Genomic DNA, 72,089 nt, shown 5'->3' with positions numbered 1-72,089 from the left:
CCTGCCCACAAGCACGGCTAGGGTTGCAATAACATAGATCCGGTTGTATGTCGCCTAGAATAGACAAGGTGTCATTGTGCTATCCTTGCACGCAGCCACCTCTGCCATGTCCATGTCGATCGAAGCCACACTAGCGTCAGCCTCGACCCCAACTAGGCCAGGGGTGACATCACTGAGGTGTCGGTGGTATCAAATATCCTGCACACCTTTTTTAAAACTTAGGTTATTTGGCTCCCACCACTCGGTGCCACTAGATCCGCATGTGAGAAAGACAAACCTAGGGAAAGGAGAACCAGATTATACGGAGGAGAACAGAAATAAGCCACTGGTGTTTGTTTCCTTGCCACGGCCGTCTCTAGACTTGAAGGAAAGAGGATAGCCCCGTTGTGGTCATCCTCGAAGCTGCAAGGGGCTCTGGCGGCAGTGAGGACATGGGGTTGGGGATTTTTAAGTGCGTAGCAAAAGCTATCTAAAAAGTTGAAATTGACTTATTATAATTTGGGGTGGAGGGAGTACAATATTAAATGAAAAGGTAAATTTATAATGCCCATATACATGTTGTTATTCTTACAAAAACTTAACCAAAAGTACCCTTACACCTATTTTGCTATTTTCCTGAGACAAAAATTAAGTAATTGTATAAATCACATGTCATATTAATGCATTTTTTTATAAACCATACCTTACACCTATTTCTATCCATTTTTTTTTACTTTCCACAACGTTCTTGCATCTCTTCTTGCTCTCTTGTTTAGAACCTGGATTCATGACACATGCTAATACGAATTAGAACCTTGCGCATTTGTGTGTCCAATGATGGAACAGAGTTTGATTCTAAAACATATTGGAACAGATGACTCAAGTATTACATAAATCTCCAAGTCACATGTCGTAAAGGTGTCCATGCAAACTACAAAATCTTCATCACCGCTGGTTCTAAACCCCTCATCATAGCTGGTATTTGCCCTTCGATGGCGAAAGTCTTTGGTGATCAAAATGGTCATTACTGCCAGTTGGGAACCACCAGTCAAAATAGGTGATTACTGCAGGTTACTGTTACCACCGACCGGTGTGGTGACAGAGTTCCCAGAAATCCTGCAATTTGACCAAAAATTGCAGAAAAAAATAATCCCGGGAAGTCACAAGTCGAATGATTTTTCGTGTAAACATACGCGTGCTACATACCAGTGAGATTCAAACCTGAGACCAATGCCCTCGTGTGTAACTCTTGTAAAGGGCATATACATTTCCCTCGTATTCACTTTTTAGAGTTTTGGAATGGATATATGGGACCCTAAACTAATTTAAATAAAAAGGTAATCATCTACAAAGTTGAAGTGCTCATTGAGATCTACAACTTTGGTTTTGGTTATTTTGCCATCCAAGATCATTTGACAAACTTGCATTGAAACTTGTGAGAACTTGAAACATAATTTTAACAATACAAACAATTTCAAATGAAAAAGTCATCAACTACAAAGTTGTTGGTCTTATTGTGACCAACATCTTTAGTATGAAGTTTGTCTTTGTCCGACGTGATTCGAAGAAGTCATTAGTTTTACTGTGCTGCAGCATTGTCATATCTGTCATCTCGTAAGTCTAAACATTGGTGAAAGTGTTCTTCACCTCCGGTTCGTGTTCATAATATGAACCGGCATTGAAAATGGGGCAATCATGTCTGCCAGTTCAAGTTACCAACCGCTGGTGATGATGGAATATCAACAACGGTTCGTACACAAACTGGTAGTGATGAGCATCACCAAAGGTTTGGAGCAAACCGGCAGTGAAAGTTGCATCGATCTTGATGAATTTTGAAGTTGCGTGTACATTCCATTGCAATGCATGAACACGTTTGCTAGTAAAATATAAGCAAAATGCTGATGACTTCTCAAGAAAGCGGGTGCATTATAGTAAGAATTTTTGAGCCCATCCTCTACGCTACAAAGAGATGTGGCATTTTATGACTTATATGGCACGGCCACAAGTCAAAACGTCACTAAATCATCGAGTTTACTATACTTTTTTGGAAGAAGTTTGGCTTAGTGATGAAAAAAGATGCACGTCACAAAAATTCATAATTCAAGTCCAATGAAAATGTTTTGTCATAATTCAGGTTCAATTCCAAAAGAAATGTCATAATTCAATTCCAGTTCAGATATGTGACGTGCTCCCTCCATCCTGAAATATAGTGCATTATGACTTTTCAATTTTGTACTAAAATATAATGAGTTCTATATAATGACGGTGGCTAGATTTGGCAAATTTGGCTAAAAAGGAAGCCATGATTTGACAAGAAACTCCTTAATTGGAATAATCCATGGGTACATGCGTTATTTGAGTGATCCCTTAAGTTGTCTTAATTTTTTTAGAATGCACTATATTACAGGACAGAGGGAGTACGTTGTTGTGTCACATAGACTAATATCCAAATGCCCCACAAATTATTTTGTTGATTTTTTTAAAGATTTTGGTCCATCATAGCATACGGGCCCAAATATAAGGACCAGTCCTACAGTCGTACGGCCGCATGTCGGACTATGTCTTATATGCCATATATTTTTTTTTAATCTGCCGACCCCGCTCCACGTATTGTCTTGGGCTCGTGGCAGGACTACACAAGCACAAGCTGAGCATGTCACGACACACTTAGATGATGAACTAAGGCACTTATTAGTAATACAAGTAAAAGTGCCCGTGCATTGAAACGAGTTGTTATTTTTATTCATAAGCTTTTAATTAACACCTTTCTCACCCTCACAGTTCTGCCATCTTTGAATCCTCCGACGGCAATATGTTATCGACACCCTCGACGACAAGCATCTTACAAACATACGGGTTACCGTCTGTCTTAACCAGAGTGGTCGTGCACAGGCCACAGATGGTTGCACACGCTGGCAGCTTCGTCGACTACGGTTCGTTGTTTGTCGTCTTTTGTAGTCGTACAACAAATCTGTCTCTCCTTATGCATGGACGCGTTGACTGGGACTGAGCTGGTTCATCCACAAAAGCTAATGTCATCCACAAAAGCTATTTTGTCATAGTGTTGCGATAGGATATATATTTTATTAGTTGTTTTTGCTACTACAGACAATACATAGCCATCGGGCTCCAAAATTAAGAACATTTTGGCATGTGCATTGCATTTAAAAAAACATAGGATAAATTTAGGGACCGAATTTACTGTTTTTAACTCATCAGTCCACTTCCGCCTCTCTCCAAATGTGAGACCACCACGTGCGGCAGCATGGTGGGCGGTGGCGGAGCGGAGAGTGGAAGCAGCAGGAAGGCGTAGCCGCGCAGATATGCAGCACTGCACAGGGTCCGCAGGCGGAGGGGCACATGCGGCTGGCACAGCCCAGAGAGTCCTGGGCTCCCGGCATATGCATCGCTTGGATCGCCCGGAGCCTACAATGTTGCGCGGCATGGCAAGGGCGCGAAGCCAACAAGCCACGGGCCTGGTGCGACACGTAGGGCTGTCATAGCGTACCGTGAGGAGCAACATGTGAAGGTCGGAGGGGCGCACTGCCGGTGAAACGCGCGAACCCAACAGGGCGCGTTGCCAGCAAAATGTGCGAGCCAGCGAGCTGGGCGCTTGTGTAGGCTCGGGAGTTGGGAGAAAAAACCGGGACGAAATAAATAATAGCTAACAAACAAATCTCCTGGTGTACTTCCTCGTATATGTACCAACCAAAAATCCATAAAATTTGTTTCACCCTACTACACCCAACGCTCAACAGCAATAGAATTACAGACGTGGTTGTCTCCTACCTCAATTCGCGTGCAACTGTTGTGTCTGCAACTGTCCAAGGGAAAGAACGCACTTCAACAAGACGATACAGCCGCACAGTAGATGAAAAAAGACGACAGCATCAGCTCGGTTTCTATTTCTGCGTGACAGCAGAGGTCAGAACTTTGGCTTCAACTTGTACTCGGCCTTTGACTCGAGCTGGCGGACCTCGAATTGCAAATTCACAGATCCAAACTGAACGGGACATTGAAAAGACAATTATAAGACAAAAAACTAGAATCCGAATAGAGATAAGAGTTGGATGAAAAAAATTGTGGCAGAAATTTTGCCTGTTTACTATTAGGTATAGATATAGATATAACTGATATTGGTTACAAGAAACCATGTCCATATTACTCGTCCTGCCATCTACCATCATGAAAGTACCATCAATCAGCACAGGTACAAAAACTAACTAACCACACACCACATCTTGTCATGGCTGGCCAGACCGATGTGGCACCTCGCATTAGCTCCCCATGCGCTCTGTTATAATATGTTTGCTTTCTTTGAATAAAGTTAGTTTGAAATAATTGGTTGGGTACTTGTTTCATTGAAGAATCTGGTTACAATTGCTACCTGTGCCGAAGGGCTCTAGTGGATGGCACTTATTTTCTTTCTCTTGCCTCCGCTTCTTTCTTCTCTGGCCGACGTTGAGTACGAGTCTGCATGTCACAGCAGAGAAGCTGAGGTGCTCGTATTTAATCTTGCTGATGTTGCGAAGGTTTTGCACAATTTGAGCATTCATCGGAGGCGCTAATCTTTATTCTTGATGCTTCTACAGAGGCCACAGAGCAATTTAAACAAGCAACGGAGGTCGAAGAAGCATTTATTGGACATTGTCTCCGCTTGCACTTGGATTGTTTTGTTTTTGCCTTTGGCTATGCTGGAGCAGCTGTGTTCGTGTCAAACATGGTTGATGCCGGGTTGCGCCAGATGGTGTCTTCAGTTGCGGGGGGATGTTACGAGCCTTCGTGCGATAGCCTCCCACAACCTCTGACACTGACTCCTTGCTGCCGGACTATGGTCATACAACGCCCTGTGGAGGCTGTATGACACCAAGAGGAAGATGCGTACAACCTCAATGTGGCCTTCCCCGGGCTGCGCGAGCTGCTGGATTTACGAGTCTTCGCATGGTACCTTCTGGTCTCTCTTTTCTAAAGAAACTCTGGCTTTAATTTTTCTCTTGCTTTGCTCTATAGTACATCGGTTCTTTGTTGGTTTGGCTTCTAGCCTAGTGCTCTTCTAGAGGTAGGGGTATGAAAATGCCCTGACTGGGGCTAGTGCTAGGTAAGGCGCTGGATTTTATAGTCTACTACTTGTACGATTTATTAAATCTTGGTGGTTGGCAGATGTTTATTGCTTGTATACATTTTGAAATTGTAATAAGGCCGACGGATTTCTTTATATCTGGCGTATCTTTGGTCTTTATTGCTATTGTACTTTGGCTATTAATCCCTAATAGTCATCTGGTGCCTGATAAGGGTAGGTCTTCACCATGTGTTTTCTTGCCCGATGCCTACGATGAGGTAGGTCTTTGTCGAGTTTTTGGGCTTTTTGGCCGTTTTGATCAATCCTTGATGCCTGAATGTGGTCAGGGCTTTTGTCAAGGTTGCAGGCTAATTTAGCCATGGAGGTCGTTTCGTGCTTTTGAGCCTTTGGATAAAGCAAAGGAAGGTCCTCTTTGTTGTGTTGTCGAATGCTATGGCTCCGTTCCTAGCCATTTTCGACGTTTGTTTTCACGGTATTCTTGGGGGAATTCCTCTTTATATTTTCAGAGGTTTTTACATGGATCCTACCTCGTTAAAAACCTCACCTCTGTTAGGAGCCCTCTATAGTAGAACCGACTAATTTATAAGAGCACAAGTACAATGGCAGCCCACAAGCGGTCGCACTGTCATACTTGAGCCCATATAGACCCGATAGTCCATCGAGTACTACGAAGGGTCTTGATTCAACCAACATACAACCAAGATCGTACATGATTTAACATACATGTCACACATTACATAAAGTTCATAAATACAGTTTATCCATCAGAGTACGAATTAAAGTTATTACAAACCATGTTTAGGTAAGATAGTAGCGGAAGCAAATCAAAAGTTTGAAACTAACATCTGCAACATTGTTTAAATATAGTGTCAGCTCACAATCACACTTCCACAAAAGCATAAGAGAGGGATTAATAAGAGATGCCTGCCCAGGGCTTACTCCTCATCCACGGTGGGACAGAAGCAATTCTTGCAATAGCCATGATAAACTATACCATCTACAACAATGGGAATAAAACCCTGAGTACGAGAAGGTACTCAGCTAGACTTACCCGTCATAAACCAAAAATAAAGTGACTCCAAGGATTATGCAAGGATTTATAAGTGGAGCTAGCTTGACAACATTTTGTATAAAAAAAGCCACTAATTCAGCTATACATTTTATAATTCGGTCATCAAGTTAATTATAGCTATTCATCTCTAGATTAGCAACTAACCTGTGCCAAACATGTGGTATATCATTTAGTAGCATAAAAATAGTAACCATAGCTGGTATAATAATTCCATGTTCATCATAACAATCATTCCATAATACAGTTACTACGATGTTGGTACTAGCCAATTTTGTCACTGTCCGTGAGAGACGGCGATGCAAATTGATTTTAACCAGCTGGGAATTTATTCCTAACACAAACCCAGGCAGACCAGATCAAAGGTCACCTTAGGTCACCATTGGTACAACTTAGGTCCATGTTTTGTGGGTTCGCCCAGCGCCGCACAATCAGGGACAACTAGCTGCCAGGACGTTCAGGCCCGGCCTTCCCTTGGGCTCACGTCTGGCTCCCCGCACATCCTTACTACCATCCAGAGTGCGCACTTTTACAGAATGGGGCCCGACCTGAGTTGAGCTACTCAGCTTCACGGTCGGAATGAGTTATCCGGCCAGCTAAGTGTGAGGCATGCGTCCAATCTTGTTAGAAGCACCAACAACGGTACGGTCCTTAATTGGCACAGACGGATTCACACGAGTCAACCTACATATAGACTCCGCCCAGCTTGCATTTACATTACCCCATGGTTCTTTTCCATGATAGCAAATATAGCCAACTGTGCTTCGGTATCCACCTATATCTGGCAGGTGACAAGAAATCACCCGATTTCTACCGGTCTAAGCATGGCTAAGCATGTATTCGATCCTAGACCTACATAGGGTTAAAAATGTATATATATCTAGACAAGGTATTTCTATGCATCAAGTGGTTTCAATTCAACTCTTATCACCTAATGCAGCAAACATAAAATGACTCAAGTGAAGTTTTATAAAACATAGGAGACTTAGAATGCTCCGGGGCTTGCCTTTGAGGAAAGGGGTTGGCCTATGATCCGGGCACTCAGGGAGGCCCTCAAGACTTTTCTCCTCTCCTTCTGGAGCTATGGCCTAAGGTGTCTCCTGTCGTTCCTCCTCTTCTTCTTCGTTGAACTCCCAAAGAGTTATCCCCTCGGACGATCCTATATGCATGATCATAGAATAAGATATCGTGGGTGCATATACAACAACATGTATGATATGGTGGGGTATGATGAAATGCATTCTCATAGGTGTTTTCAATAGCATTGTATTAAGCTGATAACAAGTTACATCTTATTTTACTGAGTAGGTGCATATCTCTTCTCTAGTCTAAACAAATTCTAATCTAAGCAATTTTCTGGACTGAAAGATAGCATACACTTGTTTTGACCATAACTAAAGTTATACACATCTAAATAATATGGTTGTGGACATTCTGGAAAGCTTATGAAATTGCCTACAACTTTCTTTCAATCATCTTAATGTGATTCAGCAGTTATCTAGGTCAAAAAATTCAATCTTTTAGATCTATCCAGAGAGCAAGCATTTCTAACAGCAGACTTCTAACAGCTATAATTCTTAAACCATAAGGCCTATGACTATAAAAATTTAACACAAGGTAGATAAGTAAGTTATCTACAACTTTTTTATTAACAAGTTTTACAGAAAAGGTCATTATCATCATGAAATTATTACCACAATAGAAACTACACATGTAGCCACCTAAGTGAATTATAAAACAATAATTAGCTAGTTGTCTACAATCAATCATTCCTAAGCCTATTTGATAACATCAACAGGCTATATGCATCACAAACACCACAGAAAATATCATGGTTAAGCCCAACTAATTTATTTATTGTCATTTAATAATTTCTTTATATATCAAGTTGATTTAAAGGATAAATATGTCCAATGCCCAATAACTTCTGAGAAAATTATAGTAGCATACATATGATGCTAATAGTCTACTGTATAAATTTCATGCCATTTTGATAAGTATATCCATCTCTACTAAAATGACAAGTTATATAGGCTTATTTTAGCAAAAATAGTTTAGCCTAATGAAAAGTGTCAAGCAACAGATTTAATATTTTTCTTACTTTCCTCCTAGCACAAGAATATTGTGTAAAAATTTGCATGATCATATGTTATGTATACATACCCCAATTAATTTCACTAGAAACTAGCAATTAATTAAGATTAAATAGGAAGACTATATTTCAAGTATACTTACTATAGTTTTAATATTTTTCCTATCTGGAGCATGTCAACACAAGACCAGCAAAATTGGAATCACAATTTTATCACCTTTCTAGCTCAAGTTATGCAATTTACAAGATATAAACACGTTTAGAAGCACTTATCTTGCTCAATTTAGTTCTACTAGAAAAATATCCTAAGCAGTAGATTTCATATTTTTATCAAATAGTACACTTCATGATGAATCTATCAAAATTTGGTTTACCTCATTTGGACACTCCTAGCTCGAGATATGAATTTTTTAAGTTTGTATTCAAATCTATGAAAATAATTCATAAACAACTAAACCCTAAATGCTAGGTGCAGCCAGCGTATACACCACAGAGGCACTGACGACTGGGCCCCGTGGGTCAACTAACCCCACATGACAGAGAGACAGAGGCAGGGGCTGGCTTTGACTGACGAGAACTCACCGACGGTGAGGTCACCAGCTATGAGGTTGGCACCGTGTTCCCCATCCTATTCCGCATCTACAGGTACCCTAGGTTTGCTTGGAGGATCACCGAAGCTAGCTCGATGGCGAGCATGGTGGCTCAGCGACAGTACACGGTGGTGCTCCATCCATCCCTAGCGACGGCATGGCTAGGCGAGCACGGCTATGGCATCTCAAACCCTAGCGAAGCTCTACGGTGTAGATTATGTCAGGGTGGAGCGGCAGCGAAGCATGGCCACATGCATGATGGCATGGCACCGCGAGCACGGTGGTGGGCAGTGGCATTCTGGCACCAGTGTGCTGGCGTTGGCTCAATGGCCAGTGGCATGACCTAACCCTAACCCTAGACTATCCCTAACAAGCGGAACGTGTGAGCAAGATGGCTCAGTGGAGCACTGCCACAGCGAGTGCAAGCTCGACGGCGCTCCAGCGAGGGTGTGGCGATGGTGGACTTGCCCTTAGGTGTTTACCTTAGCTCAGGCTAGGCCATTGGGTGGTCAGTGAGTTGGAGGGGAATGGCCGAGCGGTGTGCACGAGCTATCGGGGAATGGTGCTGCGACGGTGGCGCGGTGGCTTTGCTCTGGCACGGCGAGAGAGAGGCGAAGTGAGGCAGAGGAGCACAAATGTGGGCGAGCAAGGCAGGGCAGCGGCATTGCGCAACTTTGTTGCCCACATCGGCCTAACCGGTGGGGCCGCCACCAGCGTACAGCCACCACGCGCGCGCGGTGCCGATTCATACGCCGTTGAACCCGATTGACAGCACGAATTCATGAATCTAAAACTCCTAATCCGTGGTGAATTCTTGAAAACTTCCTTAATCAAATTTGTAGAGCTAAGTGAGTACTACAAAAATGCTTAAAGGAGTTTGGCCTAATTCCCAACGGTTTTCAAAGTACAAAGCTCCAAAGTAGAATACTTTGAAACTATAGTCAGCACATGACAACAAAATTTTCTAAGTTTCAAAACAACATTTTGTTGATTTTTGTGAGCCCTATTTGACTAAGTTAGACACTAATTCAGCTCATTACCCTTACATAAAGTTTGTTACCCTTGATGTGAACTATAACTTTTATTTAGGTCACACAGCCATGCAAACAATCTAAGGTACTGTTCAACTTTAGTCAAACTAGCATCATGAAAATGACATTTCAAAGTACACCAACACTTAGAAGCAAAATTGGTCCATGTCATGAATACAAATGTTGTTCCATTCACCATTCTAGATGGGTCTAAGGTATATTGGTGCCCTTACAACCATTTCATACATTGGTCATACATGATTGCAAGCATAAGCATATATATAAAATCAACATTTCATGTGATAAGGTATAAGAATGAGATGAAATTTTATATGCTCATGTTCATGAATGCTTGGATGATGCTTGTGCTCATGAAATATAGGTGCCAAATGCAAAGCTTAACACTGGGGTGTTGCACCCTCTTTGTGAGGAAAAGAGTACAGGCCCTTTTGCGTGAAATGTAAAGAAAATATGAAAGTTGCGAGAGGTGGGGTGACCTTCGCTTATAGTTCTGTGGAGGCCATCTTTTTACATTTTTAGATATAGAACCTATGCAAATTGTCGATGTTCCATGTATGAGTGGTTGTTTTACCTTCGCTATCTATCAGGAAGAATGATCCTGGTCTCCCGGCAGCCTTCACCGTGTACAGACCATCCCATTTTGTTTGGAGCTTTCCTACATTAGCCACATTGGGCTTCCTTCTTAAGACTAGGCCTCTATTTCATATGAGTTTTCTGACTACCTGGCTGTCTCTCCACTTTTTGGTTTGCTCTTGGTATTTCGTGATGTTTTCCACGGCTTCCAATCTTGTGCCTTTGATTGTCTCCTTGGAGTACTCTTCATCTTCTGTTAGGGCTTGTTTTATGACACAGAGGCTCTAATATGATGTTTGGCTTCCTCGGGTAGCATTGCTTCTTCATTGTATAGGAGTTTGAACAGTGTAGATCTTGTTGTTCTAGAGGCTGTGATGTTATGGGACCACAAAACCTTTGGCAATTCCTCTACCCAATTGCCCTTGTGAAGGTTGAATAAAGTCTTTGATATTGCTAAGAATATTACTCTATTGGCTCTTTCAACTGCTCCATTTGACTCTGGGTGGTAGACTGAAGCGAAGGCTATCTTGGTGCCTATGCTTCTGCAAAATTCCTTGAATTTGTCTGAGTCGAATTGTTTCCCATTGTCAATTGTTAAGGTTCTTGGCACTCTGAACCTGCAAATTATGTTTTGCTAGAAGAACTTTTTTACTGTCTTTGATGTGATTGTTGCAAGTGACTTGGCCTCAATCCATCTTGTGAAATATTCTATGGCTACTATTGTAAACTTGTTCCCCCCTTGCGATGGTGGTAACAGCCCAACAAGGTCCATGCCCCATCTTTGCAGGGGCCAAGTAGGTGGGATGAGTTGTACAGTAGCTGAAGGTTTTGGCTAGTGTGGGGAGGTGCTTTGGCATGCCTGACATGTGTTGACAATATCTTCTGCGTCTTTGATCTGTGTAAGCCAATAGAATCCTTGCTTGATGGCCTTCGCGGATAGTGCCCTCAGACCAATGTGTGAGCCGCATATCCCTGAGTGGATTTCTTATACAAGGTTTTTGCCTTCGCTCTGAGGTGTGCACTTGAGCAACAGTTGGACAACCCCTTTCTTGTACAATATTTCATCTATCAGTGTACAACTTCTTGCTCTTGCTGTCATTCTTGCTAAGATTGCCTCATCTTGTGTGTGATGCATGATGTTCAGGCAGTCTATGATCAGCTGCCTCTAGTCATCAGACTTAGTAACTAAGACTATTTTGAAAGCCTTTGCTGTTACCTGTGTTGTCGGTGCTTGTAATATTTGGTAAAAGGCTCTATTTGGTATGGGCAAGTTGTTTGCTGCTGCCTTTGCCAGCTCATCTGCTTCTGCATTTTCTGCTCTTGGTATATACTGTAGGGTGAATGCCTGGAATCTCTGCTCAAGAGCCCTTACTATGGCTAGGCATTTGACCAATTCTGGTTCTCATGCCATGCATTCTTTTTTAACTTGTCTAGCTATGACTTGGGAGTCTGTTTTTGCCAGTAATGTTTTTGCTCTAAGTGCCTTTGCCATGTTGAGGCCTAGTATGAGGCCTTCGTATTCTGCTATATTATTTGTTGCCTTGAATTCTAACCTTGTTGCATACTTTGTAAGGAGGCCAGATGGTGCTATCAAAATAGCAGAGGCCCCTGTGCCTAGATGTCCCTAAGCTCCGTCTGTGTAGAGTGTCCAGATTTGGTGCTGAGGCTGTGGGGTTTGGTGTGCCGAAGGTGTCCTATCTGCCATAAAATATGCTAGCGCTTGTGATTTGATTATTGTTCTTGATACATAGTTGAGCTCAAACTGGGATAGTTCTATTGCCCATTTTCCTATTCCTCTGGAGGCTTCTTTATTGATGAGTATGTCCCTGAGTGGTTGCGAAGAGGGTATTGTGATTTCATGTGCCTAGAAGTAGTGCTTCAATTTTATTGAGGAGATCAACACTGCATATGCTATTTTTTCTATCTCTATATAGTTCAATTTTGCTCCTGACAGGGATTCTAAAATATAATAGATAGGTTGTTGAGTGACCTTTGACTCTTCTTCTTTCTCTTGAACAAGCACCCCACTGACCACATGGTCAGAGGCTGCAACATATAACAGCAATGGAGCCTCTGGATCCGGCACTATCACCAAGAGTCTAGTAGCCAAATAATTTTTGAGCTGTTGGAAGTCCTTCGACTGATCTGGCCCCCATTCCACCTTGTCTCCTCCTCTCAAAGCTTTGAAGAATGGGAGGCTGCATTCTGCTGACTTTGAAATGAATCTGTTTAGCGCTGCTATTCTTTTGGTGAGTTTTTGGACTTCCTTTTTGGTTGATGGTTCCACCATTGAGATTATGGCCTTTGTTTTGTCTGGGTTGGCCCTTATACCTTTGGGTCCTATGATGTACCCGAGCATTTTACCTCTGCTTATGCCGAAGACACACTTTTCTGGGTTGAGTTTTAGCCCGGCTTCTCTTAGATTGGTGAAGGTTTCCTTTAAATCTGCTATGTGATCTCCTTCATTTTTGCTCATTACCACAATATCATCAACATAGGCTATAATGTTTTTCTGCATTTGTGGGCTGAGGACCGCCTTCATCATTCTAGCAAAGGTTAATCCTGCGTTCTTTAGTCCTTCAGGCATTCTGATGTAACAATAAGTTCCTAAGGGGTAGTGAAACTTGTCTTTTCCTCATCTTCTTTGTTGAGCTAGATCTGGTGATATCTTGAAAAGCAGTCTAGGAGGGAAAAGCGTTTGCATTTTGCCGCCTTGTCGACGGAGCCATCTATCCTTGGTAATGGAATTGGGTCTTTCTTGCATGTTTTGTTCAAATTTGTGAAGTCTATGCACATTCTCATCTTTCTATTTTTCTTTTTGGTACTAGTACTACATTTGCCAGCCATTCTGAGTACTTGACTTCTCTGATGATGTTTGCGTCTAATAGCCTCTGTACTTCGACCTTTGTTGCTAAGATTCTATCCTCTGACATTTTCCTTTGTCGCTGCTTCCTTGGCTTTATTCTAGGGTTGATGTCAAGGGAGTGTTGTATAATATCTCTGCTGACGCTTTTCAAGTCTTAGGCTAACCAAGAGAAGATGTCTTTGTTCTTGGCTAAAGTTTCTATGAGTTTTGCTTCTCCTTCTTTTGATAGGTTGCCTCTGATAGTGACCTTTCTGCCTAGGACTACATCTTCTAATGGGACCAACTTTGTTTCTTCTTGATCTTTGAGATCTGTTTTGCCCTTCAGCATGTCTGGAGGCTCTGGTAAGTTGCTTTTGGCTGCTTCGATAGAATGGATATTGCGCTGAGATTTGTAGATGGCTCTTTCTATGTTTCTTGCCTCCTTTTGACTGCCGTGGACTATGATGATTCCATGCAAGGCTAGCATTTTCATACACAGATATCCTATATGGATGGCTGCATTAAACTTGTTTGCAAACCCTCTTCCAAAGATGGCATTATAGGGGTAGTAGAGATCTACTATGTTGAAGGTCACATATTCTGTTCTTGTGTTTTCCTAACCTCAGAAGGAGACTGGTAGAGATATTTTTCCTAATGCATCGATCCTCTTTCCTCCAAAACCAATTAATGGTGAGTCTGAAGGCTGCAACTAACTCCTGCTTAGCTTCATCTGGTCCAAGGCATTAACAAAGATAATATCTACAGAGCTTCTAGAATCTATGAGAACCCTATTGATTTTCCATCCTGCAATGTTAGCCTTGATCACCATGGTGTCGGTGTGAGGGTAACTTTCCAACTGTAGATCTTGTTCTGAGAAGGTGATTGGTGTCTTTGATCAATCTGTGTAGCGCACTTTGCCTTGAACTGCTATGTTGTTGATCAACCTGAGGTGATCTTTCTTCTGCTTCTTTGTCTGGAACTCCATCGAGGAGCCTCCGGCTGTAGGCAATATCATGCCGATGGTGGGTAGGGGTGTGTGAGGGTTGAGTTGGTTTTGTGGGTTGGGTTCATTTTTGGGTGTTGCTGGCTGTGTTGGTGGGGGTGGAGGCAATGCCTCTAGCTACCTATTATGTACTTGAGATGGCTGGTTGGTCTCGATGAATGTTATGTGCGGAGGCCTCGAGTTTATGTAGGTGAGGTTGGCTTCTGCCCGTTGGTTGTTAGTCTGCCCCTGCTGCTGAGTACTTGGTCGCCATGTGGGTAGGAAATTTGGATAGTAGGTGGCAACTAAAGTGGATGGGTGAATTTGGGTGGAGTTTAGGCTTGGGTATATTGAGCAATATTGCTGCTGAGGGGATGCATCAAAGGTATGGTTTACCTCTCTTGTGGGTTGTTGTGGCGGAGCTTGTGGATTTGCTCTGCTTTTGATCCTTTCTTGGGTCTCCATAGCATCTGGGCAATCCATGGTGATATGCCCCTTGTTCTCTCCATGAAAGAAGCAGTACTGCCTTCACTGCCTTTGGTTTTGGTTTCTATTCCAGTTTCTACCTTGGCCATTTCCCTTGCCTTTGGCTTGTTTCTAAGGCGCACTATTTGGGCCTGCCTTCTTCGGTTGCTACCCTTGTTGGCTACTTCTTTGCTATTCTATATGAAAGACTTGCTAGCTTTGCCCTTGTGATGTCTGCAGCTAGCCTTGGCTTCTGTTGCCCCTCTAGGCATTCCTACTGTTGCCCTGGAACTGCTTGGCCTGGTTTTGCTCTTCAAGCCTTCTGCGGAGGTCATTGTCGGATCTGCAATATTTCCCAAATTCACTGTAATGGTCTTCGATGGTGCTTGGCTTTTCCCTGGCTAGATGAGCTACGAAGGGTCCTATGCGAAGGCCCTTGATTGCTGCTTCGATAGCAACGTCTTCTGGAACATTGGGTGCTTTTGCCTTCATTTGCATAAATTTTTGGAAGTAGTCTTTTAAGGCTTCTCCTTGATTTTGCTTGCATTGAAACAGATCCATGTAAGTCAAGGATTCACTTGTGAATTCTTTGAAGTTTACTAAGATCTCGTCTCAAAGGTCTTCCCATGAATATACATAACTTGGCTTCAGCATCTGATACCAGGCTAGCGCATCGCCTTCGGCTGCGATGACGAAAGATTTGGCTAGCACCGCTTCATTTCCACTAGTAGAAGTTACTGTTGCCTCAAAGCTCATGATGAATTGGCATGGGTCTGATCTTCCATTGAATTTGGGCAAAGTGATGGGTTTGTAGGAGGGAGGCCAGGGTGAGCTCTGGATGGCTTCGGATAGTGGTGATTTGGAATCAATGATTCTATGGCTTTGTGGCAAAGTGTAAGGCGTGCTGAAGGTTGGTTGAGCTGTTGTGCGTGGCGGGGGGGTTGGGTTGGCTTTGATTTGCTAAGTGGAACTGGTTGGATGTGTTGAAGCTAGATTGCGAAGGTTGCATACTTTGTATCTCGGCCTGTAGGACAGCTAGTTGTTGCCTGATCTTCACTGCTTGAGCTAATGTTTGGGCTACCCGTTGATTTGCGGCGTAGCCTGCTGCAACCCTATCTCTTTCTTGCTGGATGCTCTGCAACTGAGCCTGTAATTGTTGAAGCTCTTGCTCCAGGTTAGGGTTTGGGGCTTGTTGCTCCTCGGAAGCCGGAGGCTGGTTTTCGACGATCGGCTCCTTTGTAGCCTGGTCTTCTAGAGTGGTGGCGTAGGTGCTTCGGGCGCTGTGCCTGGATCTTCCCCTTGGTGTGGGATCCGCAGGTGACCTTGCTGAGGCTGCTCTTTTCCTTGCCATTGTGGCTTTTGCTTGGCCAACACGCAGTGGGCGCCAATGTTGGAAAACTGTGGGTTTCCAACAGGTAGGATACAGAAGGCTTCGCCCAGTCGAGTGCTCTAGGTGATGGTATGTGAAATGGAAGGTGGTCCCAAGTTCAATTAGGGTTTCATTAATGTATTCACCCACACCTTTACATAGCATCCGTCTTCCCCTTTTATAGGGCACTGTTTGCTACTACTTCATGGTACAAATTTGCCCTTTGACAACTAAGGTACATTCCTAGAATATCCTAACACCAGTACAAATCTTCAGGGGCATCCTAGATCTTATCCACCTGCACCGCCTTTGCTTCTTGGGCTTTAGCCTCAGGCCCATCGGAGGCCCATCTCTGATCTTGGGCCATGGTGCTGTGAGGGCCCCTTTCTCCTGGGCAAAGACAGCATAGCCTCCGCCCAAGCCGCCGGAGCCTCCGCCTTCGCTCCTGAGTCTCTGCTTGTGGACTCCTCTGGACATCTTCAGGGTCGTGGTCGGGCCTCCATCCTACCGACGGCAAATAGCGGAGGCCTTCTTGCTGCTGGCGGAGGCCTCCTGGGTTTCTTCCTGAAACGTGCGCGAAGGCTTCGCCTAGCATCGTAGGCCCCACGCGAAGGCTTCGCCTACCATCCCTGCAAAACACTTACACAAATGTTCCAATGGTATTAGCTTATGTTTGCACTAGCCTCCGCTACTCGTGTATTGGTGTTCCAACAATCATCATCATCATCCGATGACGAGTCATCTAAAAACATATCAACAAGTGAACTCATCTGCAAAAAATGGCAAAGACCAATCAGGAAATATAGGTTTATAATATTTATTTTCCGCAAAAGTTCATGAAAATATAGAGACCAGAGATAATGCAAGTACTAGCGGACTACTTAACTGAACATCAATGAATTTTGCTACCATAGCTATAGGTTAATCAAAACATAGCACACATAAATAAATGAATTAACTAAATGACATTCACACAAACACTGTTGGGTCCATGGGCATTTTCATTGACAGCTGGTGCTCACTAGCACTCTGCTGCACAGAGATGCATCCAAGAATGCTGATTTTCTTTTGGATCGATGTCAAATCGAAGAAGGGGTGGAAAGTAGAGCCAAATCACCTGTTGCAGTGCCTGCTGCCTTGCCTGATGCATAAAAGTACGGTGGCAGCTGCAATGGAGGCATCGAGGTGGAGAGAGCGAAGGGGACAACTTGAAATGGAAGAATGCTGATGCTGTGCGCGGCGCGGTAATCCCGTACTTGGAGACGAGTACGCCGGGGCGGTAATCGATGAAGCCAGTAGCAGCAAGAAGACACGAGCGCAAGCAGACAGGGCGACGCAGGTGGAGTCCGCAGATGCCGAGGGAGGTCGTAGATGGTAGCCTTGCCTAGGCGGATGCGAACGGAGGATGGTATCGGCGAGCGCTCATTCCATGACGCATGCGAAGCTAGGTACCACGGTCTGGTGTTGGGCAGCTAGCACGCGATCCTCGAAAGGTGCTCCGGTGGCAGCTGGAATGTAGGCATCGAGGCAGAGAGAGCGAGGGGGAGGAGGAGGTGACAGTTATGGTGGGGCCTAGTGTATTGGGGGGAGGTTTCCTCATCTTTGAGGGGTTGGAGGATGGTTTTTGAGGGACTGAGAATTTTTTTTTTCATTGTGGATGGGAATGGGGATCTGCTGGAGCTCTCAAATCCCTCAAAATACAGGTTTCACTACTACACATATCTTATCCGCGGCGGGCGTTTTAGGTTTTGCGCGGCGGGCAAAGCCGTCCGCCGCGCTCCAGAGGCCACGGTAAATGGGAGATTAACCGCGGCGGGCGAGATATGCCCGCCGTGGTTAATTGATGAAAATAAACAAAAAAAAAAGAAAAAAAAACCACACCGGGCCTGGATATGGGCTCGGCTGGATCTGGATCGCGCCGCCATGGTGGAGGTCGCCGCCGCCGCCAGATCCACGGATCCAGCCGCCGCCAAATCCGGCCTCCACGAGCTCGCCACCGACGGATCCGCCCGCCTGCCGCCGCATCTGGAGATGTGGTCGCGGGGAGCGGGCCACCGCCGCCGCGAGGAGGGGCGCACGCCGGCCGAAGTTGAGGAAGAAGGCCGCCTCACACCCGGGGGAGCCGCCTCGGGCCCGCGTTGCCCCACGCCCGGGGGAGCTGCCTCGCGCCCGCGTCGCCGGGGGGAGCCGCCTCGCGCCCGCGTCGCCGGGCCCGCGCGCGGCACGCCACGCGCCCGCGTCGCCCTCCACCGAATCTGGCCAGGATCCGCCGGATCCAGCTGCCATCCTCCTGGATTTGGCAGCCCTCCACAAGATCCAGCCGCCCTCGCACCACTACGGCCACCTTGCCACCATGGAGACGAAGTGTCGGCGGAGGGAGGCAAGGGGGCACGCCGGCGGAGGGGGGCAAGGGAGGGCTCGCCGGCCTGCTGTTGCGGCGCGCCGGCGGAGGGGAGAGACTAGAGAGAGAGGGGGGGAGGGAGCGCGTCGCGGGGGGAGGAGCGCATGGCGCGCGGGTCGCGGCCTCGCGAAGAGCGGCGTGCGGCCTCGCGGGGGGGGGGGGGGGGGGGGGGGGGGGTGGGAGCTGAAACCCTAAGTGTTGGGTTTTATACTCGGACTTGATGTTGGGCTTTCGCTGGGCCATATGAGCCTCGGCCTTAATCGAGGCGGGCCTCATAGGACGTCCGCCACGGTAAATAGATTTACCGTGGCGGACGTCCTTATACGTCCGCCTTAGAAAATACCATATTTTCCGTGGCGGACATATAAGGACGTCCGCCACGGTAAATTGATTTACCGTGGCGGGCAAAAATGCTCGCCGCGGTAAATAAAAAATGCCCGCCACGGTAAATCGCGGGCATTAACCGTGGCGGACATCCATTTTGTCCGCCACGGTTATGTTTTTGGGGGTGTCACGCAAAATCATTTGTGTAGTAGTGTTTTTCTCATTTGGGAATGGGAATTGGGAGACTGTTGGAGATGCTCTCAGGGTCACTGAGATATGCCCCTACTAGGTTTGCTGTTATAGAAGCTACGATGATATGTGACAAGCATGGAAATGATGATGACTAAACCCTTCAAATTCTTAGTTGGACTTGCTGGAATCCATAGTAAGTTGTTGTACAAGTTGGTAGGTTCTGTTGCGGCATTCCAAAGTGAGTTGTAGGGATTGAGCTATCAATTGTGAGCTGTGTGGTTGCATTGACAATGCTGGATAGATATAGCCAATCCGACCGCGAATAGTTCTGTTGGGTAGTTAGTCTTTTCAATTCTATTACTAAAGTTGCTGTGGGTGATGAAATGCAGCACACGTAACCTAGTTATGAGGTTTTTCATGATTAATTTCAACTAAAATCGGATTCAACATTTACTTCTATTCTTGTTCTAATTAAAATAGTAACAATGCTTTTGATGCAATTCATTTTGGGAGAAATAAATGGTGCACGCATAGTGATGAAACAATTACTATTGTCAATAAACTGGAGTTGATTAGCTACTAGAGCATCAATGTAAAAGACACTGCTAATGTTTGCCCACCTCCGGGGATGAGCAGCCACCTCAGTTAATGTTTAACGGAGGCAGATAACTTAAGCTGACCGCCTCCATTAGTACTAAAAGTTATATATATGGGCGTGTTTGTTTCGGCTTATAATCAGAATCGAGATGAAAATAATCGACAATCCCACCCAAACACCCTCGATCATTTGTACCATAACTGTTTTCATCTCGTATTCAGTGAACAAAAGAGGTGTCATCGGCCTCAGGGGCATACATGTCATTTTACACTCAGGACAGACAATCTATGGGAATTAATTAGGATTGCAAAACACCCTTGTTTGTTTAGACAATCCTGATTAGATGAAAATCGATTGTGAGATAGCCGTTCCCAAACTGGGCCTATAACAAGAATACAGTGCTTGCTGGCAGTTCCCTACCGCCGGTGTGCTTGCCCGCAATGGCCATTTAGAGCTGCACCGCACAGGAGCCCACTCCACAGCTCGATGGTGCTCGGGCGGAGGCCACTACTACAGATTCGATATTCACTGCCGCTGCTAGTTTATAAGAACCGGCACTGATGTGAACCCCCCATCACTATCAGTTTGGTTGTGCCGGTTCAAAATCCGGCAGTGAAGGGGGTTTTGAGCCAACACTGATTTGAACATATGGGGTAGTGGGCTGTGCGCGCAAACTGAACATTAAATACGGACACAGAAAAATCAAGAGGAGAGATGTCAAAGAACTCAGGCACGCAAACACAACATAAAGAAGAGAGAGGCTGATATACAAGCACCACCGGAGCCATGTCAATCGCGCCACTGGGGCCACGCCAAGGCCTGCGCTTGTCTTGGCTGGCTGAAGCGATGCCACCAGCGCACCAGGACGCTCACCGTGGCCGCATGCCACCACCCACACCAGCCCGGCAAGGATGACTCAGAGGTAATGGTTTTCGAGCCAGTGTTGATAACACTTCTGTAGTAATGCATGGTCTTTTTTTTATATTTTTTCAATAAGAAAATCTCTATTGATCTTAGACTATTAAGTCATGGTGATACAATAGATACAAGAGCACTTCAGACCTCTTTGAAAAATGCTAGGATGGACATAGGTCATGCTGCAATCAGCATCAGTGCACAACAAGGCTAAATTAAGACAACAGCTCCAAGAATCTTGCTAGAATATGAGATGTGCATGTGCCACGTCAGATCTAAATGAGGAGAAAATGCTCGACACAAATGTCCCCTTAGATGATGCCCTAGTGTGTGTGCACTCACACAGACACACCACACCTGCGAGTCATCCCCCTGACTTGTGCAAGCCTCTAGCCAAAGGACCCATGGGGAAAAATGTGCAGTCAGGGAAGGAGCCCAAGAGCTAGCCTCCACCTAACTTATGGGCACCAGATTTATATGCGGCAGCGGTTGCGTGCACTTCAGTTAGTCGTCACACTAGGTATCCAGTGCTTTCATGTCATCTAGTGTTCACTTTCCTTTTGCCTTCCGTTCCAAACATACCATACACACACCTATGTTCTCCTAACACTTCTATTAATCCATCTCTCACTTTCTTTTAGTGTATACTCTGCTCGTGTTGTGCTAGAGGTGGACGTGATACCATAGTATATATTCTCGTCCAGTACCAGTGACTATTTATGTTCTTTTTATCACTGCTTGTGGGTATCTCTGGTAGGTCCTTTTCTATTATAATGGTTTTATTAGTCTGAATAGTCATATATATCTTGCAATGAAGGTTTGCTCGTGAGTACCATTTATATAGGTGTCACAAGATAGTTGTTCCCAGGCTGCCTGTGTTAGCTAGGAGGAAGGATTCGATCGTGTCATCACCTTTATAAGATCGAACAGGTAACTAGTAGCTTAGCCATCCCTTCCCATCAACACGGGGTATCATCCATGTCCAACCATGAGCTAGACGTAATAGTGACAAATTATATTATATTGGTTATGTTAAATAACCATAGCTCCAACATGTACGTACTAGGTTCTCGTAACATCTATGTGCATTGACTTGGTAGCGTAGTTGTGGCGACTTGATCCGGAATGCACAACTACCGAATCTATAGCAGTGAACGGTCGTAGAAAGCAACTCCAGCGACTTAAAGTGCACTGGCGGTCCTCAGACTTGTTCGGCTATGTCATCCCGGTGCCTAAACTTACAAATCGACCATTTAGGTCATCAAACTTGTTCATCTATGTCATCCCTGTCCCTAAACTCTCAAGTCGGTCGTTTAGGTCCTCAAACTTGTTCCACTGTATCATTTAGGTCTCTAAACTTGCAAATCACCTGTTTAGGTCATCAAACTTGCATTTATGGACCGGGATGACATCATATTTTACGTTTTCGGATTGAATTGACTCTTTTTAAGTTGCTGGGCGTTATATTGTGAGCTGCTGGTACTGTGTGCTTGTACCCTGTAAATAGAATTTGTTTGTATTCGAGAATTGTCATATATTAACAAGAAGATTATGAGTTTATTCTGTTTATGTGAGGGATGAAATATTTTTCTAAGTGCCTGAATGCTTCATTTTAATACAAACAATTAATATTTCGTATAACAAATTGTGAAATGAAAATATTTTGTCCAATGATATCAAATCTATAGGGAAAGAAGAAACTTTCCAGATATCCCACGTAGATCAGGTTCCCTACCATTCAGATCTTTAGTGAAGCGTTTGCAGCTCCAAGCTGCTACAGTGGATCAGAGTGAGTGACAGCAAACCTAGTGACGCCATGCCACATGTGAATAGCTATAGCACATAGTAATAACTCAACGTTCTTAAGGAGCAGATTAGTTAAACGAGGATAATTAGTCTATTATGTTATATATCTTGTCCATTTTTTTAGTTTGTTCATATGTATCCATGACAAGCATGCTAATTAATTACTACCTTTTCTTCTTCTATTCATCTGAAGGCAGGTAAATACCTCTAATTGGGTATCAGATTACTGCTTGCTTGTCTTCACTGAAGCTCTAGTGCTGAACTATTTCAATATTGACATGCAGATCAGGAAAACCGTTTCTTCTCCTTTTGCGTGTCAATTATATACTTCAGAACCTAGGTTCACCGGATTTGGGTGCTTACCGTTACTTGGTAGTCCAATTCAAATATTTGGAAGAGACCGGATGAAAAACTACAAGTCTACTACTACTACTACTGGAGCTCTGATTTGTGTACGATCACACGACCATCCTACTGTAGGTGTGTTAATGCTACTACTGTCTTGGTCGGTTCTTCACTTCTGTAGGTGGTCTGAAGTTTGTATTTCCCTTTTGCCTCATATTCCCAACCAAACCGCAGTGGCTTTTCCCAGCTTGTTGGACAGACATTCTCTCCTCTTCCTTTTGTCTACTCTTTGCTGGATGCTAGAACTTTGTGGAGCTCACTTGCGTGATGAGGCCTTTTTAAAGTGATGGCCAACCCAATTTACTGAAATTCAATGTACCATAATTACGAATGTGAAAATGCAATCAAATATATATAAATCTGAAAGATCACTAATAGAGCATGCCTCTCTGAGCAAGTGACCGAATAAAAAAAGTAATTATACTGGTTAACTGCATGCAGCAAGAAAAAATGGGTCACTTGTGCTGCAGCCTGCTGTACGTTCACATCGGCAATAGAACAAACACTGTTAGAATTATTTGCTCATTTACTGTAATCTCCTAGCTAACTGTGCAGGCGCCAGCAATACTGGCCCTTTCACACTGCTGGCCCCTTGGGCCATCCCCTCTCTCTCCTATATAAGTGTAATCCCTTCTGTAATCTATTATCAAGAAATATACAAAGCCTAATGGCCTTTGTCTAATATGGTATCAGACTTATCGTATCCCCTGCTTCCGCTACTTTCTGCCGCCACCCAGCCCCGACCCGCGCGCGCCTCTCTGGCCGCCGCGCTCAGGCTGTTGCGCCCACCCTGACGGCCGCCGCGCGCCCTCCTCTGGCCGCCGCGCGTGCCCCGCCGGTTCCCGCACCCATGGCTGCTCCTTCCTCCGGCGGCGATTCCGGCTCCGACGCCTCAGCTGCCGCCGCCGCGACCAAGCTCCGCGACGAGGCGCTCGCCGCCGCCAAGGCTCTGGAAGTTGAGGCCGCCTCCCTGCGCGACTCCAACCAGGCACGCAGCGCCCAACTCAAGGAGGAGGCGGACCTCCTCAAGTCCGCTGCCGCCGCCCAGGAGTGGGTCCGCGCTGCTGCCGTCGCTCTCGACTTGGAGCGCGAGCAGGCCGACCTGCTGGAGCAGCAGGCCGCGGCCCTCCGCGCGCGACTCCACCCCGAGCACCACCGCGACGACGACTCGGAGGGCGACGCCGACTCCATCTCCGCGGCGACTGCGGCTGTTGCCCACCTTCATAGCCAGGCGGCCGCTGTGCAGAACCTCATCCCTATTGTTCTTGATTTGCAAGCCTCAAACTACTCCAAATGGCGTGGTTACATCCTGCTCATCCTCGGGCGGTTTGCCCTAAAGGACCACGTCCTCAGCGACGCCATCCACCCCCACGATGCGGCATGGTCCCGCATGGACTGTGTTGTCGTCTCATGGATCTTCAACACCATCGCCCCTGACCTCCTCGATGTCGTCCACGAGCGTGATGGCATCACTGCTCGGGCAGCGTGGCTCGGCCTCGAGCAGCAATTCTTCAACAACCGTGAATCCCATGCCATGCTCCTGGACGCCGAGTTCCGCACTCTCTGCCAGGGTGCTCTCTCGGTGGATGAATACTGTCGCAAGATGAAGAACATGGCGGACGCGCTCGCCGACCTTGGCGAACCCGTCCTAGACCGGACCCTGGTGTTAAATGTGCTGCGTGGCCTCAACGAACGCTTCCCGTTCATGTCGCAGCTCATCACGAGGCAGAAGCCCTTCCCATCCTTCGTCGACGTCCGTGCTGACCTGAGGCTGGCCGAACTCAACATGGCGTCACCTTCAGCTCCGCCCTCGGCCCTCGTCACCGTGCCGTCCAGCAAGCCGCCTGCTCCGTCCCCTACCCCTCAGCGCCCTCCATAGCCTACTGGGGGACAGTAGCTCGGCCACACCCCTGCTGCTTCACGCCATCCTCAGGCTGCTGGGGGCTAGCAGTCCGGCAATGGCAATAACTGCGGACGACGTCGCCGCGGTGGACGCGGCCAAGGCGGCGCCCAAGCCGGCACTCAAGCCGGCCCACCGAGTGGCCAACAGTGGCCATCCTTCTTCAACCCATGGACCGGGTCCATCCAGATGTGGCCCGGGTCCAACCCAGGCGGCTCTCGCGGTCCACTGCCCCATGTGCCTCCACCTCCACCGCCACAGCACGCTCTCATGGCCGGGGTGCCCCCGGGTTACTTCGCTCCTCCGCCGGTCCCCGGGGCATACTACCAGGCGCCCCAGCAGGCGCCCACCTCCACCTGGTCGCCGTCGCCCTGGACTACTGAGGGCCTCGCCAACGCCTTCAGCACCGTCACCCTCACTCCACCGTCAAGCACCTCGGATTGGGTCTTCGACTCGGGTGCTTCCTCTCACATAGCCAGCACTCCTGGTATGGTCACCATATCACCAACCTCCTCTTTTCCTTCTTCAATTGTTGTGGGAAATGGCACCACTCTTCCGGTTGTTGGCACCGGCTACTCAACCCTCCCTGGCCCATTTTGCCTCAACAATGTTCTCATTGCCCCTGACATTATTAGAAATCTCTTGTCAATTCGGCAATTCACCACTGATAATCTTGTTTCTGTCGAGTTTGACCCTCTTGGTGTTTCTGTGAAGGATCTTCGTACCAGGAACCTCCTCCTTCACTGTGACAGCTCGGGACCCCTCTACACCTTGCAGCTCCCGACATCACCATCCGGTTCCTGCGCTCTCGTGGCCACTCCCTCCTCCACTACTTGGCATTATTGGCTCGGTCATCCCGGGAAGGCTACTCTTCAGACTCTTGCCAAGTCGTCCTCAATCATCTGCAGCAAGCCCGACGATGACACTCTATGCCATGCTTGCCAGCTTGGGCGTCACATCCGCTTGCCTTTTACCCATTCCTTGTCTCGTGCAACTAAAAATTTCGACTTGATACATTGTGATTTGTGGACTTCCCCAATCGTTAGTGTATCCGGTTTCAAATATTATCTAGTCATTATTGATGATTGCTCGCATTTTGTTTGGACTTTCCCTCTTAAGCTACAGTCTGACACCTTCAAAGCTCTCTCCAATTTTTTCGCCTATGTGCTCACTCAGTTTGGTTGCACCATCAAGACTGTGCAGTGTGACAACGGGCGTGAGTTTGACAACTCCGCATCTCGCGCTTTCTTTTCTGCCAAAGGTGTCACCCTTCGCATGTCATGCCCCTACACCTCGCAGCAAAATGGCAAAGCCGAGCGCATGCTTCGCACCGTCAACAACGTCACCCGCACCTTGCTCTTCCAAGCATCCATGCCCCCCACCTACTGGGCTGATGCCCTTGCCACCGCCACTCTCCTCATCAATCGCCTCCCAACCAAGACCCTGAACATGAGCACTCCCTTCTTTGCCCTCCATGACACTCTCCCCTCCTACCATGACCTTCGAGCCTTCAGGTGTACCTGCTACCCCAACCTCACCGCCACCACTCCTCACAAGCTAGCTCCACGATCTTCCTTGTGCGTCTTTACTGGCTATTCTCCTTACCACAAGGGGTATAGGTGCCTTGACCTCGCCACAAACCACGTCATCATCTCACGCCACGTTGTCTTCGACGAGACAACGTTCCCTTTCTCCCTCCGTCGACCTTCGCCACCCACACACGAGCTTGATTTTCTAACTAACGACGATTCGTCGTCAGTTTTACTTCCACCTGCAAGTACACCGTGGGCTGCTGGCCCTCTGCCAGCCCATGTGCCCTCCTAGCCGGTGCCCACCTTGGGCGCACCGGCTCCGCCGGGCTTTGTGCCTCGGCCGCCGGGCTCCTCTCCAGCTCGACCTGTACAGGCGCCCATGGCGTCCTCTGTACAGGTGCCCACTTCGCTGACGCCCATGGCGCCCTCGGGACAGGCACCCACTTCGTCGGCGCCCATGGCGCCCTCTGCTCCGGTGCCCACAAGTCCTTCTGTACAGGCACCCGTGGTGGCACCCCCTGTACAACTACCTCCGGCGCCCTCCTTCAACAAACCACCGGTCATTCGTGTCTACACCCGGCGTCCACCCGCCCCTAGCTCGCCACCTGCGTCCACTGTTGGACCACCTCCTCGATGCTCCAACATCATTCCTTCACCGCCGCGCTTCGTCAAGAGTGACCCTCCTCTTCCAACAGGAGCTGTCCCCATCCCGCCAGTTGCCAACACTCATGGCATGGCGACCCGCGGGAAGTCCGGTTACCGACAGCCGCGCCTCGCGCTGCTCACTGAGGCTCTGTCACCTCTACCACGCTCCTATCATGACGCCCTCGCCGACCCACACTAGCGTCGGGCCATGGAAGAGGAGTATGCTGCCCTACAGGACAACAACACTTGGGATCTCATTCCCCGTCCTGCCTAGGCAAATGTGGTCACCGGCAAATGGATCTTCAAGCATAAGTTTCGTGCAGATGGTTCCCTGGACAGATACAAGGCTCGCTGGGTGCTTCGCGGGTTCACCCAACGTCCTGGCGTTGATTACGATGAGACATTCAGCCCTGTCGTCAAGCCTGCTACTGTCCGGACTGTCCTCACCTTGGCTCACTCCCGGGATTGGCCGATTCATCAACTTGATGTGAAAAAATGCCTTCCTCCACGGGACCCTGTCAGAAACAGTCTACTGCTCACAACCCACTGGTTTTGGTGATCCTGCACTTCCTGGTCATGTATGCAAGCTCAACAGATCCCTCTATGGACTAAAGCAGGCTCCACGGGCATGGTACAGCCGGTTTGCCTCCTTCCTGCTTTCTTTGGGTTTCAGTGAAGCAAAGTCAGATACATCCCTATTCATACTTCGCCGTGGCACCGAGACAGTCTACTTGCTTCTCTATGTCAATGACATCGTCCTCACTGCCTCCTCCGAGCAGCTACTGCATCGCCTGATTGCAGCACTCAAGAACGAGTTTGCCATGAAGGACCTTGGCCCCCTTCATCATTTCCTCGGTGTGGCAGTTCAGCGCCACAAGGATCACCTCACTCTGTCACAACGTCAGTACATCCTGGACATTCTTGCTCGCCATGGGATGAGCGACTGCAAGCCTTGCTCCACGCCTGTTGACACCTGTGCCAAAGTTCCTGCAGATTCTGGTCTTCCTGTTGCTGATCCCACTACCTACCGCAGCCTTGCAGGTGCACTCCAGTACCTGACATTTACTCGACCCGACATTGCGTATGCTGTCCAGCAAATCTGCCTTCACATGCGTGATCCCCGGGAAGTTCACCTTGTGGCTGCCAAGCGGATCCTTCGGTACCTTCAGGGCACCCTCAGCTTCGGTCTGATTATTCCTCGGTCTACTCCAACGCAACTTGTTGTGTATACTGATGCGGATTGGGCCGGCTGCCCTGACACCCGACGCTCCACCTCCGGCTATGCTGTCTTCCTCAGGGGCAGTCTCATCTCCTGGTCCTCCAAGCGGCAGCCCACTGTCTCTCGGTCGAGTGCCGAGGCTGAGTATCGGGTTGTTGCCAACGGCGTTGCCGAAGCATCCTGGCTGCAGCAACTTCTACAGGAGCTGCACCACCCTTTACAGACTTCCTCCCTCGTCTATTGCGACAACATCAGCGCCGTCTACCTCTCCTCCAACCCCATTCAGCATCAGCGCACCAAGCACGTGGAAATTGACCTCCACTTCGTCCGAGAACGCGTTGCTATTGGTGCTGTTCGTGTGCTTCACGTTCCCACCACCTCACAGTTCGCAGATGTCTTCACCAAAGGGCTTCCGTCTTCTGTGTTCATGGACTTTCACTCCAATCTGAACGTTCGCTCCACCGATGTTCCGACTGCGGGGGGGGGGGGGGGGGTGTTAGAATTATTTGCTCATTTACTGTAATCTCCTAGCTAACTGTGCAGGCGCCAGCTATACTGGCCCTTTCACACTGCTGGCCTCTTGGGCCATCCCCTCTCTCTCCTATATAAGTGTAATCCCTTCTGTAATCCATTATCAAGAAATATACAAAGCCTAATGGCCTTTGTCTAATAAACACTACTGCCCTATTACTCCAGTGCTCAAACAGAACTTTTGTTTCAAGAGTAATTAAAAAATGTAGTTGACAAAATCTAAAACCATTGCCATGCTTTTAGCTAATACTTGTTTTGAAGCAAATACCTATTTTTAACTAATTAATATTACTAGTGAAAATGCACATGCGACACGCACGTGGATATCAAAAGAAAACTCTACTTTGAAACAATAGGATAATACCCTGATTTAGAATCAACTAGCAAGCTGCTATACAATAGGCTACAGCTACATTACAAACTCCTGATGCATGAAGTACATAAACATTTCAGTTAAGCTAATATCCCCATCTATCACATCAAACCACTTGCAGAGCTTGTGATTGAAGTATGTTGACACTTGACAGTGTAGCTTGCCTACCCTCCATCATCAAAATCTGTCTTCCTTGTGTTCTTGGATGCTTAGTATAATCTCACCATCTTCCCATTCCCCTCCTACTACTCCTCACATCCTGATAATATAAAATAAAGATTGTCAAAGAAAACTTACTAATTTTTTGTTTTACTGAAAGAAACTTTAGATACTTTAGAAGCTTGGAAGTTACCAAAAAGGCTTGTACTCAAAGCTGTTTTTTTTCGATCAGTGTTTGCTCACTAAAATTACTTTTATTAGCCCATAGTAAAAAAAAAAGAACTATAATATGTAGGATAGTATATAGAATAGAACAATATCATATCTAGCCTATGAAGATTAGCAGTAAAAGGAGAGTATAAAGTTGGAAATTCTTCCTATGAAAACCTCCATTTCCAATGCGTGAATTGCAATCTTTGTTGAGTATTACACCTGATTGCATTATGGATATCAATTTGCCATTCAACTAAACCTTCCTCCAATAGGGATTATTGTTGCACCATTTTAATTGGAATTTTCTTCCATCATGGAGTAGCTCCTTCCCCTATTGCATCGTAAAATTTATTCTTAAGTTGGTCAGCAAGCTCTTTGCTGGCTCAGTGCAATATATTAGGTGGGGATGTCTCTTCCCCTCCGTTTTTCTGTCAAAAAAGTGGAAAGGTAAAGTAATTTGTTTTACTGTTTTTAATTTGAGCATCTACTCCATTGACTATATTGGAGCGTAATTAAAGAAAAAAATTTACCATATTATCCCCAATGCCATCAAAAGCAATTTTGTTGGCCCAAGGATCATCATCCTATACAGATCACGCCTGAAGGCATGCATCACCCGTCCACCTTGCTCTCTTGCTCCCTATCCAATTCTAATTCCTGTCAATATAATTCGTTAATGACATTTAACCGAATGAAATAAACTCAACTAAAGATCACGATAACCCGTCTAAATCCCTCACAAGCAACAATAGACAAGGGTGGGAGCCCTCTATGATATTGATGACATTGGAAGGAGATATTGTACATCTACAGTTGGTTCTACAGAGACTTAGAAAACCTCATTGTTACACCAAGCATGACAAGTGAGTTTTTAATTGAAGGATGTTCTCTACTTGCATAGGTTTTCTCTAATAGTGGAACTATGGAGAAGAGCTCAAGAAAGATAGTGATGTGGAACTCACCCATGGATGTAGGTGTGACTCGGAGTGACCTTAGGACAATGAGATTTTCTTAGAGAGTCATTGGAGACATTATAATCCTAGACTTAAGAGTGATATCTACAAGGCATAAGAATCTCAGTGACATCTTCACTAAGTTGGTTTTAAGCATTGACATCATCATTGGTTTGGTATTGATCAAGGTTATGACTTGGAAAAGTGCTATACCTATAGAAGCAAAAGTCGTTACCGATGCCCGTAGTAAAGGACAGCCGTGGTAACGAAGATTCGGAAGACACCAAGGACTAAGGAATTGTGTTTAAGGGCATGTACAACCCATAGACGGGCTCTGTCTCTAAGCACTTCTATTCTGTTGTACAGACATGTATAATGACAAGTCATACAACCCAACAGACAGGGCTCTGTCTCTAAGCTGTTTAATGTTTTGCATGTAGCTAGGATCAACTATAAATAATTTTTTGCATACCATTGTGTGGCTATTTGATAGAAAATATATAATAAGGATAAATAGGAGCAACATGATTGCAATATATTTTTTAGAAACTATCAATATAATAATTATGTTATACATAGTCGCAACGCCTTCTGTCTAATTTTCTTTGTTTCCATAGCGTTGCCATATGTGCTCGATTAGATCCTTCTTGAGTTTTTTAGATACTAAATAAGTATTATTAAATTAATTATTGAGTATTTTTTTTGTAAATTAATAATGTTTGACTTAATCAGACTCTAGATTTTAGAATGTATTTGTTGGGAATAGTATCTCTATACATCCATGACCAGGGCGACCATCCTTATCCTCATCCACAAGATTAAAAAAAATAAGCAGCCAGATGTCCTTATCCTCATCCACTCAGTCGTGGAGACTCGTTCTCATCCCTTCCCTTTGGTCCCAATCGGCCGATACAAGCACATCTCTTCTCCTCCTTCCTGCTCGCTGGAGCAGCAACTAAAGTGTACCTCCACCGCCCTGGTTGCCAGACCAACCAGAAAGAAGCCAGCAAACCAAAGGCCTCGCATACGTCTTGGTCCTCATCCGCGACCCCAGCACCAAGCGTGGCTTTCGCAGCAGCCTGTGCGAGGCGAGCGGCCGCTGGTTGGCGTGCGGGCCGAGCGGCGGATGGATGGCGCCACAGGTATCTCTTCCTGCCGTCGCTCTTCTCAGCCATCAGTACCACCGCTTCGTCGCCGTCCTTTCCTAGCCACAACCGCGACAGTTCCTTCCCGCGCGCAGCCAAACCACAACCGCGCGCGCAAGCGCCTGGGATCCGCGCAGCGACGAGTCGAGGAGGCTGGCCGTACATCGCTGCTGAAGCCGTCTTCTCCGCCTCGGAGCACGGGACGTTCAAGTCGCCACGCGAGGCGACGCCGACTCCGTCTCCAGGCTCCTGCGGGGTGTTTTCTGTAAAAATTGTGTCGAAGGGACGGGGTTAAAGGGACCATTGTACGTGCCCTAAGGTTTGAGCAACCTAACTTGAGCATAGTCACTAATGCTTTCGAATTGGTAATGCAGCCTACTATGGAGAATGAGGACATTGAAGGGCAATTGAAGGATGAGGAGTGAAGTGTAAAGAAAAAAAACTTGCCTATACCAAGTACTCTCATCAAAGTTTTGGATATAGTTGAGCAAGGTTGCAATGACATGCAAAGCGACGTGGAGTGGCAAATAAGAGGTTTACACTACTCGAGAAAGTGAAAAGATCCAAAGACGGATTAACCCTATCTCTTTGATTGCCATCTTCCGAATCTCGAGGACAAGATTAATCTTAAGGGGGTAGAATTGTAACACCCTAAAATCTGCTTCTCGTGAAATAGAGCTAAAGTGATTTAATTTTGAATTTTTATGATCATAAAAACTTAGGAAATAAACTTTCTTTAAATTAAAATTCATCACAAGGCTTAGAAACATGATTGTGCATACATGCTGGCGCATTTGTATTTTTAATTAGTGGTTTTGATCCAAAACTCAAAATAATTCAAATGCTTTTGAAACTGAATTTGAAAATAGGCCTTGAAATAAAAAAAAAGGGAAAAGAATTTGGAAAGCTCTCCCTCTCTCATTGTGGCCCGAGAGGCCCAGCTTACTCCCCCTCTCTCTCGACCTACCTTTCTCCCACCCCGTAGCCGCCTTCCCCTTCCCCTGCGGGCCGCGCGTCACTCCGGCCCAGCTAGCAGCCTGCGCCTGCGCAAGCTCTCTTCTCTCCCTCGGTTCACTAGCAGCCCAAGCCGCGCGCCGAAGTAGCCCAAGCCGCACGCGAGCTCTCCCTTTCCCTCCCTTCCTCTGTCACTGACAACTGGGGCCCATCATCAGCCGTCGCCTTCCACCTCGTGTTGGACATGGACTCTGTTCGTAATCGCCGCTGCCCTCCCGATTTACACAGGATAAGGCGTGCTGCCCACGCTAAAAACCCCCACTCATAAAAGTCGAGCGCCTGTGCTGCCTTCCTCGAACCCTAGACGCGAGCCACCGTCTCACGTTGAGCCATAGCTCCACGCACCGCACGTCGCTGGAGATCCGCTGCCTGGGAATCACTGCTCTGCCACCCCTCTGCCTTTGCGATTTTCTTGGCAAGCTTGTACGCGAGGTAAGCGATCTTCCGGTACCCGCCTTCTCTTCTCTCTCGCTCTATTTTCTTCTATGTCGCCACCGTAGGTACGCATGCGAGCCCGACCTACCGCTTCATTACCAATCTACCATCGATCTTCTATCCTCCTCGATCAGATTCGCTGCACTTCCCTCTTGTTTCCCGAGCTTTCGTCAAGCCGAAATATGGCCGGAGCGTCGAAAACGACGAATGCCAGCGAGTCCCCTGCTTTTTCCAGCAAGGATGCCGCCGGCGCCACCCTCCCTTCCCTCTCTTCCCAGCATCTAATCTCATCCCTCTAGATCAGATCCGACGGCCCATATAGGCCCTGTTTGGCATGGCTCCACTCCTAAACTCTAGTAACTCCATCAAAAAATCCAGCCAAACACCACAACTCCAAAACTCCATGGAGCTGCTAATTTCATGGAGCTGTAGTGCAAATAGAGGTGGAGTTTTGGAGCACCTCTTTTGCTACTCCAGAACCCTTTCTTTTGAACCTCCTCATAGAGTTGGTGGGTAATTACCCACCAATGCCACTGGTTACACAGAAAAATGTTTCGAAGCATGCCATCTTCTATTCTCCAAGTCCCCCTGTCCTCTTCTCCCAAGCCTCCCCATACTGAGCCTCCCTCTGTCCTCTTCTCGTGAGACCGCCAGTTAGGGTTTCTGCCGCCGCCAGTCAGACAGGCAGCCGCCATCCACCCCCACCACCGGCCGGCCAAGCCCCCCCGCCGTTCTCCTAGCCCCGTCTGGCCGCGTAGCTCCCCCTCCCGCATCGTCTGTACGAGGACTGCCACCTACCACAGAAGCCCGACGCTGGTCGCAGAAGCCTCGACGTCGGAGATCCCCCGCCTAGCCGCAGAAGCTCCGCCTCCCGCCACGTTTGCGCGAGGACCGCTGCTTGCCGCAGAAGCCCCGACGCCGGCCGCAGAAGCCCTGATGCCGGCTACAGAAGCCTCGATGCTGGAGATCCCCCACCTAGCCGCCTAGCTCCGCCTCCCTCCACGTCTGCATGAGTCCCGCCACCTGCCGTAGTAGCCCCAACGCCGGCAGCTGCCCCACGCCGCTAGAGATCCCCGACATCGGCCGCTGCCCCACGCCCGCCAACAGCCGTCCGCAGAGGCCCCCCAAGGTAAGGTGCCTGCTTTGTTTTTGGGATGCATGCTCTGTTGTAGATCGATGCTCTGCTTTGTAGATCGATGCTCTGCTATAGATTTCAAGGCATGAATTGGGCTGCATGCTCTGTTATAGATCGATGAATTATTGTAGCATTAGAGTCTTGTTTGCTGAAATTAGCCCATTGGATAGATCGTTGCAGTTCAGTATATTCCAGTTGAAATGAGAACCTGTTGTAGTTCTAGATTGCTGAAAATGAGAACCTGTTGAAATGAGAACCTGTTGCAGTTTAGTATATTGCAGTTCAGCATAATGAGAACCTCATATATGAAATTTGTGAGTACGATAGATTCCTAAAATTGATTGGAACTCAGAGAACACTCGAGTGCTGTGTATGTTGTTTGTCGAACAAGTTGGAAAAGGAAATCGGCCAAACACACACTTGAATGCACTTGGTTATACTGAGGTTGAGAAAGGGTTCAAAGAAAGGACTGGAATTGTGGCTACCAAGGTTCAGATCAAGAACAAATGGGACAAGTTGAAGGAAGATTTCAAGGCTTGGAAGAAACTAATGCTAAGGCAAACAGGGACTGGTTGGGATCCTATAAAGAAGACTATTGCTATGGATGATGAATGGTGGAAAAAAGCTAGAGCTGTAAGTTAGTTCAAGATTTTTGCTATTTTTGTTTTCCATATGACAAATCTATTGGTAATACTTTATAATAATATGTGTTGTTCTTCTTATTTCAGGACATTCCGGGTTGTGGAAAGTTCAAAAAGAAGGGCCTTGAGAATGAAGATGACTTAGCCAAGTGTTTTGCTGACATCACTACTATTGGTATTGCTCATTGGTCTCCTCATGTTGTGAATGTTGAAGCAACAGAAAATGTTGATGAGACACAAGATGAGGCAACCAATTTTGAGCCACAAGATGATGATTCCATTCCTGGAACACAAGAGGAGGATATTGGTATTTGTCCTCCACCTGCAAGTGGCAAGAGATTGGCTAGGCCTATTGAAAGAAGTGGCAAGAAGGTGAAGTCTGAAAATGCACTCCTAATTCAGGAAGCAGTAACAAGTATGGCAAGTTTAGCCAATGAATATGTTTCGAAGAGACATGGAAAATACTCTATTGATGAAGTGATGGAGGTTGTGATTGCTTGTGGGGCCGGCTATGATAGCAATGAACATTACATTGCGTCTGAACTATTTGTGAAGAAGGAGCAAAGGGAGATGTTCATGACCTTGCCTACTAATGAGATTAGGTTCAACTGGCTTAGGAGGAAGTACAATGATAAATATGAAAAGTAGAAATGGTAGTGAGAGTGATGTCATTTATGTATGCTACATTTTATTTTTGTCGCATGTATGTTACATTTTATTTTCTTGCAGTTCATTTATGTATGGTATTTGTATCTTACATTTCATTTATATCAATGTTCATAGATGTCTTCTAGTGAGTCTGATGATTCTAGTGATGGGGAATTTTTTTAAATGGTTGAGAGCAGTGCAAAACTAGCACAAAGTTATCATGACTTGTATATGGACAAGGCACCGCTAAGGTTCATGTTTTCACAACAAAGTGGTATGGGATGGCTGTTGGAGACGGTAAACACTCCAGGGGAGTGTCATCGAATGCTTCAGATGAATGAGGTTATTTTTCATGATCTTCATGATGTGTTGGTTGAGAGGTACGGATTAAAACCATCGAAACACATGAATACATTTGAAATGTTGGCCATTTTCCTATTCACATGTGGTGGGTGTGAGTCAAATAGAAGAGGACAAAATAAGTTCAAACACTCAGGTGAAACCATTAGTAGAAAATTTCATGAAGTTCTAGATTGTGTGGTTGCCATGGCACAAGATTTCTTGAGACCAACAGATCCTAATTTTCGCAATGTGCACAAGAGGATTAGGAATGACAAGAGAGCATATCCACATTTTAAGGATTGCATTGGTGCACTTGATGGAACCCATATTCGTGTGTTTTTATCACCTGAAGAACAAGTGAGATATATTGGTAAGACTGGAATTGCAACTCAAAATGTGCTTGCCGTTTGTGATTTTGATATGCGCTTCACGTATGTGGTTGCGGGTCAACCGAGTTCTTTGCATGACACTAGTGTATTGTACCATGCATTGGAAGCAGATGTAGATGTCTTCCCACATCCTCCTCAAGGTAAATATTTTTGCGTACGTTCTTTTTCATATTTGTATGCACAAACTTATCTTGTTTTACATATGTGTAGGCAAGTACTAGGCTGTAGATGCGGGCTATCCTAATCGTCCGGGGTACCTAGCTCCATACAAGGGTGAAAGATACCACTTACCTGAGTGGCATCGAGGTATGGAACCAAATACTCCAAAAGAGAAGTTCAACCGTATACACTCATCTGTTCGTAATGTTATTGAGCGCTCATTTGGAGTATTAAAAATGAAATTGCAAATCCTTTACAAGATGCCCGGTTATTCAATGGTCACACAAAAGAAGATTGTTGCTGCTACCATGGTCCTACACAATTTCATACGTGAACATGCTAGTGTAGATGTGGACTTTGCTAATTTTGATAGAGATCCTACCTACGTGCCTACTATTCCGGAAAGGTACAACAAGTATGCCGTGTCTCAACATGCCTCCGATGGATCAACTTCGGAATCAAGCTTTGTGACTATGGACACCTTTCATGATAATATGGCTACATCCATCGCCCTAGCATAGAATTAGTGCAATGATTATTGTAATAACCTTATTTTGGAACTATGAACTTATTTCATAATTTTGGTTCTAGGCAAATGACATGTAATTTATTATTATTTTGGACTACACTACATGTAATTTCATCTCATAATTGTGAGAAGTAGTTCAAGTCGAACCAGGGGCAAGAATGGCAATCTACCCTCAAACTCATCTTTTCTGGAGCTAGGGACACCCTCCCAGCCAAACACCCTCATTAGACAGCTCCAACTCCACCTAGAGCTGGCTCCACCTGGAGTTCTGGAGTGGAGCAGCTCCACCCAGAGTTGGAGTCATGCCAAACAGGGCCATAATATCATACCTCTTCAGTTGAACTTTTGCATAAGAGCCCTCCTATTTTCTATAAATCAACCCATGGTCTGTTATCTCCCGATCTAATCTCCACCGTCCGATAATGATCCAACGGCTTAGATCTAAGCATACCCCTTCGGCTGGCAGATTTGAAAAAGAACCCCTACCCTTTTAAAGATTTGAACCCACAATCCCTGGCTTAGTTTAAATATTGATTTATTAATTTAAATTCAAAAATGAATTTCTAGCTATTTATAGAAGTGCCACTGGCCTTGTTTAAGTCATATCTTCTATGTTTTAGCTCTAATTTGACCCATTAAAATTGCGTTAGATTTGTAGCGTTGAGATCTATGCGTTAGTAACAATGTTTACTATGTTAATTACTCTAGAATTTCATGGTTTAAACTCTAACTAGGATAATAGTTATGCAACTGAACTTTATAAATAAATATGATTTGTTTTACTATAGTATTGTAATTCAAATCTAAATTTGACTTAATTCAATTTATATTATCTTATATATGCTTTTGTATAGTTAAAACAAATGAAGTTTATAGATTTATATTTCCTCCTATGAGTAGATATTTCGCTAGACGTTTCTTTTGCACCGTAGCTCCGATTAGTGTACTTTTCACGCCTGCGTGTTCATAGCAATGTGTAGAACATCTTTAAAACATTTTCACTTGCTATTTCATATGTTTGGTGTATTGTTCTAATTTGGCTTTATTGTTTGCTTCATGTATGATTGCATGAATGCTTGTGTGGTGCTTTATGATCTTGACCAGTTGGTGAGCTTTACATGTTGATCAAGAAGGAGTCCTTTTGAAGATTAGGACTTGAAGAAGGTTTTGAGTTTAAGGCAAGTATAGCATGGGATCATCCTTATTGTCCTATTCACCTTTAATCATTTAATTCATACTGCATGTGTCTACCTTGATTACCCCAAAGGATTTCCTAGTACTTTGTTCCCTTGTACCTTGATACCTACGGGTTTATGCATTTGGGTAGTATGATGCTAGTGCTCAATTAAAGACCACGATCTTGTAACTTGACTAATGGTATATGCAATAAACACTAAAAGATGCTTTTTAACAACATGGCTTAAGAGGGCTAGAGCATTGGGCCATTATTATGGTGCTCCCGATTTGTCTCCTTAATGACTTATCTGTAAGCGATCATCTGAGACTTACAGTACAACCATGAGTGCTATATGGCTCTGTCTTTAGTCAAGTATGAGGACCTTTTCTAGCTCGTAGTTGCTAACCGAAAGGTGCAAGACAGATTCCGATTGGTTTGATTCCGTAGCCTGCCAAGGGAGTGCACTTTGGTTTCATTGTCTTTTTGTTAGCCACTCCTTGGGGGAGGGATCTTGCTAGTTGATGGCGAATCCTTAGTGGGCTACACTTGTTAGATGAACATTTGAAAGGCTTCATAGTGAACCCTGCTAACCTTCCTTGGAAGTGGGTCAAGAGGTTGGCCGCCTTGGGCGAAAGGGTAAATCACAGCTCATGGTGAAAGTGTACAACCTCTGTAGAGTGTAAAATGTGTATATCAGCCGTGCTCACGGTCAAGAGCGGCCTTGGACCCTTATGGAATAGATGATCAATGACGATAATTATGTTTATGCTATTCATTATTCATGTCTACTTGATCATGTTTTATTTGGGTTTATACTAAACTTGTTGCTACTCAATTGCTAAAAGATAACTCAATAAAAGGTAATACGGTTAAACCAGTGTCTACCTTTTGAGCCTCATGAACCCGATGTTATTCTTGTTAAGTACGAGATGTACTTATTCTTGTCTATTTTTCCTTATTTGGATAAAAATCATGGATGGGTACCAAGTTGCTAGATTCTGGAGGAGTTTAGGCTTGCGATCAACCAGTCAGTTGTCCCCGTGGTGTTGGAGGCTTCGCTAGAAGATCGGAGTGTTGTTCTGCTATCTACTATTTAAGGTTGTATTCTTTATATTAATACGCTATGTAATTAAGCATTGTCTATTGATATTACCTCTATTTGTGACCATATGTGTGATTTGACTTCCTGAGCTCACATATGGTGCATATCTGGTTTGTTCTTAAAACCGGGTGCTACAAAGTGGTATCAGAACCATGCTGACGGTAGGACGCAAGCCTAGTTAGAAATTGATCGTCTTAAGGTTTAAAAGTTGCTAAAAATCCTTGTTCTATAAACCTTGATATTTTCCTCTATAATATATCCTTACCCTTCTATTCTTCTCCACCTTGCTGCTTGTTTTAATTCTTGTTCTCAATCTCACTCCTTGCTTTGAAGTTCTTTTAGAACCTTCACTTACCACCTTCTTGCGTAATCTCAAGTTAAGCTATAGGATCTTTACCCATAATATAAAGAGAACGATAGTAATCGCAAGTTGAGTCAATGTGTGAAGTATGAACCTTTAGTGTTTAGTTGGTTGTCATTATGCTTATGCTTGGTTTGGATCTTTAATGATTGTAAAGATTTTGTGGATTATTCCATAATTTCATTTAGTTTATAGGCCTAATGCATAAGGATTAATGAAATCAATATTTGGGTTTTGGTTTTCTCCTGTTTTCTCTATCCTGTCTTTTTGGAGCTGTCTTTTTTGGTTTATATCTCTAATCTTGGATGACCAAAAATCATGGAAAATTTCTGGACAATAGTAGACTTAAATATCTTTCCCTGACTGCAAGAATCACCCTCATAGCTGTTCTAGTTTGGGAGTTATGAAATTCACAAAACGATGTATTTGTGCTGTCAGAAATCTAGAACAGTTTCTGTTGTCCTCTGTTTTCGACTACTTTAACTGCCGAATCTGGAAAAGTGTCCTATAACAAAGTTGTAGAGGATTTCATGGGCTTTCCATCAGCATAAACAGCAACTTTATCAGCTTAACCCAACGCGAGTTATGGCTGTTTTAGTGCACTGCTGTTTTTCTGAGCAGTCGGTGTTCATCGGGTCATATCTCCAAGTCTGGACGTCCAAAGATCATCAAAATTTTATGGATACAAATAGACTCTTTTATTTTTCATGTGCCGCTGGAATCAACCTCATATCTGCTTTGGTCTGGGAGTTATGACTGTTGCAATTTGAAGTTCCTGTGCTGTCTGGAATTCTGGACAGTTTCGGTTGATCTATGTTTTCAACCACATTAACGTCAGAATCTGGGAACATGTTCTAAATAAAAGTTGTAGATAATTTCATAATCTTTCCGTCCATGTCCAGACCTCTTTTGTTAGGTTTCTGGAACTCAAGATATAACTGTTACAAGATGCCGCGTCTGCTCTTCCAGACTTTTTGGACAGATTTCATGTTTCACTCTGAAACCTTATTTTAACATCAGAATCTTGGGAGGTGATCAACAAGAAAGTTGTGGAGAATTTGATAAGCTTTCCAACGGTATCAACTACAAATTCATGGTATTAACAAAGGAGTTATTGTTAGATGATTGGGCATTTTCAATATTGATTTAATCCAGAAATAATAAAGCAGCAGATGTGTACTTAGATGTATGTGCATGTGTATATCGCTAACATACCAATAAGCTACAACATGCATGATGATCATACTTAACAGAACACATATCGTGACCAATAATCTAATAGAAGATTAAAGAATGTACCTAGAGGAGGGGCCCATGCCGAAGGCATGGGAGGCTCCATTCACACTAGTCAACATAGTGTGTTGCTTGAAGTCGTGGACCGCAGTCGATGCAGGTAGAGGATCGCAGTGCAGTTCCGCGAACGGCCATCGGGAAGGAGATGTCAGATGAAGTTGAAGAAGCGAGCAGTCGCGTAGGATTCACTCCCCCAAAAACCTAATCACCACACACTCCGTGCAAGGTTGTTCACAGGCGGACGACATTTCTGGAGGCAACTGCTCTCCCGATTCTTCATGCGCGCAGAGGTCCAAGACGGGGATGAGCTCTAGCACTCGATAGGACGCCGGAGAAGGAAGAACACCAAACACTGCTTGTGCGATACAACGGGAAGAAGGCCACCACTCGAAAGGAAATAAATCATACACGCCTGACCTTTGGGTTCGAAATGAATAAACACCGTAACATAGACATTTCCGTCTATTGTTACGTTACCCGTTTAACGCATCATTGATTACATCCTTAAGTGGCAAAATCAAACCACTAACCACAGCACATCATGTCATGGAGCGGAACGAACACGACACGTCTCGTCTCGCCACGCCACGCCACACCTCGTCTCGCCTCGCCTCGCCTCGGCGGCGGCGGCGATGGGGCTTGCGCGCGCGTGTGGCATCCTTTTATCCTCTCTCAACTTCTCTATAGATGTAACAACAGTTCATCTATTAAAGTTGAGACTACATTTAGTCAATATCCAATACGGGATTAAGACTATAATGTTTCATAACATTTAATATGGGCCTAGTATTTATTAGAATTATTAAACATATATATGGGCTAAAACCCACATATAATTCAACAATCCCCACCAAATTCTATGCCACATAGGAAATGTTCTCAAGTTTTCCTCTTGTTTGATATACCAGTGTTTTGATGGTGACTCTTAAGTTGAACATCCACCTAGAATATAGGCTACACCTTTTCACATCTGAACAATGGACTATGCCTTGAATTGTTAGTTTTGTGCAAAATAGGTTTCATCTAAGTCCTTTACTGATACTAGGCTGCATTGAGCATCCCCTCTGTTTGGAGCATATAAGTCATACTCCTGGCCTATTCATGAGTATCTAGAAACCACCCAAATCTCATAGACTGTGACTAGCAGTCGAACTCATATAGGCATATTCCTCAAAAGATGATCTGTAGGACAACATCTTTGCTACAAGAAGCCACTTGGAACATATTAAGGTAAAAACCAACCTGCCTTACAGCATAGGAAAGAAATGCATCTGAAATGGACCTTGTTACGGGTCTTTCCTCATAGTTTACCATTAGTTTGTTTCACCATTCTACTTCATGGGATCTCTGATCACATAGAACAGGTTACTACTATAGTAAACTTCATGTGGGTCTCAAGCCCATCTCTCTCGATGCACTATCTATCACATTACATGATAGTCCCTTAGTAAATTGATCTGCCAGATTATCAGATGTATGGACATAGTCCAACGCAATCACTTAGAAGTTTCTCAATTTTCTGATAGATTTTAATCTTCGCTTAACATGCCTTGTGGACTTCATGTTGTCCTTAGAACTGTTTACCTTAATTATCACAGTTTGGTTGTCATAGTTCATAGAAATAGCCGGTATAGGTTTCACCACAACCGGTAAATCCATAAGGAGTTCACGAAGCCACTCGGCCTCAGCGCCAGCGGTGTCTAATGCTGTGAGTTCTGCTTCCATAGTTGACTTTGTTATAACAGTCTGCTTGCAAGACTTCTAGGAAACAGCGCCACCTCCAAGCAAGAACGCATATCCGCTTGTCGCATAAAGCTCATCAGCATCAGATATCCAATTAGCATCACAATAGCCTTCTAGTACCTTCGAGTACCCAGTATATTGAATGCCATAACTCGTAGTACATTTTAAATAGCACATAATTCTCTCAAGAGCATGCCAATGAGTATCTCCCGGATTTGATACAAACCGGCTTAGTTTGCTCATAGCAAAAGAGATATCAGGCCTCATGGCGCTAGCAAGATACATAAGATAACCAATGATCTGAGAGTATCTCAACTAATCCCTTGCTATTCTTCGATTTTTCCTTAATAGCACGCTAGGGTCATAAGGTGTAGGAGCAGGTTGACAGTCACTAAACCCAAAGCGACTCAATACCTTTTCCACATAGTGGGATTATAACAGTGTTACCCCACCATCACCTTCTCTTAGAATCTTGATATTAAGAATAACATCAGCCTCACCCAGATCTTTCATCTCAAAATTTTTAGATAAAAAATCCTTAACCTCCTCGATCACTTTGAGGCTAGAACCAAAGATTAGTATATCATCAACATACAAACACAAGATAACTCCTTCACCCCCACCATACTGATGGTACACACATTTGTTGGCTTCATTCACAACAAAGCCGGCAGATGTTAAAGTTCTATTGAACTATTCATGCCATTGCTTAGGAGCTTGTTTTAGGCCATATAATGGCTTCAATAATTTACACACCTTGCTCTCTTGACCTTTTGTTACAAACCCATCATGCTGATCCATATAGATCTCCTCCTCTAACTCTCCATTTAGGAAAGCTGTCTTAACGTCCATCTGATGAACAATAAGACCATGAGAGGCTGTCATGGAAAGCAACACTCGAATTGTGGTCAATCGAGCAACCGGTGAATAAGTATCAAAGAAATTTTCACCTTCTCTTTGGGTATAACCCTTGGCCATAGGCCTTGCCTTGTACCTCTTAATTGTACCATCATGCCTAAGCTTTTTCTTGAACACCCATTTACATCCAATAGGTTTGCACCCATAAGGACGTTCTGATAATTTCCAAGTTCCATTAGACATAATAGATTCCATCTCGCTCCGTACTGCTTCCTTCCATAAGTCAGCATCAGGAAAGGAATATGCCTCTTCAATGGTCTTTGGTGTATCATCCACAAGGTACATAATGTAGTCATCACCAAAAGACTTTGTAGTCCTCAGTCTCTTCAGGATTTTGCACATGAGGTTCATCAACATGTTCTACCGTAATGAATTGTTCATGCTCATGGGGAATTATAGATTCATGATTAGAAGTGCTAGGTGCATTTTTCATTGGAAATTCATTCTCAAAAAACGTAGCGTCTCTAGACTTCATTATTGTACCAACATGCATGTCAAGTACTCCAGATTTTATAATTAAGAACCTATAACCAGTGCTATGAAAAGAATAACCAAGGAACACACAGTTAACAGTTTTAGGTCCAAGTTTGCGCTTCTTATTGATTGGCACATTTACCTTTGCCAAATAACCCCAAGTGCGCAAATAAGAGAGATTTAATCTTTTCTTCTCCCATTCCTCGAATGGTGTGACTTCTTTATTCTTTGTAGGAACTCTATTCAGGACATGACTTGCAGTCAAGATAGCCTCTCTCCATCATTCCTTAGATAGTCACGTTGTCTCTAACATGGCGTTAACCAACTCAGTTAGAGTGTGGTTCTTTCTCTTGCCAATCCCATTTGATTGTGGTGAGTAAGGCGGTGTCCTCTCATGAATAATTCCATGTTCTACGCAGAATTTAGAAAATTCATTTGAAAAGTATTCTCCACCACGATCAGACCTTAACCGTTTAATTTTCCTCTCTAATTGGTTTTCTACTTCAGCTTTATAGGCCTTAAAATAATTGGTTTTCTACTTCAGCTTCATTTTTTTATTTTAATAGATACACATAGCAATATCTAGTACAATCATCTATAAATGTCATGAAGTGTCCTCTCTCTCACCTTTAGTCAACTCGCAGTTCGTCTCAAACAAAACAGAATGAACTAGTTCTAGTGGTGCCAAGTTCCTCGCCTTAGCAGCCTTGTGGGGCTTGTGAGGTTGCTTCGATTGCACACACACATGGCACTTAGAACCATTGACTAAATTAAATTTCAGGATTAAATTCAGATTTGCAAGCCACGAGAGAGCCAAAATTAACGTGATACAGTCGTGAATGCCATATATTTGACTCATTCAAAACAACAACATTGTTCACTACTTTATTACACACATCAAGCAAAGATAAGCGGAACAAGCCTCCGTAGTTAGAACCTTTTCCAACAAATGTTCCATGTCTTGACACAATACATTTATTAGACTCAAGCACAATTTTGAAACCATCTCGACTCAGTTGAGAGCCACTAACTAGATTGTTTTTTATGGAGGGGACATGCTACACGTTCTTTAATAGCACCATCTTTCCCAAATTGAACTTCAGAATGACCGTACCAACACCAAGAACACGCGCATGAGATCCATTCCCAATCAGCAAGGCTCCAGTCCCATCAGCCTGATAAGAAGTAAACAAAGAAATGTCAGCACATAAATGGATATTAGCACCAGAATCCATCCACCACTCAGGTGAATGACAAACTCAAAAAAACAAATGGTAAGGAATTACCATACCCAGATGTTTCTCCCTCAGTCTGGCCAATTACCATATTGGCAGCTTTCTTCTCAAGTTTAAATTTGCGGTATGGGCATGCACTCACCCAGTGCTCATCGCTCCCGCAAACAAAACAACCCCCTTTCTTGTTTTTCTTCTTAAACTTAGCAGTCTGCTTTGGCTTTGTATTGTTGTTCTCTTGCTTGTTCTTCTTCTTTTTGCTACAAAATGCGTTTGAATTTTTGTTTTGCACCATGTTGGTTGCAGAAGACTCAACTCCTTTTCCTCGGTTGTCCTTTGCTCTCACCCTCTCTTCAACATCAAGAGACCCAATAAGCTCAGTCACGCTAAACTCTTGTCTCTTGTGTTTTAGAGAGGTAGCAAAATCCCTCCAAGAAGGTGGAAACTTAGCATTTATACTGCCACCCACAAACTTGTCAGGCAACACACATGGAAGCTGCTCGAGTTCCTTAGCCAGTGCCTGTATCTCATGAGCCTGTTCAACTACAGAGCGGTTATCCAACATTTTGTAGTCAAACAGCTGCTCCATGAGATACAGCTTGCTACCAGCATCAGAAACACCGAACTGAGCATCAAGCGCATCCCATAACTCTTTGGCTGTCGTGCATTTGATGTAATTGTCCTCATACTTGCTATGAAGAGCACTAATCATGGCGCCTCAAAACAGGTTATCGGTAGCCATGAAGTTTCATTCCTCCTTAGGAGTGTATTGTTTAGGCTTCCCCTGTGCGACATGAATGCAATTCATAGCAGTTAAACATAGGACCATCTTAGCACTCCACCTTTGATAGTTTTTCCCATCAAAATCATTTGGCTTCAACGCAGCAACAAATCCACTAAGAGAAAATTGCCAAATATTAGGTTTTGGGATTGTTAGATGATTAGGCATTTTCAATATTGATTTAATCCAGAAATAATAAAGTAGTAGATGTGTACTGACATGTATGTGCACGTGTATATCGCTAACATACCAGTAAGGAACAATATGCATGATGATCATACTTAACAGAACACATATCATGACCAAGAATCTAATAGAAGATTCAAGAATATATGTAGAGGAGGGGCTCCACTCACACTAGTCGACATAGTGTGTTGCTTGAAGTCGTGGACCGCAGTCGATGTAGGCAGAGGATCGCAGTGCAGTTTCGCAAACGGCCACCGGGAAGGAGATGTTCGACGAAGTTGAAGAACCGAGTAGTCACGTAGGATTCACTCCCCAAAAACCTAATCGCCGCACACCCCGTGCAAGGTTGTTCACAGGCAAACGATGGTTCCAAAGGCACCTGCTCTCCCAATTCTCCATGTGTGTAGAGGTCCGGCATGGGGATGAGCTCTGGAACTCGATAGGACGCCAGAGGAGGACGAACACTGAACATTGCTTGTGCGATACAACGGGAAGAGAGCCACCACTCGAAAGGAAATAAATCATACACGCCCAACCTTTTGGTTCGAACGAATAAACACCATAACATAGATGTTTCTATCCGTTGTTATGTTACCCGTTTAACACGTCATTGATTACATCCTTAAGTTGCAAAATCAAACCGCTAACCGCACCACATCATGTCGTGGAGCAGAGCAGAACAGACATGACACGACATGACATGACTCGTCTCGTCTCATCACATCACGTCACATCACGTCACGTCATGCATGCCACGCCACGCCTCGGCATGGCGGCGGCGCGCGTGCGCGTGTGGCATCCTTTTCTCCTCTCTCAACTTCTCTATAGATGTAACAATAGTTCATCTATTTATGTTGAGACTACATTTAGTCAATATCCAATACGGGATTAAGACTATAATGTTTCATAACATTTAATATGGGCCTAGTATTTACTAGAATTATTAAACATATATATGGGCTGAAACCCATATAATATTCAACATTTATTGCTGCTTTACTATGCCACTATTTTTCTGCTCGCGAGGAATTGCAGGTTAGTTGTTCTTTCCTAAGCACATGAGTCTCTTTCGGATGACAACAGGGCATGATGATAGTTATTTTGTCTAGAAGGAGGTGCAAGATACTTTGGTTCCCCTAGTTTACTCTTCTTAAGGGGGTAGCCAAGTTAAAGGAGTTGCAAGATGAAGGTTTCATACATTCTAGATCTCTGCTAGGATGCACCAGTTATCCTTATATGTTAAAGAAGTCACCATCAATTGTAATTACTCTTTGACAAGATTAATAACTAGTTGGATCAACTACGAAGTACTGGTGTATTCATCAGGAATTGTCTTCGCTTCGAGCTACCATCGATTGAGAGTTCAACGTTCAACATACCCAAGACCAGTTGGTATTGATGTCATTGGAAGGTGATATTGTACATCTACAGTTGGTTCTACAGAGACTTAGAAAACCTCACTGTTACACCAACCATGACAAGCAAATTTTTAATTGAAAGATATTCTCTACTTGCATAGGTTATCTCTAATAGTGGAACTATGGAGAAGAGCTCAAGAAAGTTAGTGACGTGGAACTAACCCATGGATGTAGGTGTGACTCGGAGTTACCCTAGGACAATGAGATTTTCTTAGAGAGTCATTGGAGACATTATAATCCTAGACATAAGAGTGATATCTACAAGGCATAAGAATCTCAGGGACATCTTCACTAAGTTGGTTTTAAGCATTGACATCATCATTGGTTTGGTATTGATCAAGGTTATGACTTGGAAAAGTGCTATCACCTATAGAAGCAAAAGTCGTTACCGATGACCGTAGCAAAGGAGAGCCATGGTAATCAAGATTTGGAAGACACCAAGGACTAAGGAATTGTGTTTAAGGTTTGAGCAACCTAACCAGAGCATAGTCACTAATGCTTTTGAATTAGTAATGCAGCCTACTATGGAGAATGAGGACATTGAAGGGCAATTGAAGTATGAGGAGTGAAGTGTAAAGAAAAAAAACTTGCCTATACCAAGTACCCTCATCAAAGTTTGGGATATAGTTGAGCAAGGTTGCAATGACATGCAAAGCGACCAGGAATGCCAAATAAGAGGATTGCACTACTCGAGAAAGTGAAAAGGATCCAAAGACGGAGTAACCCTATCTTTTGGATCACCATCTTCCGAATCTTGAGGACGAGATTAAACTTAAGGGAGGTAGAATTGTAGCACCATAAAATCTACTTCTCATGAAATAGAGTTAAAGTGATTTAATTTTTAATTTTTATGCTAATAAAAACATTGGAAATAATTTTTTTCTTTAAATTAAACTTCATCACAAGGTTTAGAAACATGATTGTGCATACATGCTGGCGCATTTGTATTTTTAATGAGTGGTTTTGATCCAAAACTCAAAATAATTCAAAAGCTTATGAAACTGAATTTGAAAATAGGCCTTGAAATAAAAGAAAAGGGAAAAGAATTTGGAAAGCTCTCCCTCTCTTATTCTTGCCCGAGAGGCCCAGCTTACTCCCCCTGTCTCTCGCCTTGCCTTTCTCCCACCCCACGGGGCCAAGCGCCACCCTGGCCCGTCCTAGCCAGGCCGGCCCGCTCCCGTTTTCCCCTCTGCCCACTGAAGCAGCAACCCAACAAGCGAACCGGCCCAACCAAACCACACAGCCGCCTTCCCATTCTCCTGCGGGCCGCGCATCACTCTGGCCTAGCTTGCAGCATGCGCTTGTGCGAGCTCTCTTCTCTCCCTCGGTTCACTAGCAGCATAAGCCGCGCACCGAAGCAGCCCAAGCCACACACGAGCTCTCCCTTTCCCTCCCTTCCTCTATCACTGACAACTGGGGCTCATTGTCAGCCATCGTCTTCCACCTCGTGTTGGAGACGAACTCTGTCCACAATCGCTGCTGCCTCCCGATTTACACGGGATAAGGCGTGCTGCCCACACCGACCCCCTGTTGGTATTTATTAATGTGTCACTTGTTTTAAATACTTAGCCACATATTATAAACCTATACCTCCTAGCTTTACTAGGTTGTCATCCCTAGTGTAGATGTAAGAGATATTTGTGGATACTACTTAACATTACTACTAGAATAATACTAAGCAGTTATTATTAATGCAAGTGACTAAAGAGAGAATATATAAATATGAATATAAAGTATTCGCAAGTGCACAAATAATTATACCATTGTAGCATTTCACGTGGGAATATTCCAGGTATCATTATTTATATTTTTCCACTGGGAAGGTCTAGCATGGATATGTATTGTTAACTTATACTATTTAAGGAGATAATAACCATAGCCATACCTCTACTCATAATAGGAGCAAGTCATATAATAAAGGGTAAATATGATAAGTATAAACAGAGATAAATCACCTAGAGCACTCCTATAACACTAGCATTGTCAGGTAGAATATTAGAGGAATAATTCCTAAGTCATCCTTAATTATAAGACAAGACATACTTTGATTAGTGCAATTACATCTAGTAATCATGGTTAAGATTATCATTATATCTACATAGAAGGGATATTACTTAAGATAGATTGAGGGCAGAGCTCGCACTAACTTCATAATCGCACCCTACGTGCACCTATATTCGGGGAGTGGACTACAAAGGACTCAACGGGAGTGTCACATCCGTGATCTACCACATGGCCTAGAATATAGGGTGTATTCATAGGCAAACAACGTATAAGCACCACGCTTACAAAATGTCGGCCACCCATCCAGTGTACATCTGAGTGAGCGTTATATGAACTTATGCATAAACACAAGTAGACGATGAACATCATAATGAATAACATAAACAAGATGAATACTAATATTGTCATAGCAATTGTATCAAGCATAAGATTAATGGAAATACAATAGAGAGAGGGGTACAAGAACTATACTGAACCACGCTCTAGACAATGTTAGGAATCCAAGCGAAGACCTGCTTGCCTCCCTCTAGATCTATCCTAACTAGCTATGCTATGGAGGAGCTCTGAGGAGATTAGGGTTTCTGTCTACAGATGACCCTATGACTTCTAATCTCAACTGATCTATGCCCTAGGGGGGCCAGGGACTAGTTATATAGTCCTGTGGGAGCAACATGAGCCCTTGGATCAAACCGACTTAAGGAACGACGGAGATGCATCCTAAACATCGGTGGGAGGTCTAGAAGCTGACAAACAGGGCCCGCCGCTTCGTTACCAAGCCTGCACGGATCTTCTATCCTCCTCCATCAGATTTGCTACGCTTCCCTCTTGTTTATCGAGGTTTTGCTGAGCCAAAATTTGGCCGGAGCGTCGAAAACGATGAACGTCGGCGAGTCACCTGCTTTTTTCCGGCAAGGACGCCGCTGTCCGGCCTGCCGCCAGCGCCACCCTCCCTTCCCTCTCTTCCCAACGTCTAATCTCATCCCTCTAGATCGGATCCGACGGCCCATATAATCATGTACCTCTTTGGTTGAACTTTTGCTTAAGAGCCCTCCTATTTTCTATAAATCAACCCACGGTCCTTTACCTCCCAATCTAATCTCCACCGTCCAATCTTGATCCAACGGCATAGATCCAAGCATACCCCTTTGGCTGGCAGGTTTGCAAAAGAACCCCTTCCCTTTTAAAGATTTGAACCCACAGTCCCTGGGTGAGTTTAAATACTGATTTATTAATTTAAATTCAAAAATGAATTTCTAGCTATTACAGAAGTGCCACTGACCTTGTTTAGGTCATATCTTCCACGTGTTAGCTCTAATTTGACATGTTCAAATTGGGTTAGATTTGTAGCGATGAGATCTACATGTTAGTAACAATGTTTACTATGTTAATTACTCTGGAATTTCATGGTTTAAAATCTAACTTAGATTTTATAAATAAAATATGATTTGTTTTACTTTAGTATTATAATTCAAATATAAATTTGACTTAATTCAATTTATATTATCTTATATATGCTTTTGTATAGATAAAACAAATGAAGTTTATAGATTTATATTTTCTCCTAAAAGTAGATCTTTGGTAGACGTTTCTTTTGCACCGTAGCTCCGATTAGTGTGCTTCTCATTCCTGTGTGTTCATAGCAACGTGTAGAACATCTTTAAAACATTTTCACTCGCTATTTCATATGTTTAGTGTACTATTCTAAATTGGCTTTATTGTTTGCTTTGTGTATGATTGCATGGATGCTTGTGGTGCTTAAATCCTGACTAGTCATTGAGCTTTACGTGTTGATCAAGGAGTCCTTTTGAAGATTTGGACTTGAAGAAGGATCTGAGTTTAAGACAAGTATAGCATGGGATCATTCTTGTTATCCTATTCACCTTTAATCATTTAATTCATACTACATGTATCTACCTTGGATTACCACTAAGGATTTCCATGTACTTTGTTACCTTGTACCTTGATATCTACGAGTTTATGCATTTGGGTAGTATGATGCTAGTGCTCAATTAAAGACCATGATCTTGTAACTTGACTAATGGTATATGCAATAAACACAAAAAGATGTTTTTAGCAACATGGATTAAGAGGGCTAGAGCATTGGGCTATTATTGTGGTGCTCTAGATTCGTGTCCTTAAGGTCTTATCTGTAAGCGATCATCCAGGACTTATAGTACAACCATGAGTGCTATATGGCTCTGGCTTTAGTCAAGTATGAGGACCTTTTCTAGCTCGTAGTAGCTTTCCAAAAGGCGCAAGAGGGGCTCCGATTATTTTGATTCCAGTGGCCTACCAAGGGAGTGCACTTTGGTTTCATTGTCTTTTTGTTAGTCATACCTTGGGGGAGGGATCTTGCTGGTTGATGGGGAATCCTTAGCGGGCTACACTTGTTAGACGAACCTTTGAAAGGCTTCATAGTGAACCCTGCTAACCTTCCTTAGATATGGGTCAAGAGGTTGGCCGCCTCGGGCGAAAGGGTAAATAACAACTCATGGTTAAAGTGTACAACCTCTGCAGAGCGTAAAATTGGTATGTCATGCCGTGCTCACGGTCACGAGCAGCCTTGGACCCTTATGGAATAGATGATCAATGATGATAACTTTGTTTATGCTATTCATTATTCATGTCTACTTGATCATGTGTTATTTGGGTTTATGCTGAACTTGTTTCTACTCAATTGCTAAAAGATAACTCAATAAAAAGTAATGCAGTTAAACCAGTGTCTACCTTTTGAGCCTCATGAACCCCATGTTATTCTTGTTAAGTATGAGATTGTACTTATTCTTCTCTATTTTTCCTTATTTGTATAAAAATCACGGATGGGTACCAGATTGTAAGATTCTGGAGGAGTTTAGGCCTATGACCAACCAGTCAGTTGTCCTTGTGGTGTTGGACGCTTCGCCTGAAGATCGGAGTGTCGTTCCGCTATCTACTATTTAAGGTTGTATTCTTTGAATTAATACGCTATGTAATTAAGCATTGTCTATTGATATTACCTTTATTTGTGACCATATGTGTGATTTGACTTCCTGGGCTCATATATGGTGCCTATCTGGTTTTGTTCGTACAACCGGGTGCTACATCTGTTTTATCTCTGCTGAAGAATAAAAAATAGGTAGGGGATCTCCCGCCGGCAGTTCTTTTGCCATGTAAAATAATGTTTTACAACCTTGCTAAGACATACACCAAGACAAACATACTGAAGAACGTTACTGTTAATTTTATTAGATGAAATCATGAAATTGGTGTGTAGATTTTTATTATTTCTTGAAACTCAACATATAGCATTAAACAAAGTTCAACAACAATAACAATTTAATAGTAGATAAATAAATTTTGGATGCAACTGAACATTTTATTAGTTACCTGGCATAAATCTTGTCGAAGTAGATACCAAAACCTGCAGGAGACAAGAAGCACCAAAATGTCGACCGTGGCAATCATCATCAACAATAATCAACTCAACTCATGGAAACCTGCTGCGAGATGTCAATTTACAGCATGAGTTACTTGCTACTGAGCCCCTCCTTCGGCCTCCCTCTTCATGTCAACAACAATCAGCGCCTGCATCACTCTGTCCTATCCGCCGTCGGCATGCATCGTGCACCAACACCATCCAAATCCAGTAATAGAACACAGTAATAGTGTGTGTGCTAAGGCCAGGAGGGAGGGGTTGTGAACCGGAGAAGAATGTACCGGCGATGGAGTGGTTGTCCTTGGTGCGTCGAAGAGGAAGAAGTCAGCTGCAGACCTTGGCGCATAAGATCTCAACGGCAGTGCGGGAAGCCAATGTCGCCGCCGGTCGAGGTCGATGCGGATAATGGGCCGGTCGACGACAGCGGAGCCTTGCGATGGAGTCCTTACACACAACACAACTCCATGGTGCTGCCGGTGACGAGCCCACTCGGCGCTTCCCCGTCTGCCGGCGCATCGTCCATCACGCCGGCAAATGTGGCATCCCCGGCGCCCCCGCGAGGGCATGCGCGTCTGGGACTATGGTGCGTCGCGAATTCTGCTAGTGGGTAGCAGTGCGGCGCGTCACGGCGGGAGAGGGGACAGGGTGGAGGAGCAGATTTGTACTGCGTGATTGAGGGGCTACGGTTATGGTGGAAACAGAGAGAGGCGTGGGTCTGGAAGGGAGGGTGCGTATGCGGCGGTTTCCTTCGGCCTGTACCTTCCCCCAATCAAGCCGCGGGCAATGCCACCAGCGAATAGGGATTATGGAGGCGGAATGACGCTACGGTTTGCAACGGAGACAAGGAAATGGAGGAGGGTGGGTATGCGGGCGGGTACATTCAGTTGTAGGTGAGAAATGCTGACCAAGGCGTGGTCAATATGGGAGATGAGGCGAAACCCGCTGTCACATAAGTATCAGTCCCTCCGTGGTCCACCCGTCACTTGTATCTTAACCATTGGATGGAAAATCAAGATAGATCCAACGGAGGAGATCTTGAGTGGGTAGGAGATTTTCAGGTAACAGGTATGTTGCAATTCCTTCGCTCGTTTATAATATAGATTTTAAAAATATTTTTGGGCCAAGTCGTTTTGGTCTATGCCGAAAGATCTTAAAGCCAAGTTACAAAGGTATCGTTTTGGAAAAATATCTTTGAAATATTTTGACCATATTTTGAAAACATAAGTTTAAACCTAGTTTAAGCCTATGTTTTATACACACTCGGATTCAAAGTATGCATTTGCTCGTACCACAATAAATTTGATTTCTGAAGGTAGATTTTTTTTTCACGCATTGAAGAATCAAATTAATAAAATTAAAATAAACTATAAGGCCTAGGATTATGTTTTATGCATTCATGTTGTTGCACTTAATTTTTGGTGATGGACAATGTTTTGGGAGAATCCAAAATTTGTTTGAATTCCCTTTGTACGGCTTTCCAATAAAAGAATTTGCTTTGCATTTAATTCTTTTTCTTGAGTTCCCGATTCTGGCCTGGTCCAACCACATGGCTCACTTCCTCCATCCTTCCCTGCGCACACTACTACAAAATTTATCACTTTGCTGTAAATATAAAACGAAGCACTTCTTAGCCTATGTTGAGAGAAGGCATATTTTCTGTTCAATAGTGTTAAAACATTTTGTACATATGCACATCACCACTTGCAGCTAACAAAATAGAAATGTTTTGAACTAGCCGTCTTTTGGGGTGACCGGTCTATGATTTTTTTTGTATTAATTATCACACATCCTATGTATACCCAAATACCAGCTAATGGTTTACAATAGAAAGGTTAATATTCATCCATCCATTCCTCACCTTTTCCATTCATTACTCGAAGATAAACATGTTACAAATAACAAAATAGTCTTCTAGAGGAAACACTACCACTACCAGAGAAACCACTTTCGGTTTGCACCTTTAGTCTCGGTTGTGTTTGAGTTCACAGGCACCGAAGGCCCTTTTATTCCGGTTGGTAACACCAACAGAGACTAAAAGTCATTTACCATCCAGGACTAAGGTTAAAGGTCCTCTAACCTTTAGTCCCGGTTAGTAACACCAAATGGGACTAAAGGGTGACCTTTTTAGTCCCCGTTGGTGTCACCAACTAGGGATTAAAGGTGTCCTATCTAGGACTAAAGGTCCCCTTGGGTGAATTCAAAAGGAGAGCACCTGAGACTTTGTCATAAGTAGTGTGCATTTGAGTTGATAAGCAAGCTATGTGCGAGGCATGAGGTCTTGGGTTCGAATCTCACGCACTGCAAGCACAGGTCTCCTGTTTATAAACTAATTTTTTAGTTTTGAGGATGGGCTTTAGTCCTGGTTGCATGACCCAGGACTAAAGATCCCGGCCTTTAGTCCTGTTCCCAACCGGGATTGGAAATCACCTGAGTACTAGTGTACCACGTATGACTGACTCCAAGGGGGTGCAAGAGAGCAAACATTAGAGGATTACAATAAACTCAAAAGGAGACCAGGAGGACTAGAAGGCCTCAGAGACTAGGTCATTCCAAAACGCCTAGAAAACCATAATGGACACGCCCGGCATTTAGCCAGACTGCACAAGTCGACTCCACAGGAGGCATTTGAGTACATTCTGAGTCACATGATTGCGGACATTGTATCTAGACCGAAGCATAATGCCTAGTCAAGATAACTGGGAATATTCGACACTATTCCGCTGTCAAGAACACCTCTGCCTCCAATTCCTCTTGCATTCTGAATGAAAGTACCCTGAAATTTTTTTACTATTCCAGCATCTTTGTATATTTCTCCTATGTTCTCTATACTCTGTACTACCACCAGACTTTTTCATTCTGCAAAACTGAAACCATCACATATATATAGGGGCCCAGGCATAGCGTAGTTAGTATAGTGGGTGCCGCAGAGCAGACTCCTACTTCAGAGATGGGCCAGTGGATTTAAAGAGGCGGTCACAACTTATGTAATGAAATTTTTTAGAAGCAGTGGTGCACACGACCACTAAAGTTGTTCATACTTTCCCTCTTCCCACTTCACAACACTTAAACATCTGACTTCAGTTGCTAAAGATAATAATTACAGTTCAACAGTCAGTTGCTAAATGTTTCTCTCGGACCTGTCAGTTGCTAATATTGAATACTTCGATGGATGGTCCGTTGCTATAAGTATTTTGCTTTTGTGTCGGATCGTCAGTCGCTATATATTAGTAACTGAGTCGGATCATCCGTCACTAAATACGAATATGCATTGGCACCTATGCTTTTGGCCCGCTCCCGCGAACATTTTTGGCCCAAAAGTCACACGTAAACCCTAAGTCACCTCACGCTGAACAAAATACACAGCCTCTCTTTCACTCTGCTCCTGCTGCCCCACCACACGCGCGCATCCACACCCCTGCCGCCATACCGATGCCTGCCCACCCGGCTGTCCGCCCCCACTGGCTGCCGGGCCACGGACGGCTGCCCACCACTCGGCCGCCTGCCCCTGACCGTCGGTCCCCTGCCAGCTGCCCGCCCCACCGCTCGTCGGGCAGCATGGCTGCAGCCCCGCGGCGGTGCCCCGCCGGTGGCTGCCTCCGGCACTGGACTGCCCCCTCCCTGAGGTCGCCAGTGCCGCCTGCTGGTAGCCGAGGTGCCAATATGAGATGACCCAAATGATTTAAGTGAATAGCTCTATCTTGAGTTGGTAGTTGCTATCAGAAACTATCTTGAGTTAGTTAATTCAGTTCAACAATATTTTTGTGACAATTATTTATCAAAGAATTGAACCACTTGATTTGATTTCTCTATTTTGATATGTGGTGAGTATTAGAGTTTCTAACTAATGAGTACTAGGCTCCACTGTATTTCCCTTGTTCTAGTCAGTCCATTCGCTGCACAAGTATGAATTCTGAAAAAAAAATCAGGTTGGTATATATGACTGTTTCATGAAACTTCGGTAGGTGTGCTGACCTGCTGTCCACAACTCTATAGGAAATTTTTCTTACTGAATCAGATAAGGGTGAGCTGTCTACACGCCACTGAATTTAGATAATTGCACAAAAGAGATACTGAATTCAGAGATTTTGTATTCAGTTAGCTGGGATGCAGGCTTAAGGACACCTTGGGCTATAACATGAACCAGCTAACTGTACTAGTTTAGCAGTAATTTATATTTCACATGCTCTCTTAAATGTCAATGCTCAGATGTTTACAGACAAGAGAGAACATGTGGTCTTAATTGTACTTTAATGTTCTGCAGGGATATGAGCAACAATGATTTGTTTAATGAGCTCACAAATATAACAACGTTGTTAGTGATTTTTCTTTCTCGAACTATTTCTATTCGGATCTGATCTAAGCACAGGTGTATATATAATTGTCAGTCATATACTGCAGCTCTGCTTTTTAGTGTCTTTTTTTCTCGAAACAACATAGGAGAGCTACGTGTCATTTCATTAAGAAGAAGAAATAAACAGAGGGCCGGCAGGAACCGACCCAATTACAAAGAACAACACCCCACACACACACACTTCCAACAGGAAACTCTTACAATCTAAGCCTGACCAACCTAGACACAATCTAAGCAGCTAAAGACAGCGACCGGGCAAGGAGCTCTTGGAGTTTAGAAGCTCCAGCCCACCCCCAAAAGCTGCATTCATCAGCTATCACTCGGAGCAGATCTGGAATGCTTGGCCTAGCGTGCTCGAAAATACAAGAGTTCCTGTGTTTCCAGGTTTCCCAAGCTACCAGAATAACTAGAGAGTTGAAACCCTTTTGCAAATCTTTTGGAATAAGCCGAAGACCTTTCCTCCACCAGCTAGAGAATTTGCTTTTTAGTGTCTTGGAGTAGGACAGAGCTGCCTTCATTTGTTTGGCTGGCTCAGTGAGCTGCGAAGTGAATGAAAATTCGAAGATAGCTGATAGCTGATATTTCAGTAATGCAAATCTGGGCATATTAAATACATATTCTATTTGACTTCATTTAGGTTGGAGGCCCTGGAGGTACAATGTGATGCTCGATCCTGTCAACAACAAGCAGATCAATTACTAGTACTTCTGCAGCTAAAGCTTAGCAACAGGGCATCAAAGTGTTCTTAGGATGCTACAGGTAATTTACACAGAAGGCAACATCACTAGTGAATCTAGTTCTAATGGCTGTCTGTCAAGTATAATCTGACCTTTATGCTAGTGGTTCTCGGTAAGACTTTGTTTAGATGTAGTGAATCCCGGTCCAGGTGGAATTCTGTACCATAAAGATTTACATGTAATCTAGTCCGCAGTTTTTGACCTATTTATTTTGACGCCAAACTGATCTCATTTGTGGTGAGTTAGGAAAATCAGTACTAGCAGCAAAGGTTGGTAAGTGTAGGCTTTTTTGGTTGCCTGCTGTTATAGGTAGCAAGTACTGCTTATTTCTCGACCTGCGGGGGGGTACGACGGCCCCCGGGTTTTCCGTTAAGAAGAAGATCTTCTCACACAGATCGAGAAAACCCCCGAACTCCCTCCCCCATCCTGACGCAGGAGGTGCGATAACCCTGTGAGAACCGGGCCGGAGCCTTCCACTGCGCTTTGGCACATGGGGACGGGCGAGGGGATTTTTTTAACCTCAGCCTGAAATCCGCTCCCACGGGGAGTCGAACCCAGGACCTGAGGAGTGCCGCTGGGTCACCTAACCGTTTGAGTTAGGCAGCCCTTTGGCAAGTACTGCTTATTTCAGTAGTTAAAACTCTTGAATGCTAACAGTAATTTAGTTCAATACCTGAAACTTTGCCAGGAGTACATATTTTAATTAGTTGTATGTATAGACTGCAATTTTATGGCTATGTATTTACTGGATCATATAAGGAAATGCATAACATTCTCAGGTAACATACTCAGGGTGTTGCTGGTTCTTCTCGGAGATCTTCTCAAGGGTGCTGCAGGATTGTCTCAATGACTCTAGGCAGTGCTAGCTTGTTGACAGGAAGCCACTGAAGTTGTTGGTAGCAAATTTGTTGCGGGATCTTCTCATGGGGTTGCTGGTAGCGACTTGTTGATAGGAAGCCATTGAATTACTTATGGTGAACTACATACTAGCTTGATTGCTATACAACCTGATGACAATTGCTAGTTTTTATAATCAGCTATATGCTTGTATGTTGGCTTGAGTCAACAAGCTAGTGACATGATTATATATGTACTCATTTGATATAAATGAATGAGAGTATGATTAATGTGCACTTTTGTATATGTCATTCAGAATCTATATAATATCGTTTCAATATTGTATTGGTCCTGAATGTTTGGTCCAATTTTAAATACATCTGGTTTATTTTTTTACATATTTAAATGAGCTCGATGGATTGTCAGTTCCTAAAAAGTTCTTATTGCGATGAACTGTCAGTCGCTAAAAGCTCTGACGTGTTTCCCTTTGCTAAAGTTGGATGGTCGAACTATCAGTCACTAAAGGTCATGTCCGTCGCTGTTTACATATAACGATTGCTTCATTAGCAACTGTAGAGCTCCATCGCTATAACCTTTAGCAACGGACTGTCCGTCACTATACACCCCTTTCAGCACCTTCAAGTCAGTCAGCTGTTTAAGGGTTGTGGGTAGTGTCCTTCATTTCCTCTTTCAGTCCGGCCAAAAGTTCATTGCACCTCTTCGGATGAATCTCAAGTCTTCTTCTGTTTTCTTCGATTATTTGTGGCACAACAGAGAAGATAACTTGGTGCCTTCTCCCTTCAAAGGTCCACATGTTTGTCCACAATATCTGGATTTCATAAGAATGCCATGTGAACTTATTATAAATGTTTCGAGGATGAATGTGAAATCAATGTATTTTATTTCAAAGAGTAGCCATAGAGCGGTGGCGTAAAATAATGGCCCTAAATATCATCAAGTCCCCTCTCTAATTAATCATTGGTTAGTTTTTCAAAATTGATTGTTCATTTCTGAAAAAAATTAATTTGATGAACCGGAGAGAGGCTGACTTAAGGATGAAAGGGATTTATATATAACTAGTTTATAAATGAAAATTTTTATTGCACCAAACTGGTTGTGAAGCTTGTAGTCCCACAACCAGTTCGTGACTAAAACCAAGTGTAATGAACATTTTCACTCTGGGTTTTTTACCTGGAATCGTACCCCCATCTGGTTCCCGCCTGAGATGTGTTTGCCTCTTTCATTTTCTGATATGACCATGCCATATATCATGGTTCTTATGGTGTCTCAAATTGAGGCACTCGATCATATGTACTTGTATCAAATGTGGACATATGGGTTGTTCAAAGCCATTCGAAATGGATATGTACTGAATCACACATACGTGAATTGGTGTTCTTTATACATCATCCGAACAAGATGAAGATTGAACAAGCCCACATCGTAAAAATAAGTGAGGCTCAGGGTGTGCAAAATATGGCGTTTGAAAATAGTTGCTGGCTAATTAGTTTATATATTTGTAATGCCACATTTATAGAATAATTGCCTTACAATGTGTTTAATTCCTAAGATGCATGCACGTGTGAACCACATATATTTGCAAAGTGGGATTACGTACCTATGAGATTATTAATTATTCTCTTCGACTTACTATTTGTTACATTAGTTTGCCAGAATTATTATTCGGGATATTATTTGTCAGAAACATTTTGTGACATTCATTTGTATCACTAATAATAAAGAATATAAATATTTGAGGAAAAAGTATAGCATGAAAGAATTAAATATATCAGTAAGAAAAGTTTGTTTATGGACCATATATTGGCAACGGAAATATTATGTGAGAAAAAATTTGCAACAATTAATATGTGTCATTATTTGAGAAAACTAATATATGTCAGGCAGTGAGAATTGATTTGTGACCTTATGTAAGCCTCCTGGTGCCCTTATAAATTGCTTCCTGTGCCTTGACCCTCACATTACGTGCTTCAAGACAATTAAACCATTTATAAACAAAGCACGCAGTGCCAAAATTTTTGTGTCATTGGGTGCCATCGTCTCAGATCTCTGCCACTACTGTCCTTCACGGACCCTTTCCACCATGGATTTTTGATCCGGCCATGAGCGGGCTATCTCCACTATGTCCTCCCTATGGTCGCACATCTTCATATGCATTCATTAGGATTCCAGCAGGTAGCATAGCTTAATCCGGTTGGTGAATTTCCTATGCATTCACTCCTATAAATGGTCATATCTTGCACGGTATATCTCTTCAGAAGTGCCGCAAATCTGTCTAATACAAGGTGTTGATTCCTATCACCAATGAGTGCTAGCGTTGCTTGGATTGCTACCTAACTGGTCCGTGGTTCCACTATAAGTATATGCTCGCTTTTGTGGCAATATTATTTTTGCAGAATTAATATTTGTTACATTAGTTTGCGGTAATTAATATCATGGTACTATTTGTGTGAAATATTTGGTGACATTCAGTTCATGAATTTGGCAAACACAAAACACTATATAGAAGGGGTTATGCACGGTGGCTGTGACATGCGAACACATTTTTAGTCAGTATATAGAGGGCTGTGTTAATGGGAGGAGTTGCTTGTTGTTGCTATGCATTCACTTTTGAAAACAATCCTATGCATGAATAAGATCATCCGATCATCAGGATGAAATAGAAAGACACATGAAGTTGATTGAGAAAGATGGACTGACAATTCTTCTCATCTATACGAGCTAGACCCTCTCATGCTTCGATAACAAAAAATCAATTTCCAAAGGTGCTTGAAGAAAAAGAAAAAAACATATATGGGTCTATATATGATACAATCATCTACCGTGATCCAAAACTTGAGCTGCAACTAGAACTTGAGTAAGCAGAAACAAAACAGCATAAATCAGCCTCTGAATAGTATCAGGTCATGGGTATGAGAGGAAGAGTTGCAACCTGCACTACGCATAAACTGATTTTTAGTTTTTATTTCTCCCTACACAAGTTTCTATTGCAACACATAAATTTTGCATGAAGGAATTCAGTATCCACCATCTTTTTTATTCTAGTTTTTCAAACAAACTTTAGAGTTCAAATTTTCTGTGGACATACAACAATAGTTGACTATATAGGGTGTAGTAAAGGAATTTCGATGGACATACAACAGTAGAGTAATTTCGCAGTGCACAAATAGGTGGTTTGGTGCAGCGGTGGACAACATGATTGTGAGTAATTGGCACGGCGCTCCATCCCACTTCTGTGCGGCTCCACAGTCAGGATCTAAACAAAGGCACTGGCTATTTTTTTTTAAAATTAATCAGTTCTCAATGTTGGTTTCAAACCGATGGTGATGAAGCTGAGTATCAGCTCCCGCTTCACTGCCATTGCGCTAAACCGGTAGTGATGAAGCTGAGTAGCACTGCCCGCTTTCACTGCTGTCACGCTGGTGATAATAGATTTTGAGGTGCTGTTGATAACACTTCTGTGGAAGTGCATGGTCTTTTTTTTTCAAATCTTTCAATAAATAAATCTCTATTGATCTCTGACTATTTCATCAAGTGATACGTAGATCCAAGAGCACATCAGAATTGCAAAAAGTTAGCATGGATAAGACTCATGCTATACAACATGCATATCTAATGGATAAATGAATCATGAGGAAAGGCTCACGAAAATCAACGCCTCCAAGAAACAAGAACACGAGATATACATATGCCACATCAGATCCAAACAACAAGAAAATCCTCGACACCAAAGTCTTCACAGATGCGGCTGCCCTTGGGTGCGTGTTGTGTCCACTAACACCAAAACAGCGTAAGGAGTAACGAGGCAAATAAGATCAGTTACCAGTGACAGTGGTTAACTGTGCTTCAGTTGGCCCTAGCACTAGGTATCTAGGTGCTTTTGTCTCATCTAGCTTTCAATTTCCTTTGGCCTCCCATTCCAAACACACCATACAATCAGCTTTCTTTCCAATCCTTTTATTCATCCATCCCTACACTTTCTATCAGTGTGTACTCTACTAGTATTTTTTGGGCACTTCGTTGAGCTAGAGGTGGAATTGATGCAATAGTATATATATCCGTCGAATACCAGTGATTATTTACATTCTTTTATCACTGCTTGCATTGTGGGAATCGTTGGTAGGAGCTTTTCTATTATTATGCTTTTACTCGTCCTAGTGGGATGAAAAACTACTAGTCCACTGCTGCTGCTGGAGCGCTCATTTGTGCATGTACTTACGACCACTATAGAAGCACATGCAGCCTGCAGTCAGTTGGCCTGGCCCGAAGCCCACTATTTTGGCCAGGCACGAACATGGCATGGGCCGGTGTTTCATGGGCCCTAGGCCAGCGTAGCCCGATATATAGAGCCGTTCCAAGACTGCTACTCAGGCATGACGGGCGACCCGGCCCAGCCCAACATTTAAAGGAAGGCCCAGTGACGGCCCTGGTGGACCACCAGTGGCCTGCTAAGAGCCCACCACGCCTACTTCCTATCTCTAACCTTAACATGATCATTTCCCCGATACCCCCACGCCTACTTCCTATCTCTAACCTTAACATGATCATTTCCCCGATACCCCCACTGCACGCAACTCGGCTCCTCCCTCTCGGCTCCTCCACGCCTCTAGCAGGCCAACGCCGCCGTCGGACACCTCCTCCTCGCCCCTGGCCCGGTGGCCTCCTGCACCACCAGTAGATGAGCACGGCCCCCCACCGCAGCTCGCCTCCTCCACTACGTCAGAATAGCACTTCACTGCCGGTTCAAAATACCCCATCACTACCGGATTTTGAACCGGCACAACCATACCGACAGTGATGAGGGTAAGCTATCACTATCGGTTCCTACAAACCAGCAGTGTTCTTCAACTTCACTGCCTGTTCTTTACACAACCGGCAGTATTCATTTCCACCAACACTGCCGGTTCATAAGACCACCCGGTAGAGTTCAGTTCCAACAACACTGTCGGTTTGTGTTTCAACCGGCAGTGTTGTAGTAAGAATCACTGGCGGTTTGTGACAAGAACCGGCAGTGATAGCTAAGCCAACGCTGCCGATTTGTGGCTCGAGCCGGCAGTGCCATCACTGCCGGTTTTGTTGCTAACCGACAGTGATGTTTACAACAACATTGTCGGTTTTCTGATAACCGGTAGTGATGTCACGTTCGTATTTTATTGTTTTATAATTGATTTTAATTTATATATTTTTGTGGAATCGGGTTTCGCTTTATATACGCTACGTAGACGATAGGTCGATCAATATTAAACATTACAAATGTTAAGGTTACAATTCAAATGTTCTTATCCACATCTCGATCCCTCAAAATAAAAAAGAAATTTTCTCGGACTTCACAGATTGTGCAATGCTTCTTGGACTTCTTACAATAATCTGGCGAGCCGCTCTAGGCCATACTGGTCCTTGTACTTCATGGATTGTGCAATGGAAAATACTCCATGTTTTTCCAATACCTCGGCTAAGATGAATTTTGCCAGCTTCGATTGCAGTGCGACGATCTCCATGTCTAACAGCCTTTCGTGGTTATATTTCTTGCGCTGTCGTTCAAAAAAGATGATATCCAAAGAGGAACAGTAAATCATTTTGTTGAATTATTAACAGACATAAATGAAATTGGGATTATACACACCAACTTATCGGCTTCTTCTGATTTCCCGCCGATGTAGCGAAGCATTGCCCACATTACATAAAACCCGCATTCATTGTTTCCCGCCGACTGTGATAGGTACTTCCCCTCCATTTCGACAACCTTGAATGGGACCGGTGTCCCACCGATATGTCTTCTTCGGACACTGAGCAACATTAAAAGGAGAAACATTAGAATGCGGTATCTCTGATTAGAAAATAATATGTTATTAGGATCGCTTACTAATTCAGCACTGCCACCAGTAAATCCAGATGATGAAATGGTTTTTTCTTCGAGTCCCACACCTCGATCAGATTTTTGGTAAGATTAACACAAATGAAGACAAAATGGTTGCTGCAATCACAGAATCCTAATTATCGAATAATCTTAATGAAAAAAGCATAAAATTAAAAGCCGAGAACACATACTCGCAGTTGTAGGCTAGAAGTATGTGGGTTTTGTTCTTCATCATGAATTCATCGAAAACAATAATCAATCTCTGTTTTAGGTCTTCCACGTCACATCCATGGAGGCCTAGACATGTCCTCTCATTGACTCGCAAGTGGTCCAAGAAGCCTATGTAATCCCATTTGCTTTTTAATTAGAATGCAAAGTTTTGCTATACACCTACATAAAATCATGGGAAGTGCTCAAAAGTTAACAATTTGTGTCTCGAGAGAGTAGTTCATTGTAATATCGTGCGTGTAGGGTACTTACATAGTCCATAGCATCAACATTTGAACATCGAGAGAGCGTTTCTGGTATAGCTGGAACAAGCACTCCCACTTGACATCGAACTTCTCTTCTTTAGGATAATGGAAAACATGTGGCGAACGGATAATAACCTCAAAACCAAAGTCGTCCGTCTCTGTTGCTTGAGCCATGTAATATTCATGTAACTGGCGCATATATGTTGTTAGGTTTTTATACTCATGATCGGGAACCAAAAGATTGCCCCTTTCATACTTCATTGCCGGTGTTCCCGTCCCTTGTACATCATAATAGATGTTTATGGCCTCTTCCATGGTTAATCCTGGGTTGTCTTCGACGTACTTCTGTATGTTCCTTAAATCTTTATTGTGTATATCTTCGTCTCTTGTTGTAGCGTATTTATTCTGTGTTTGCCTTTCGAATTCGGACTTCAAAAAAAATGAAGGCAGTGAGGCACAGAGATTGAAGAAACTAACACAATCTTCCTTTGAGATGTGTGCTATAAATTTTTCTTTCATCAAGGTGGTAACGCTGCCACTGAATGGCCTTTTTCTTTTTTGTTGGTCCACATTGGGAGCATTAGCGACCGAATCCAAGGACCTTTTCTACGACTGTGAGGATGTCCTTGATCTTGTTTTGGGCTGAGGTGGAGGAGGATGACGACGAGAATTTTGTTTTCCTGGCGCTGATGAAGATGGAGGAGGAGTCTCTTTTCTCGGGGCTGATGAAGATGGAGTCGGACGAGGAGGAATAGAAGGAGACCTTTGTCTTCTCGGGGGTGATGGCTTGGTATAGGCGTTTCAGCGCCCCTAGTCTTCGCCACGTCATCCTCCCATCGCGCCACCATGCATGGCGTGGTATAGGCGTTTCGCCGCGGCATGGCAATAGGTGCGGCCAAAAGTGTTAGATTTGGAGAGAAAAAAAACAGTGTTAGATTTAAAATTAGTTTACAAAAGTGTTAAAAAAAATCACCATGTATGGGGGCAGACTATCGCCACCAGTGAGATATGGGGGCTCACCATGTGGTGGAGGGGTCCTGGAACCGCGCCTGTACGGGCCGCCGTGAGGTAGAGGCGTGCGCTAGGCTGGTGGATGTAGGGGCCGCCATGCCCTCGGCCAGGCATCTGCCCAAGATACATCTCTGATGAGGGTGGCCTTGACTTGCTCGACAGAGATGACGACACATTTTGGGATTTAATCTAGTATCCTTTTGATCAGTTTTTCATTGTTTCTTTAGGTCTGGGGATGATGTGTATACTTCTTTCTAATTTTATATTCCAGATTTGACCACAAATTGAACATGCCAGCTAGAAGCCTGTAGCACTCGGTTTTAAGAACAAAACCAGATACACACCATACGTGAGCCCAGGAAGTCAAATCTCACATATAGCTACAAATAAGGGTAATATCAAAAGACAATGCCTAATTACATAGCATATTAGTATAAAGATTATAACCTCAGAGTATAGATGGCGGAAAGACAACTCCGATCTTCAGGCGAAGACTCCAATCCACAGGGACAACTGACTGGTTGATCACAAGCCTAATTCCTCCAAACTCTAGCAATCTGGTACCCATCCGGGATTTTTTCAAATATGTGTAAAATAAAGCAAGCGTAAGTACATGTCGTACTCAACAAATATATCATGGGGTTCATGAGGCTCAAAAGACTGACACTGGTTTAACTGCGATTAGCTTTTAATGAGTCCTCTTTTAGCAATTGAGTAGCAACAAGTTCATCACAAGCCCATAAACACATGATTAGGTAAACATGAATAATGAATAGCATAAACAGTAATCATTAGTGAGCATCTTTATCATCAGTATCATCAGTGTTGATCATCTATTCCGTAAGAGTTCCAAGGCCGCTCGTGACCGTGAGCACGGCTGATATACCAGTTTTACACTCTGCAGAGGTTGTACACTTTCACTGTGAGTCGTGATTTACCCTTTTGTCCGAGGTGATCAACCTCTTGACCCACTACCAAGGAAGGTCGGCAGGGTTCACTATGAAGCCTTTCAAAGGTTCGTCTAACAAGTTAGGTCCGCTAGGTTTCTGTGGCCTGCGAATGTAGAGCTCCCCTTCCGACAGGCACAATGACGCGCAGCCTATACACTGACGGACAGAGGCCACACTATATCCAACCCGGAACACACCCCTCTTGCGCTATAAAGGTAACCACTAACAAGCTAGAAAAGGTCCTCATACTGAGCTAAAGCCAGAGCCATATAGCCCTCACAGCTGTACTGTAAGTCCCGAATGATCACTTACAGATAAGTCCTTAGGGAGAGGAATCTAGAGCACCATAAAAACAGCCCAATGCTCTAGCCCCCTTGTTCCATGTTGCTAAAAAGCATCTTTTAATGTTTATTGCATATACCATTAGTCAAGTTACAAGATCATGGTTGTAGTTGAGCACTAGCATCATACTACCCAATGCAGTACCCCATAGGAGTCAAGGTACAAGTACAAAAGACTAGGATATCCTTAGTGGTAGTCAAGGTAGACACATGCAGTATGAATTAAATGATTAACAGTGAATAGGCAACAAGGATGGTCCCATGCTATACTTGCCTTAAAACACCGATCCTTCGGTAAGCTTTAATCTTCAATGTTCTTCTTCTTCTTGATCACCACGTATACCTCACCGACTGGGCTTAATCATAAAGCACCACACAAGCATCCATACAACCATACATGAAGCAAACAATATATCTAAATTAGAACAGTACACCAAACATAAAATCAAAATGAAAAGTTTGTAAAACGAATCTACGTCTCGCTACGAACACATAGACGCAAAAAGCACGCTAATCGGAGCTACGGTTGAAAAGATACAACTACCGGAAGATCTACTCATAAAACTATTAGCTTCATGTGTCTTAATTATATAAAAACATATATAAGATATTCTATAGATATTATAATTTAAGTCAAATTTAAGTTTGAATTATAAAACTAAAGTGAAAGAAATCATATTTTATTTATAAAACACAGTTACATAATCATTAATCAAGATATAATTCAAACCATGAAATTTCAGAAATAATGATATGATAAACATCATTACTAACGCATAAATCTTGTTGCTATGAATCTAACGCAACTTGAATGGGCTAAAACGGATCTAAAACGCAAAAGGTATGAAATAAACAAGATTTCCTTTATTAAAATAATAGATTAAATCTAACCTCGAATTTTAGAAGTTGAAAACCTACTTAACAGTAGTATGAACATGTAGATTATGAAATTACGAACCTAACGCAATTTGAACGGGTCAAATCGGGGTTAAAACGGAGAAGTTATGGCTAAAACAAAATCAGTGGCAATTCTGTAAATAGCTGAAAACGTATTTTGAAGTGGACCGATTAAAATACGCTTTTAAAAGAAGAAGACGTATTATATCTAATACGTAATGGACTGCGGGTTGGAATCTGTAAAAAGGCAGGGACTCTTACGCAATTAAGCCACGCGAAGGGGTATCTTTGCTTTGGGACCGTTGGATCAGATTTGGACGACCGAGATGGAAGCAGGCGGTGTAGGAGGCCGGAGGCGGACTCACACGCGGCGGCGCCATTGCCGGACCTTGCTGGCGTTGTCGGCTTCGACGCTCCCGGTCACCACAGGTCACGGGAGAACTTCGGGGAGAAATAGAAGCTCGAGGCGAGCTCGATGGAGGGTTCGGGGGAAGCTGTGACGGCGCGATGGCGAGCGACGGCGCGGTTAGGCGGAGTGAAGCTCGCGGCGGCAATACCAGCAAGAAGCCCTGTTTATATTTCTCTTCCTAGCAGTCTAGTGGGGATATACGTCCTTCAATTCAAGCACAGCTGCACTGTATATAGTGATGCCAGGTAAGCAACTTTCTTTCTAATTTTATATTCCAGATTTGACCACAAATTGAACATACCAGCAAGAAGCCCTGTTTATATTTCTCTTCCTAGCAGTCTAGTGGGGATATACGTCCTTCAAATCAAGCACAGCTGCACTGTATATAGTGATGCCAGGTAAGCAACTTGCAGTGACACAAAGCCTCTGATTGCTGCTTGGTGCTTTGAAGTCCTTTCAACAGAGAGGTTTTTACTGCAAGTTGGAACCGTAAACCACAGGTGGTAGCCTCTAAACGCTGCAAGAATGATCAGTTCTGCCTGTATACAAGATCCGATTCATTTGAGAGCTCGTCGTTAGATGGTGGCCAGTACAGCTGGCAGCAGTGGGCAGTCTTGTAGTAGGTGACGGGATACTCTTCAGCCCTGGTGCCTCGTGGTTCTGAGCCAATTGGCATAGAGTAAATCTGTTTCAACATCCAATTCCTGCGCTTCCCTGCAGGTTTTTGCTTCCATCTAATACCATATTTCCATTTTGCCTCCTATTCCGAACACACAGTGGCTTCATCCCGACACTATTATTGAGCATTTCTGGTGCTTCTAGCTTGCATTCTGTTGAGTTATGTGTGGAAGAGAAAACACTATATATACAGATGGCTACGCATGTTTCTGCCTGTGACAGTGAAACTCGTATTCTATTCAGTACACAAGGTGTTTTAATGGTTTGAGTTTCGTGTTGTTGCTACACATTCACTCGTCTCAACAACCAGATTATGCACGGAAAAGATCTTCTCATTTATCAGTATTGTGAATAGAAAACACAAACTTCACAAATTAAGATGGACTGAGAATAGCAATTCTGGTCCTCCATAAAATTAGGTGCTCCTATAGTCCCATAACAAAAATACATCTCCAAAGTACTCCAAAATTTCTTACAAAAATACGAATGGATAGGTCTTGCAAACTTGAGATGAAACTAGAACTTTTTTAAAGAGACACAAAAACTGAGAAATGAGTCATCATATCTGTGATTAATAGTTGGTCACAGGTATAATATGAGCAGTTGCAATCCATACTGTTCATCTCATTTGCAACTCAAAATTTGCAGGATGGCACATGATTGCCAGCTCTGTGCTTACATCAACATTGCTATTGCAGTTTTCAATTGATTTTAATGGTGCGGTTTTTGTGAATCCGAGTTAGTGATTGTATGGAATAGCGGAATAGGCATCGTATTGGCACTACACCTGCAGACTATGTGTAATTCTGCAATGTTTCTTGTGCTCATGAAGTTGAACTATACTCATCTCTTCACTGTAACATTGAATTATGGTTACTACTTTTGTAGAAACAACGTCCTTATCGCTGGAGGACCCGTCCTTTCTGGGATGCTCTCCACTACCAGCAGCGACCAATCTCATATCACTGATGGGAGCAGATGATGGTGCACCATGCAGTACTATGATAAACTCAAGCCACTCCTGTGCTGCCTCCGCATTAAGTGCTTGGTTATAAGATCATGAAGCTGAGAAACTCTCATTCTTAATTGGAGATCTAAACACTGGCCCCGCTTGAATGCACAAGCATGGCACACAACATAGAAGAGCTCAACCACATATTAGTGCTGTACTGCTGCAGAGCTTACCAACCAGGGGTTCTTAAACATGACTGGAGCAATAATTAAATAAATAAATAAGATCTGCGCGACCGACCACATACCCTTGGAGAAAGTAGGGAGACCCACAAATAGTCAAATCTTGCCCAAGCCTTTCAGGTCCACAGGTTTTACACATACTGTAGACAGTTTGATGGTGGTGCCCTCTCCTTTCCCTCCAAAGCCTCCATTAAAGCAAGCATAATGGTCCCTGTCATCAAACTCCTAGCTAGATGAGTGAGAAAACAGGAGGCCGAATGAAGCAGCTGGCCACCGTTTACCGTGGCATCCATCCTCTCCATCCCTTTCTTGATTTGTGTCTTCGAGGATGGGTTTTGAGTAGAATATGCAGATCCATGTCAGGTCTACATATCAAGGTGTTTAATGAAATGGCCCCAAAGATAGATGTTACTAATGATTATCATATGCTCTGTTTGCTTGAGCTTATCAGCCAGAATTAGGCAGCTAGAAAATAGTGTTTTTCTCTCACAACAAATCAGCCGAAGTCAAAATAAGTCACATGAAGTCATATGCACGGGCAAGAAGTAAACACTTCAATTTTTCAATAGTCAACATGACTGTTTGTTACTGATGATTATCTTATTAGCCAAGCTCTAAAAGCTGCTGCCGTGTACCAAAAAACATGACCTTTGATCTATCGCCGATTGACCACCATGGACCATGGTCTGCAATAAGGTAGCCTCTTGGATGGATGCCTTTCCATTGAAGAGGTTTGAAGCCAGAACTCTTCCATTATCTAGAAAGAGGCAAGATTAGGTAGCTGCTTAGCATGCACGTGGCTATCTCGCCATCTCTGGATGCTGCCATTCGGTTGGTGAGAATCATCTTGCCATTGCCATCCCTTCCCTGTGGGCGTCACTGCACCGTGTTAGCATATCCCTGTTGCTTCCTGTTCCTAATACATAAAAGTGGCTTCCTTTCCAACAAATATTTTAAACTTCAGGCACCCCTCTGCTGCTAGTCTACTCTACCCTGTGCTGCGGTGCTAGCATCCATTCTGTCAAGTATTTCCAGAACAGGGAACGCTAGCTATATATATACACGGGTATGTGTGTGGTGTTAGTGACAATAGAACACATTTTTTTAACAAGTATATATTGCCTGATTCATTAATGGTAGCAGCTTCATTTTATTGCTATGCATTCATTCTTCATGGCAATCTTATCAAGCTCTCAAGAGCAGCTCATCAGTCACCGGCACTATGAATGAACTGACATGCGTAGTTCGCAGTGCTGAACAACACTAATTAAGTGCATACTAGCTATGGACACACCTAGAATCCATGGAGACGCTCTATGTATATATTTGTTGCATGAGGGAAGTTAGACTTGTATTACAGGGCATTATAGACAAAAAAGAGTGCCTGTTGCAGCTTTACATCTCATCCTAGCTAGAACTTAGGAGAGACGGACGAGGAGAATCAAGGGTAATCTGTGCCAAGGAGCAGATGACCCTGCATGGCGACAGCAACCAGCGACGGCTCGATGCTGCACCCAAGCCACCGCGGACACC

The 72,089-nt window shown here is 43.9% G+C and overlaps 3 protein-coding genes and 1 pseudogene across 3 annotated transcripts; all 4 read left to right on the top strand.

The window, feature by feature from the left end:
* Positions 1–23,587: 23,587 nt before the first annotated feature.
* LOC136479485 (uncharacterized) lies at positions 23,588–24,616 on the top strand. The gene has a single exon (XM_066477341.1). The coding sequence runs from the start codon at positions 23,588–23,590 to the stop codon at positions 24,614–24,616; it is 1,029 nt and encodes a 342-aa protein (XP_066333438.1).
* A 2,693-nt stretch (positions 24,617–27,309) lies between these two features.
* On the top strand, positions 27,310–28,642 carry LOC136479483 (uncharacterized mitochondrial protein AtMg00810-like). The gene is made up of 3 exons (XM_066477340.1): positions 27,310–27,392; positions 27,488–28,484; positions 28,577–28,642. The coding sequence occupies exons 1-3, from the start codon at positions 27,310–27,312 to the stop codon at positions 28,640–28,642; spliced, it is 1,146 nt and encodes a 381-aa protein (XP_066333437.1).
* A 5,223-nt stretch (positions 28,643–33,865) lies between these two features.
* On the top strand, positions 33,866–35,280 carry LOC136479482 (L10-interacting MYB domain-containing protein-like). The gene is made up of 3 exons (XM_066477339.1): positions 33,866–33,985; positions 34,319–34,624; positions 34,720–35,280. Exons 1-3 carry the CDS (start codon positions 33,866–33,868, stop codon positions 35,278–35,280), a joined length of 987 nt encoding a protein of 328 aa, XP_066333436.1.
* A 464-nt stretch (positions 35,281–35,744) lies between these two features.
* Positions 35,745–36,691, top strand: LOC136479481 (uncharacterized; annotated as a pseudogene).
* The last annotated feature ends 35,398 nt before the right edge of the window (positions 36,692–72,089 follow it).

Source organism: Miscanthus floridulus, chromosome 9 (assembly GCF_019320115.1).
Source record: "Miscanthus floridulus cultivar M001 chromosome 9, ASM1932011v1, whole genome shotgun sequence".
In the NCBI taxonomy this organism is placed as follows: domain Eukaryota; kingdom Viridiplantae; phylum Streptophyta; class Magnoliopsida; order Poales; family Poaceae; genus Miscanthus; species Miscanthus floridulus.
The sequence above is the reverse complement of the archived record's forward strand: the minus strand, read 5'-3'. Positions and strand labels throughout refer to the sequence as shown.

Coding starts and splice junctions, on each gene's coding strand:
- LOC136479485 (XM_066477341.1), top strand. CDS start 23,588: ATGGCTGCTCCTTCCTCCGGCGGCGATTCCGGCTCCGACGCCTCAGCT.
- LOC136479483 (XM_066477340.1), top strand. CDS start 27,310: ATGCCTTCCTCCACGGGACCCTGTCAGAAACAGTCTACTGCTCACAAC. Junction 27,393..27,487: donor ATCCTGCACTTCCTGGTCAT/GTATGCAAGCTC, acceptor TTTGGGTTTCAG/TGAAGCAAAGTCAGATACAT. Junction 28,485..28,576: donor ACTTTCACTCCAATCTGAAC/GTTCGCTCCACC, acceptor CTAACTGTGCAG/GCGCCAGCTATACTGGCCCT.
- LOC136479482 (XM_066477339.1), top strand. CDS start 33,866: ATGAGTCCCGCCACCTGCCGTAGTAGCCCCAACGCCGGCAGCTGCCCC. Junction 33,986..34,318: donor GTCCGCAGAGGCCCCCCAAG/GTAAGGTGCCTG, acceptor TGAGTACGATAG/ATTCCTAAAATTGATTGGAA. Junction 34,625..34,719: donor GGTGGAAAAAAGCTAGAGCT/GTAAGTTAGTTC, acceptor TTCTTATTTCAG/GACATTCCGGGTTGTGGAAA.